The 70,756-nt window shown below is 44.6% G+C and overlaps 2 protein-coding genes and 1 pseudogene across 5 annotated transcripts; 2 read left to right on the forward strand and 1 right to left on the reverse strand.

Moving 5' to 3' along the window:
* Positions 1 to 15,849: 15,849 nt before the first annotated feature.
* NONO (non-POU domain containing octamer binding) lies at positions 15,850 to 34,923 on the forward strand. 3 transcript variants are annotated; one of them, XM_001091198.5, is made up of 12 exons: positions 16,374 to 16,440; positions 17,115 to 17,171; positions 24,569 to 24,731; positions 25,728 to 25,921; positions 28,147 to 28,448; positions 30,444 to 30,539; positions 30,730 to 30,926; positions 31,263 to 31,347; positions 31,717 to 31,819; positions 32,340 to 32,379; positions 32,574 to 32,683; positions 33,703 to 34,922. In XM_001091198.5, the coding sequence occupies exons 3-12, from the start codon at positions 24,578 to 24,580 to the stop codon at positions 33,835 to 33,837; spliced, it is 1,416 nt and encodes a 471-aa protein (XP_001091198.1). In that variant the 5' UTR covers positions 16,374 to 16,440; positions 17,115 to 17,171; positions 24,569 to 24,577; the 3' UTR covers positions 33,838 to 34,922.
* Positions 34,924 to 35,432: 509 nt separating this feature from the next.
* ITGB1BP2 (integrin subunit beta 1 binding protein 2) lies at positions 35,433 to 39,447 on the forward strand. 2 transcript variants are annotated; one of them, XM_001091670.5, is made up of 11 exons: positions 35,433 to 35,618; positions 35,887 to 35,936; positions 36,026 to 36,082; positions 36,161 to 36,306; positions 37,335 to 37,429; positions 37,533 to 37,591; positions 37,705 to 37,775; positions 37,883 to 37,982; positions 38,258 to 38,371; positions 38,613 to 38,675; positions 39,044 to 39,447. In XM_001091670.5, exons 1-11 carry the CDS (start codon positions 35,555 to 35,557, stop codon positions 39,269 to 39,271), a joined length of 1,047 nt encoding a protein of 348 aa, XP_001091670.2. In that variant the 5' UTR covers positions 35,433 to 35,554; the 3' UTR covers positions 39,272 to 39,447. The 2 variants fall into 2 exon arrangements, with proteins under 2 accessions (XP_001091670.2, XP_014983144.1); XM_015127658.3 differs by lacking the exons at positions 35,887 to 35,936; positions 36,026 to 36,082; positions 36,161 to 36,306 and having other exon boundaries at positions 35,481 to 35,618.
* A 7,688-nt stretch (positions 39,448 to 47,135) lies between these two features.
* LOC698556 (zinc finger CCHC-type and RNA-binding motif-containing protein 1-like) lies at positions 47,136 to 53,411 on the reverse strand (annotated as a pseudogene).
* Positions 53,412 to 70,756: the final 17,345 nt, after the last annotated feature.

Here is a 70,756-nt window from a genome sequence, read left to right on the forward strand (position 1 = left end):
CCTATAAACTCTCCTGACAATTCCCCCATTTTACCTGTCCAAAAACTGAACAAGTCTTACAGGTTAGTTCAGGATCTGCGCCCTGTCAACCAAATTGTCTTGCCTATCCACCCCGTGGTTCCAAACCCATATACTCTCCTATCCTCAATACTTCCCTCCACAACTCTTCCACAACCCATTATTCTGTTCTAGATCTCAAACATGCTTTATTTACTATTCCTTTGCACCCTTCATCCCAGCCTCTCTTCGCTTTCACTTGGTATGATCCTGACACCCATCAGTCTTGGCAACTTTCCTGGACTGTACTGCTGCGAGCCTTCAGAGACAGTCCCCACTACTTCAGTCAACCTCTTTCTCATAATTTACTTTCTTTCCATCTGTCTGCTTCTCAAAGTATTAAATATTTTGATAATCTTCTACTTTATAGCCCCTCCTACAAATCTTCCCAACAGGACACTCTCCTGCTCCTCCAACATCTATTCTCGAAAGGACATTGCACATCCCCCTCCAAAGCTCAAATTTCTTCCCCATCTGTTACCTACATGGGCATAATTCTTCATGAAAACATGTGTGCTTTCCCTGCCGATCATGTCCAGCTGATCTCTCAAACACCAACCCCTTCTACAAACCAACAACTCCTTTCCTTCCTGGGCATGGTTGGACACTTTCACCTTTGGATACCTGGTTTTGCCATCCTGACTAAGCCATTATATAAACTCACAAAAGGAAACCTAGCTGACCCTATAGATCCTAAATCCTTTCCCCACTCCTCTTTCCATTCCTTAAAAACAGCCCTAGAAGCTGCTCCCACACTAGCTCTCCCTAACTCATCCCAACCCTTTTTCATTACACACAGCCAAAGTGCAGGGCCGTGTGGTCGGAATTCTTACACAAGAGCCAGGACCACGCCCTGTAGCCTTTCTGTCCAAACAACTTGACCTTACCATTTTACGCTGGCCCCCACATTATTCCTGATACCACATCTAACCCCCATGACTGTATCTCTCTGATCCACCTGGCATTCACTCCATTTCCCCATATTTCCTTCTTTCCTATTCCTCACCCTGATCACACTTGCTTTATTGATGTTAGTTCTTCCAGGCCCAATCGCAAATCACCAGCAAAGGCAGGCTATACTATAGTGTCTTCCACATCTATCATTGAGACTACTGCTCTGCCCCACTCCACTACCTCTCAGCAAGCCAAACTCATTGCCTTAACTCAGGCCCTCACTCTTGCAAAGGGACTACGTGTCAATTTTTATACTGACTCTAAATATGTCTTCCATATCCTGCACCACCATGCTGTTATATGGGCTGAAAGAGGTTTCCTCACTACACAAGGGTCCTCCATCATTAATGCCTCTTTAATAAAAACTCTTCTCAAGACTGCTTTACTTCCAAAGGAAGCTGGAGTCATTCACTGCAAAGGCCATCAAAGGGCCTCAGACCCCATTGCTCAAGGCAACAATTATGGTCATAAGACAGCTAAAGAAGCAGCCAATATACCTACTTTTGTTCCTCATGGCCAGTTTTTCTCCTTCTCATCAGTCACTCCTACTTACTCTCCCACTGACATTTCCATCTATCCATCCCTCCCCACTCAAGGCAAATGGTTCTTGGACCAAGGAAAATATCTCCTTCCAGCCTCACAAGCCCATTCTATTCTGTTGTCATTTTATAACCTCTTCCATGTAGGTTACAAGTCGCTAGCCCGTCTCTTAGAACCTCTCATTTCCTTTCCATTGTGCAAATCTATCCTCAAGGAAATCATTTCTCAGTATTCCATCTGCTATTCTACTACTCCTCAGGGATTTCTCAGGCCCCCTCCCTTCCCTACACATCAAGCTCAGGGATTTTCCCCTGCCCAGGACTGGCAAATTGACTTTACTCACATGCCCTGAGTCAGGAAACTAAAATACCTCTTTGTCTGGGTAGACACTTTCACTGGATGGGTAGAGGCTTTTCCCACAGGGTCTGAGAAGGCCACCCCAGTCATTCCTTCCCTTCTGTCAGACATAATTCTTTGGTTTGGCCTTCCCACCTCTATACAGTCCAATAATGGACCGGCCTTTTTTTTTTTAATTCTCCAACTTAAATCTTTTAATTAAAAAGTAAACTTTGGCCGGGCGCAGTGGCTCATGCCTGTAATCCCAGCACTTTGGGAGGCTGAGGTGGGTGGATCATGAGGTCAGGAGATTGAGACCATCCTGGCTAACACAGTGAAACCCCGTCTCTACTAAAAATACAAAAAAAATTAGCTGGGTGTGGTGGTGGGTGCCTGTAGTCCCAGCTACTCGGGAGGCTGAGGCAGGAGAATGGCGTGAACCTGGGAGGTGGAGCTTGCAGTGAGCCGAGATTGTGCCACTGCACTCCAGCCTGGGTGACAGAGCAAGACTCCATCTCAAAAAATAAATAAATAAAAATAAAAAGTAAACTTTAATGTCAAAAATGCAAACTTGGGGAAGGCAGAAAGATCACACACAAGGCTGTCACTTCACACTTGGAGGGTTGCACAGCGGCCAGGCAGAGGCTCTCCTCACTTCCCAGACGGTGGGTAGCCGGGCAGAGGCGCTCTTCACTTCCCAGTCAGTTGGGCGACTGGGCAAAGGGGCTCCTCACTTTCTAGAAGGTGGGCGGCCAGGCAGAGGTGCTCCTTATGTCCCAGGCAGGGCGGCAGCCGGGAAGAGGTGCTCGTCTCTTCCCAGACAGGGCAGTGACCAGAGAGAGGCGCTCCTCACTTGCCAGATGGCATGGCGGCCAGGCAGAGTTGGTGCTCCTCACATCCCAGACGGTGGGGGTGGGGAGGTGGGCAGAGGCGCTCCTGACTTGCCAGACAGGGCGGCGGCCGGGCAGAGGTGCTCTTCATTTGCTAGATGGGGCAGCGGCCAGGCAGAGGCACTCCTCACTTCCCAGATGGGTGGCAGCTGGGCAGAGGCACACCTCACTTCCCAGACAGTGGGGCAGCTGGGCAGAGGTGCTCCTCACTTCCCAGATGGTGGGCAGCCAGGCAGAGGCGCTCCTCACATCCCAGGCAGGGCGGTGGCCAGGCAGAGGTGCTTCTCACTTGCCAAACGGTGGGCAGCTGGGCAGAGGTGCTTCTCACATCCCAGACGGTGGGCAGCTCAGACTGGCCTTTATTAGTCAAATCACCCAAGCAGTTTGCCAGGCTCTTGGTACTCAGTGGAACCTTCATATCCCTTACCATCCTCAATCTTCAGGAAAGGTAGAACAGACTAATGATCTTCTGAAGACATATCTCACCAAACTCAGCCTCCAACTTAAAAAGGGCTGGACAGTACTTTCACCACTTGCCCTTCTCAGAATTCGGGCCTGTCCTCGGGATGCTACAGGGTGCAGCCCATTTGAGCTCCTGTATGGATGCTCCTTTTTATTAGGGCCCTGTCTCATTCCAGACACCAGCCCTCTAGTTGATTATCTTCCAGTCCTCCAGCAGGCTAAACAGGAAATTCGCCAGGCTCCTAATCTTCTCTTGCCTACTCCAGATTCCCAGCCATATGAAGACACCCTAGCTGGACGATCAGTTCTTGCTGAGAATCTGACCCCTCAAACTCTACAACCTTGATGGACCAGACCCTACTTAGTCATCTATAGTACCCCAACTGCCGTCCAACAGTAGGACCGTCCCCTTTGGGTTCACTGTTCCAGAATAAAGCTGTGTCCATCGGACAGCCAGCCTGATCTCTCCTCTTCCTCCTGGAAGTCACATGTACTCTCCTCTACTTCCCTTAAACTCACTCGCATTTCTGAAGAACAGTAATAACCCTTATGAGCCTAATACATCCTTTCATTTTTATGAGGTCTCTTCTTCCTTACCCTACTCTATACAATAGGGCTTTACCCAGTCACCCCCAACTAATTGGACTGCACCCCAAAAACTTGTCATCTCTACTATCTTCTGTCTAGTCATACTCCTACTCAACATTCTCAACTACTCGTAAATGCCCTACCCTTGTTTACATGGCTGGTTTACACTTTTCCTCCAAACCATCATAGCAGATATCTCCTGGTATTATCCCCAATCCGCCATTCTTACTCCCTCTTGGAGTGGATGGATGATCTTTGCTGACAGGGCACACTCCAATACTTTTACCCTGATGAAGTCCTATTCTTTACTTTTATACTCACTCTTTTTTTTTTTTTTTTTTTTTTTTTGACACAGAGTCTCACTCTGTTGCCCAGGCTGGAGTGCTGTGGCATGATCTCGGCTCACTGCAAGCTCCGTCTCCTAGGTTCACGCCATTCTTCTGCCTCAGCCTCCCGAGTAGCTGGGACTACAGGCACGTGCCACCACGCCTGTCTAATTTTTTGTATTTTTTTAGTAGAGACGGGGTTTCACCATGTTAGCCAGGATGGTCTTGATCTCCTGATCTTGTGATCTGCCTGCCTCAGTCTCCCAAAGTGCTGGGATTACAGGCATGAACCACCGCACCCAGCCTACTTTTATACTCACTCTTATTCTCATTCCTGTTCTTATGCCACCCTCTACTCTCCCCAGCTATCTCCACCACACTATCAATTTCACTCACTCTCTCCTAGCCGTTTCTAATCCTTCTTTAACAAACAATTGCTAGCTTTGCCTTTCTCTTTCCTCCAAAATTACCCAGGCCTCGACTTACTCACTGCTAAAAAAAGGGGACTCTGTATATTTTTAAATGAAGAGTGTTGTTTTCACCTAAATCAATATGGCCTGGTATATGACGACATAAAAAAACTCAAGGATAGAGCCCAAAAACTCACCAACCAAGCAAATAATTACACTGAACCCCCTTGGGCACTCTAATTGGATGTCCTGGGTCCTCCCAATTCTTAGTCCTTTAATACCTGTTTTTCTCCTTCTCTTATTTGGACCTTGTGTCTTCCAGTTAGTTTCTCAATTCATACAAAACTGCATCCAGGCCATCACCAATCATTCTATATGACAAATGCTCCTTCCAACAACCCCACAATATCATCCCTTACCCCAAAATCTTTCTTCAGTTTAATCTCTCCCACTCTAGGTTCCCATGCCACCCCTAATCCCACTCGAAGCAGCCCTGAGAAACGTCGCCCATTATCTCTCCATACCACCCCCAAAAAGTGTTTGTCGCCCCAACACTTCATCACCATTTTATTTTGTTTTTCTTATTAATATAAGAAGACAGGAATGTCAGGCCTCTGAGCCCAAGCTAAGCCATCATATACCCTGTGACCTGCACGTATACATCCAGATGGCCTGAAGCAACTGAAGATCCATAAAAGAAGTGAAAATAGCCAGTTCCTGCCTTAACTGATGACAAGCCACCATTCCTGCCCCACCTTAAATGATCAATTGACTTTGTGACAATACACCCTCCCCGCCCTTGAGATAATGTACTTTGTGATATTCCCCCATCCTTGTGAATGTACTTTGTACGATATACCCTCCCCACCCTTGAGAAGGTACTTTGTAATATCCTCCCCAGCCCTTAGGAAGGTACTTTGTAATATTCTCCCCACCGTTGAGAATGTACTTGGTAAGATCCATCCCCTACCTGCAAAAAATTGCTCCTAACTCCACCGCTTATCCCAAACCTATAAGAACTAATGATAATCCCACCTTTGCTGACTACTTTTTCCGACTCAGCTTGCCCGCACCCAGGTGAAATAAACAGCCTTGTTGCTCACACAAAGCCTGTTGGTGGACTCTCTTCACAAGGATGCACGTGACAGTCAGGAGTTTGGGACCAGCCTGGCCAACATGGTGAAACCCCCTCTACTAAAATACAAAAATTAGCTGGGCGTAGTGGCGTGTGCCTGTAATCCCAGCTACCTGGGAGGCCAAGGCAGGGGAATCACTGGAACCTGGGAAGCAGAGCCTGCAGTGAGCTGGAATCATGCCACTGCACTCCAGCCTGGGAGACAGAGCAAGACTCCATCTCAAAAAACAAACAAACAAGAGAGAAAGAAAATATATCATTTTTCTTGGGATGACAGTAATAGTATTAACATGATCATATTAACTTTTCAGGCCAGGCGCGGTGGCTTATGCCTGTAACCCCAGCACTTTGGGAGTCCGAGGCGGGTGGATCACGAGGTCAATAGATTGAGACCATCCTGGCTAACACAGTGAAACCCCATCTCTACTAAAAATACAGAAAATTAGCTCGGCGTGGTGGCGGACGCCTGTAGTCCCAGCTACTCTGGAGGCTGAGGCAGGAGAATCTCTAGAACCCAAGAGGCGGAGGTTGCAGTGAGCTGAGATTGCGCCACTGCACTCCAGCCTGGGCAGCCTGGGTGACAGAGTGAGGCTCCCTCTCAAAAAAAAAAAAAAAAAAAAAAAAAAAAAAAAAAAAAAAAGCTGGGCACGGTGGCTCACACCTGTAATCCCGTCATTTTGGGAGGCCGAGGTGGGTGGGTGGCTTGAAACCAGGAGTTCTAAACCAGCCTGGTCAAAATGGTGTAACCCTCTCTCTACAAAAAATACAAAAATCAGCCGGGTGTGGTCGTGCACGCCTGTAATCCCAGCTACAGGGGAGGCTGGGGCAGAGAATCACTTGAACCGGGTAGGAGGAGGTTGCAGTGAGCAATTGTGCCACTGCACTCCAGCCTGGGTGACAGAGCAAGATTCTGCCTCAAAAAAAAAAAAAAAAACAAAAACCGGGCTGGGCACAGTGGCTCACGCCTGTAATCCCAGTACTTTGAGAGGCTGAGGCGGGTGGATCACCTGAGGTCACCTGCCTCAGGTTGTTCAAGACCTGCCTGAGGCTGTTCAAGACCAGCCTGGCTAACATGGTGAAACCCCTGTGTACAAAAATACAAAAATTGGCTGGCAGTTTGAGGGGCCAAGGCGGACAAATCACAAGGTCAAGAGATCGAGACCATCCTGACCAACACGGTGAAACCCCGTCTCTACCAAAAAAAAAAAAAAAAAAAAAAAATTAGCTGGGCATGGTGGCTCGTGCCTGTAGTTCCAGCTTTTCAGGGGGCTGAGGTAGGAGAGTCACTTAGTCACTTGAAGCCGGGAGGCAGAGGTTGCTGTGAGCCGAGATGGCGCCACTGCACTCCAGCCTGGTGACAGAGTAAGATTCCATCTCAAAAAATTTAGAAAAAATCACCTGAGAAGAGGAAAATATTTATTTTAGAAAAAAGAAATTAAAAAATAGCTCGGGTGCGGTGGTTCGTGCCTGTAATCCCAGCACGTTGGGAGGCCAAGGTGGGCAGATCACGAGGTCAGGAGTTCGAGACCAGCCTGACCAACATGGTGAGACCCCATCTCTACTAAAAATACAAAAATTAGCCAGGCGTGGTGGCCTGCGCCTGTAATCCCAGCTACTCAGGAGGCTGAGGCAGGAGAATCGCTTAAACCTGGGACTGTAATCCCAGCTACTCAGGAGGCTGAGGCAGGAGAATCACTTGAACCCGGGAGCCGGAGGTTGCAGTGAGCCAAGATCACACCATTGCACTCCAGCCTGGGCGACAGCGAGACTCCATCTCAAAAAAAAAGAAAAAGAAATTAAAAAATAATTACGTATACAATTCAGTGGATTTTAGTATATTCACAGATAGGTGTATACAATTCAGTGGATTTTAGTATATTCGCAGATATGTGTAACCATTACCAGTCAATGCTACATTTTCATTACCTCAGAAAGAAGGCCTATACCCTTTAGCTATCACCCCCATTTCCCCATCCTCCCAGCCTTTTTCTTTTCTTGTTTTTTTTTTTTTCATTTGTTTGTTTTGCCAATTGGGAAGTCTCTCGAGCCAGAGTAGGCTCAGATACTTATTTTTATTTATTTTTTAAATTTTGTGTATTTATTTATTTTCCTCCCAGCCTTAAATAACCACCATGCTACTTTCTATCTCCATAGATTTACTTATTTGGGACATTTCACACAAACGGAATCATATAATATGTGGTCTTTTGTGGTTGCCTTTCAGTAGCATATTTTCAAGGTTCATCCACATTGTAGAATGTACCATTAGTTCATTCTTTTTGTGGCTGAATTATATTCCATTGTATGGATAGACCATATTTTATTTATGCATTTATCAGTTGTACATCTGGGTTGTTTCCACTTTTGGCTATTATTAATAATGCTGCTATAAACATTTGTGTACAAGTTTTTGTGTGAACATATATTTTCAGTTTTCTTGGGTAGATAACTGGGAGTGGAAATGCTGGGTCACCTGCTATGTTTAATTGTTTGAGGAACTGCCAGACTGTCTTCCAAAATAGCTGTACCATTTTACATTCCCACTAGGAAGGTTTCAATTTCTTCACATCCTCGTCCACACTTGTTACTATCTGACTTTGATTCTAGCCATCCTAGTGGTTATGAAGTAGAATCTCATTGTAGGTTTGATTTGCATTTCTCTGAAGACTAATAATGTTGAGCATCTTTTCATGTACTTTGAACCTTTTGTATATCTTCCTTGGAGAAATATATATTTAAAATTTTGTCCACTTTTGAATTGAGCTAGTGTTTTTTTGTTTGTTTGTGGGTTTTTTTGTTTGTTTGTTTTGAGACAGAGTTTCACTCCTCGCCCAGGCTGGAGTGCAATGGTGCAATCTTGGCTCACTGCAACCTCCACCTCCCAGGTTCAAGCGATTCTCCTGCCTCAGCCTCCCAAGTAGCTGGGACTACAGGTGCACACCACCATGCCTGGCTAATTTTTGTATTTTTAGTAGAGACGGGGTTTCACCATGTCGGCCAGGCTAGTCTCGAACTCCTGACCTCAGGTGATCTGCCCACGTTGGCCTCCCAAAGTGCTGGGATTACAGGCATGAGTCACCAGGCCTGGCTTATTTGTCTTTTTATTATTGAGTTGTAAGGGTTCTTTGTATATCCTGGATACAAGCCCCTTGTCAGATGTATGATTTACAAATATTTTTTCCCATTCCGTGTTGAAATTTTCATTTTCTTAATAATGTAATTTGAAGCATAAAAGTTTTAAATTTTTTAGGACACCCGCCCAGAAAGTTTTCATTTTGATGTGGTCCAAGTTATCTATTTTTTCTTTTTTTTATTTGAGACGGAGTCTCGCTCTGTTGCCCAGGCTGGAGTGCAGTGGCCGGATCTCAGCTCACTGCAAACTCCGCCTCCTGGGTTTATGCCATTCTCCTGCCTCAGCCTCCCGAGTAGCTGGGACTACAGGCGCCCGCCACCTCGCCTGGCTAGCTTTTTGTATTTTTTAGTAGAGATGGGGTTTCACCGTGTTAGCCAGGATGGTCTCGATCTCCTGACCTCGTGATCCGCCCGTCTTGGCCTCCCAAAGTGCTGGGATTACAGGCTTGAGCCACCGCGCCCGGCCTATTTTTTCTTTTGATGTCTTTGCTTTGGGTGTTATATTTAATAATTCATTGCCAAATTCAAGGTCATGAAGATTTATCTCTATGTTGTCTTCTAATAGTTTTATAGGCCAGGTGCGGTGGCTCACGCCTGTAATCCCAGCACTTTGGGAGGCAGAGGTGGGTGGATCACTTGAGGTCAAGAGTCTGAGACCAGCCTGCCCAACATAGTGAAACCCCGTGTCTACTAAAAATACAAAAATTAGCTGAGCATTGTGGTGCATGCCTGTAATTCCAGCTACTCAGGACTCCATCTCAAAAAAAAAAAAAAAAAAAAATTAGAAAATGTGAGTCCTTGGCCTCACAAGAGCTTGTTAAAAAGAGAAAGAGAGAGAGAGAGAGAGAGAAAGTGTGAGTCCTCCAATTTTGCTCTTATTTTATCAAAGTTGTTTTGGCTAATCTGGGTCCCTGGGAATTCCATATGAATTTTAGAATCAGCTTGTCAAATTCTACAAATAACTTAGTTAGGATTCTGATAGGGATTGCATTGAATTTTTGGTTAACTTGGGGAATATTGTCATTTTAACAACATTAGGCCTTCCGATCCACAATCATCAGGTGTTTTTCCATTTACTTAGATCCTCTTTAATTTCTTCTTTTTTTTTTTTTTGAGATGGAGTTTTGCTCTTGTTACCCAGGCTGGAGTGCAGTGGCGCGATCTCAGCTCACCGCAAGCTCCATTTCCCGGGTTCAAGTAATTTTCCTGCCTCAGGCTCCCGAGCAGCTGGGATTACAGGCGTCTGCCACCACGCCCAGCTAATTTTTTGTATTTTTAGTAGAGGTGGGATTTCACCATGTTGGCCAGGCTGGTCTTAAACTCCTGACCTCAGGTGATCCACCCGCCTCGGCAAAACCTGGCCAACATAGTGAAACCCCGTCTCTACTAAAAATACAAAAAAAAAAAAAAAAAAAAAATTAGCCGGGCATGGTGCTGTGCGCCTATAATTCTAGCTACTCCGGAGGCTGAGGCAGGAGAATCACTTGAACCCGGGAGGTGGAGGTTGCAGTGAGCCGAGATCAAGCCACTGCACTCTAGCCTGGGTGACACAGTGAGACCGTCTCAATAACTAAACAAAACAAAACAATATTTTGTAGTATTCAGAGTGTAGGTTTTATACTTCTGCTGTTACATTTATTTCTAAGCATTTTATTCTTTCTGATGCTACTATAAATGGAATAGTTCCCTTAATTTTTTTTCTTTTTGTAGTACATGTTGTGGCTGTGGTGTTTCCTTAATTTCATTTTCAAATTGTTCATTGCAAGTGTATAGAAATATACTTGACTTTCCTATATTGACTTTTGTATATCCTGCAGCCTTGCTGAATTCATTTCTTTGTTTTTTTTTTTTTTTTAGTAGATGCCCTAGGATTTTCTATATACAACATCATGTCATCTGCAAATAGATACAGTTTGACTTCTTCCTTTACATTCTGGATATCTTTTCTTTTTCTTGTCAATTGCTCTAGCTAGAATCTCTAAGTACAATATTGAATACAACTGTCATTCACTTATAGTCCTTAAAGCAGAGTGTTGCAAACTGGGCCATTCACTTTTTCTTGATTGATATTTCTTATGTATCTAGTTACTTATTATTGAGGACAGAAATCCTTAGTATTGATAAACCCCAATTATGTTCAGTACCTCGAAAGTATTCAAGTAGTATGGAATTAATAATGATACTTAGAAAAAAATGGCCTCTTGGCTGGGCGCGGTGGCTCATGCCTGTAATCCTAGCACTTTGGGAGGCTGAGGCGGGTGGACTCTTGTCTCAAAACAAACAAACAAACACACAAACAAAATTAGGTGTGGTGGCAGACGCCTGTAATCCCAGCTACTTGGGAGGCTGAGACAAGAGAATGGCTTGAACCCAGGAGGTGGAGGTTGCCGTGAACCGAGATCGTGCCATTGCACTCTGAGACTCAAGGAAAAAAAAAAAAAGACCAGGGGCGGTGGCTCACGCCTATAATCCCAGCACTTTGGGAGGCCAAGGGGGCAGATCACAAGGTCAGGAGTTTTGAGACCAGTCTGGCCAACATCGTGAAACCTTGTCTTTACTAAAAATACAAAAATGAGCTGGGCGTGGTGGTGCATGCCTGTAATCCCAGCTACTTGGGAGGCTGAGGCAGGAGAATTGCTTGAACCCGGGAGGTGGAGGTTGCAGTGAACTGAGATCACGCCACTACTCTCCAGCCTGGGCAACAGAGCAAGACTGTCTCAGGGGGAAAAGAAAAGAAAAAAAATGGCCTCTCAAAGCCTTGCTTGGACCTTCTTTCTCTGTTGCTTTGGCTGACTCCTCTCCATCACCTGCCTCTTAACTGTAGATGTTTTGCAGGCTTCTGTCCTAGGTTGTCTTTTTTTTTTTTTTTTTTTTTTAACTTCAGTTTTCTCATTCCCTCATGCCCTCAGCTTCCACTACCAACATTAGGTTGACAACTCACACATTGTCTATGTCGACAATCCAGACCTCTATTTTGTCATTTAGACCTACATTTCAATTGGCTTGTAGCCAATTACATGTTATCTGCACCCGGACATTCTGCATACACTTAAACTCAACATGACCAAAACTGCACTGATTGACTTTCCCCAAATTTTGCTCTTTTTCCTCTATTTACTATCCTGGTTAGTGGCACAACCAGACTTCCAGGCACCCAAATCAGAAACCTGGGAATCATTCTAGGCTTCTTCCATTCCTTACCCCCTACATTTAACTGGTTATTAAGTTCCCTTGATCCTACCTTCTAAATATCTGAATTTGGTTTCTTTCTCTTTACCCCTACAACCACTGCTGTAGTTCAGTACTTCCTGGTTTCTTACCTGAATTATCATCATTGTATCCTAATTGGTGTCCCTATCTCCTAGCATAACTCCTCCAATCTATTTTACACTCTGTTCCCAGGGTTATATCCATGTCCTCTTCCCTGGAACCCATGAGTGTTAATTTATATGGCAGAAAAGAAGGACTTTGCAGATATGATTAAGTTAAGGATCTTGAGATAGAGAGATTATCCAAGTGGGCCCTAAATGCAATGACAAATGTCCTGATAAGAGAGAGAGAAATTTGACACACAGAGACGAGGAGAAGGCCATGTGATGATGGAGGCAGAGACTGGAGTGAAAGGGCCACAAGCCAAGGAATGCCAGCAGCCACCAGAAGCTGGAAGAGACAAGAAACAGATTCTCCCCTGGAGCCTCTGGAAGGAGTATGCCCCTACCAACACCTTGATTTCATCTCAGTGATAATGACTTCAGATTTCTGTCCTCCAGAACTGTAAGAAAATACATTTCTCTTGTTTTAAGCCATCAAATTTGTGGTAATTTGTTACAACAGCCTCAGGAAACTAATACAGTGACTTTCTAAAATTCAATCCTATCACAGATGGAAAAAAATGATTTTCTCTGTCTCTGTGTCTCTGTCTCTATATATCTATCATTCCATTTATGTATTTATGTATCTATATGTCTATGTATGTATGTATCTATCTGTCCATGTGTGTGTATACCTGAAAGAAAAAAGTACCAAAATGTTAAAAATTATTTCTGGACAGTGGGATTATGATGATTTTTATTCTGTGCATTTTCCAATTTTTCCCTCAAAAAGCATATATTACTTTTGTAATCAGAAAAAGCAATATAAATTTTTTTTAAACCCTTCAATGGCTCCCCATCACTTACAGATTAAAGTGCAAACTTCTTTTTTTTTGAGAGGGAGTCTGGCTCTGTTGCCCGGGCTGGAGTGCAGTGGCCGCATCTCAGCTCACTGCAAGCTCCGCCTCCCGGGTTTACGCCATTCTCCTGCCTCAGCCTCCGGAGTAGCTGGGACTACAGGCGCCGGCCACCTCGCCCGGCTAGTTTTTTGTATTTTTTAGTAGAGACGGGGTTTCACCGTGTTAGCCAGGATGGTCTCGATCTCCTGACCTCGTGATCCGCCCGTCTTGGCCTCCCAAAGTGCTGGGTTTACAGGCTTGAGCCACCGCGCCTGGCCTAAAGTGCAAACTTCTAAGCATAGCACAGGGCCTTAATTTTTTGGTCTTTGCCTATGTCTCTAGCCTAATTTCCTATCACTCAGCCTCCCAACTTCTCTTCAGCCATGAAAAACTACCCAAAACATATCATTCTGCCTCTGACACTTTGCATATTGACCTTTTTGACTTCATCCTCTTGGTCAAGAACTAATTCATATCAGGGAAGGTGGCTCATGCCTGTAATCCCAGCACTTTGGGAGGCTGAGGCAGGAGGATGGCTTGAGCTCAGGAGTTTAAGACCAGCCTGGGCAACATGGCAAAACCACGTTTCTACAAACACACAAACAAATAAATTAGCCGAGTGTGGTGGTAAGCATCTGTAGTCCCAGCCACTTGGAGGCTGAGGTAGCAGGATTCCTTGAGACCAGGAGGTCAAGGCTGCAGTGAACCGTGTTCATGCCATTGCTCTCCAGCCTGGGTGACAGCCAGATAGTGTGTCAAAATAAATAAATAAATATATAAACCAATTCAAAGGTATTCTTTCCTGCGAAGCCATTCCTGATCTACTTAAGCAGATCTATGTTACCCTTTACTGCTAACTGTACCTCCAATATGTTACTATTATTTTATTTGCATAAGGTATTGCAATTATTGGTTGTTACATGAACATCTTTCCAGTTATTTTATTAACAACGTATAAATTCATTAAAATGTTATTGAATCTATAGTGGTTTTTTGTAATTATGTATTTTCTCACTCAGCAGATAACTAAAAACTATCATGTGGCAATCTATAAAATGTTTGACATTAAAAAGTAGTCCTGGGCAGGTACAGTGGCTCACGCTTGTAATCCTAGCACTTTGAGAGGCCAAGGTGGGCGGATCACTTGAGGTCAGGAGCTTGAGACCAGCCTAGCCAACATGGTGAAACCCTGTCTCTACTAAAAATACAAAAGTTAGCCGGGCGTGGTGGCAGGCCCCCGTAATCCTAGCTACTCGGGAGGCTGAGGCAGGAAAATCGCTTGAACCTGGGAGGCAGCGGCTGCAGTGAGCCGAGATCACACCACTGCACTCCAGTCTGGGCAACAGAGCCAGAAACCGTCCCCCCGCCAAAAAAAAAGTGGTCCTCCGCTGGGCGCCCTGGCTCATGCCTGTAATCCCGGCACTTTGCCAAGCGGAGGCGGGATTGCTTACACTCAGGAGTTTAAGACCAGTCTGGGCAACATGGTGAAACCCTGTCTCTACAAAACATACAAAACATACAAAACGCCCCCCCCCGGGCGTAGTTGTGCACTCCTGTAGTCCCAGCTACTCAGGAAGCTGAGGTGGGAGAATCGCTAGAACCTGAAAGGCAGAGGCTGCAGTGAGCCGTGTTTGTGCCACTGCACTCCAGCCTGGGTGACAGAACAAGACTCTGTCTCTAAGTAAATAAACAGTACATACATAGAAAATAGAAACGCAAGAAAGTGGTCATAATTGCTATCTCTAGAGAATGAATAGAGCGGGAGACTTTTCCTTTATACTGTTGGGTATTTTTTTTTTTTTCCCTTGAGTAGGTATTAGTTTTCTTCTTTTTAAACTGAGACGAGGTCTCACTCTGTCACTCAGTCTGGAGTGCAGTGGCGCGATCTCTACTCATTGCAGCCTCTGCTTCCCAAGCGAGCTGAAGCTATCCTCCCACCTTAACCTTAACCTCCCGAGTAGGTGGGACTACAGGGACGCTCCACCATGACAGGCTAATTTTTGCTTTTTTTTTGGAGATGGTTTTTCGGCGTGTTACCCAGGCTGGTCTCGAACTCCTGGGCTTAAGCGATCCTCCCATCTCGGCCTCTCAAAGTGCTGGGATTACAGGCATGAGCACTGCACCCAGCCAGAATTAAAAATTCGGGTTCTCAGTTGCATTAGTTCTATTTCAATGGCTACTTATAGTTAGTAGCTGCCATATTGAACACAGCAGACATAGGACCTTTCCATCATTGCAGACAGTTCTATTGAACAGCCCAAGTCTAGATCATTGCGTTCCCACATAAGGTGGCGCCCATTGGGATACCCTGCAACCCTGAGTGTGAATTAATTAATGGGAATTAACAACAAATACTTATCAATTGATCCTTGTAGTCCTTGGTTAACCACGGGGGCAGGGCGAGTTAGGCATACTGAAACAATGAAGGTTAGTTACTGATAGGCCTCCTATGGAATATACAGTCTGATCTAGAGGCCTACGATATATCCATGGCAATGATGACACCTGTTGAATCTCTCTGTAAATCATAGGAACAATAGTGATGTTTGGACTGTTAAGTTTTCTGGTTACCATGGAAATGAGGGTGCTGGTTACAATTCTGTGTAATCACGCAGAGACTAAGGTGTGATGCACCCCCTCCTCCCCCATCCCGTCTGTAACCATGACCAAAGAGTTGACTATTTCATTTGCGTTTTCCGAGCAGCCCCAGCAACAGGAGAAGCACCTAGAAATCTGATTAAGTATGTAGTGTCAGGATGCAAGCCCTAAAAAGGAAGTGTGAAAAAAGAAACATGGCGGGGCACTTTTTCAGTAGGAAAAGGCCAAATCTATTACATTGAATACAATGACATTGTTACTCTTGCTTCTTGCACAGGCGCAGTGCAGGACTGCTCCGAGCACGCCTACGCGCGCATTTTCTCCCCTTCCTCTCCCTCTTTCCACTTTCCTCTCCCATTTTCTCCTCTCCTTTCCCCCTCCCACCACTTAGTCTTTGAGTCTTTCAGTTAGTTCGTTTATGTCTCTCCTTCCGACCCCCAGCCCCAGCTCCTCTCCTTTTCCTTTTCCCCCTCCCCCTTTCCTTTTCCGTCTCACGCGCCAGGCCGCTTGCACATGCGCATTAGGTACAGAGCCTCGCTCTTTGTCCCCATCTGTCGTTCACACGAACGCAAGCCTTTGGCATTCGGCAGCCAATAGAATCTAAGAAATGGCGGAAAAATGATTCCGCTCGGGAGATAAACCTTGATTGGCAGTTCAGCTAACCAATCGAGAACGCCACTTTGTACCCCTGGGAGGCACCGAGCTCCGTCGTCTCGTTTCCGGCGGTCGCGCGCTCTTTTCTCGGGACGGGAGAGGCCGTGTAGCGTCGCCGTTACTCCGAGGAGAGACCAGTCGGTAGAGGGTGAGTTTTGGGACGGCTTGGTTCTTGTTTGGGAGGGTAGTGGGATTTCTTGGAACAATCAGCGAAAGAAGAGGCGAGGGTGAAGCTAGGTTTGGAGGGAGGATGGCGGTTCCGAGGCCCCTTGAGGCCTTGTCTCCGCCGCCACACTGCCTTCTCAGCCCACCCGCGGGGGCCCACCTCTCTTAACTCGCTTCGCATCGGGCTTTCCCCGTTTTCGTTCCCGCCGCGTTTCTTTGTGCAACTCATCTCCGAATCTTACCCGTGTCAGTGTAAGTTGCCGGCCTCTGAGCCGCTCTGGGCCCGAGGGTGTGGGGTCTATTATGAGAGATCGCTGAAGTCGTGGTTGGTTGGAGGAGGAGGCGCTTTGTCGGGCGCTCCTCCTCTCGGCCCCGCGAGGCCATTAATTCAGAATGGGCAAATGGGGCCCCTCGAGCGATATTTCTTTGTCAAAATTCTTAGCTGGAAAGTTCCTCTGCATATCCAGAGCCCACCGCTTTCGTAGTCTGATTTCTGTATGCCCTTTTTCTAGTCTTACCGCCTGGCTCCTTGACGCATTTATATAGCGTCACTTTTTAAAATGAAACTTAAATTTATGGATTTCGCATCGAGTATTTTATTTTCCAGATTGAGAAACTCTTACCATAACCTGACACGTTTCTTTGTGTTTTTAACAGAGAAGTCGAGGTTAGAGAGAACTGGGAGGCACTTTGCTGTCTTTAATCGAAGTTGAGGTAGGTGTAAGGGATAGGGTTGCCAGACAAAACACGGGGCACCCAGTTGAATTAGAATTTCACATACACAACCAATTATTTTTAAGTATACGTGTGCATAGTTTCAACTAAATTTGAAATTCAAATTTAATTGTGGGTTGTGTATTTTATTTGCTGAATCTGGCAACTCTGGGGGGGGGGTGGCCTGAATTTATACTGTGTCTTTGTCCACCTTCTTTGTTATTAAATGAAAAGTCCTAAGAAACTCTTAGCAAAGGACCTTAGTTCATTTTGCAGCTTTCAGGCTGGCCATCCAGGCGGCCATCTCAGTCTCGTAAATTTATACCAGATTAAGATTTCAGATATGTGTGATGTAGTGTTTGGTCCTGTACCTAAACATTTGTTCAATTGTAACATGCCCAGTAGTTAGTCTTTCTAACCAGCAATACGTATTTTCTCTCAGAATTCTTCATCAGGATTATTAGTTTCAGGAACACATAAGTAGATAGAAATCTTTGCTGCTGATGTTTGCGCTGTGTTCACTTTTCAGAGGCCCAGTATTTAGGCGACGGTGAATTTATTACTCTGAAGAGGGCTCTGCACATATTTCCAAATTATATTGGTGGTCATGAGAAGTAGGTGATAGGAAGAAATACTTCTCGAGCTACTTGCTACTTGGTAGGCACTGTTCTAGGTGCTTTATACAGTATGACAGTCTTCACTAGTACATTCCATCTTGGGCCTCTCCGGGGCCAGGGGAAGAGAGAGGTAACACCTGGAACCCAAATAGGAAAAGATTTGATTCTGATGCCCACCTTACCCCATCCCCAGCTCTTTCCAGGTTGGACTTTAGATTTCGTGTTTTAACTTCCTGCTTTTATATCTTATTTTTTAAAAGACTATTTCCTTTTTTTTTTTTTTTTTAAGGTATCTCATTTGCCATGAAACTGCTACACCTGCTTGTGGCATTTAAAATCCTTAAAACTTTTTGAGAAAACGATGTTGCACTTTGTGGCAAGGGTCACAGGGTAGATTCTATTTTTAAGAATTTATCCTATGGAAATAATTAAATGGAAATAAAACTGAAAGCCAGAAGACATTTACTGCAGCATTATAATAGGAAAAGCCAAAAACAACAACCTAAATGTCTTGTAGTAGGGTGTAGTTTAGTAAATTAAATTAGTACATCCTGGGGAACTTTAGTCATTAAAAATTACAATTATGTTGACGTTAGCAGAAATTAGGAAACTGAATATACAAGAGTGCATTATCAGTTACCAAAATGATAATGTATGTCTAAATAAGCAAGAATGGAAAATTGTGGGAGGAATATTTAATCATGGATATGTCCAAAGATTTAGCTATGAGCATTGATTATAATGGTGAAAAATAAGAAGCAACCCAGGTGTCCAACACAAGAGGGACTTGGTTGACAACTGAATGCTGTGTCCATTAACGTAAAAGATTTAATGACGTGAAAACTGTTTATGATACATCATAAAGTGGAAAAAACAGGTTACAGAATAGTTTTTATCATATCTCATTTCAAATACCTAAATTAATGATTAGAAGGATATACCAACATGTTAATAGTGACTATTTTTAGTGGCAGGTCTGTGGATTTTTATATTTGTATTTTTATTTATTTTGGTTTTTCTAAATTTTCTATATTAATACATTTTGTAATAAGTATCTGATAGTAATTTCTGTTTAAAAATTTTTAAATAGGATTTTAAATTGTAATTTCTGATACCTTATAAAATTAATGAAAAACAAAATTAAATGATATAAATGTGAAAATTTAAATCTTGGCTGAAATGTCAAATATTGTGAGGTTTATTACCATCTGCCTCCTTCCACTCCCTATCCACTTTACCTTCCTCCCCCGTTTTAATTTATTTTCCCATAGCATTTACCTCTTTTTAAGTACTATATAATTTACTTATATATGTTGTCTCTCACTAGAAGTAAGCTCTGTAGGCAAGAATCTGCTTTGTTCACTGATCCACTCTAACCATCTAGAATAGTGCCTAGCAAATGGTAGGCATTCACTGAATATTTTTTTAATGAAATCGTGAATTGAAAAATTATCAGTAACCTACAAGCAATGCAGTTTTCATTTTTGCCTACCTTCTGTTCCTTGTCTATATTCACACCTTTAAAATTAAAAAAAAAAAAAAAACCCTTTCCCCGTTAGAGTATCAGACATAGTCATGTTTATGTGGTCTTCATAATTTTTAATGCTGTGAATATTCTATTATATAGCTGTACCATAATTTCATGAAAACCTTTCCCCTAGTTTTGGAAATTTAAGTCATTTTTATTATTTTGTTACCATAAAGGCCATTACAATGAACATTTTCACGAGTGTAGTTTTCAATTTTAAAATTATTAGGATAAATTTCCAGGAGTAGAATTTCCGAATTAAAGACTATGAATGAACATCTTGATAGCTCTTGTTAACTGTTCTCTTACTAAACTTTTGGATACAGAATTTGGTAATTGCATTGATGTTTTCAGTTTTGGTGGGATGTGACATAAAATGGATTAGGAATGTTTTTATGCACATGAAAATATTCCCATATACTCATCGTCAAAATCAGTAGTTATCAAGCCTGTGTTACATTTCTTTCATTTGAGAAATATAATTTTTTGTGTTTATTATGTTTTGAGACAGAGTCTGTTGCCCAGGCTGGAGTGCAGTGGCACCATCTTGGCCTACTGCAGTCTCCGCCTCTCAGGTTCAAATGATGCTCCTGCCTCAGCCTCCTGAGTAGCTGGGATTACAGGTTCCCACCACCATGCCCAGCTAATTTTTGTGTTTTTGGTAGAGACGGGGTTTCACCGTGTTGGTCAGGCTGGTCTTGAATTCCTGACCTTAAGCAGTCCACCCTCAGCCTCCCAAAGTGTTGGGATTACTGGTGTGAGCCACCACACCTGGCCAATTTTATTTTTTGTTTTCTGTGTTTTGTTTTGTTTTATTTTGTTTTGTTTTTGAGATAGTCTCAATCTGTCACCCAGGCTGGAGTGCAGTGGTGTGATCTCAGCTCACTGCAATCTTTCTCTCCCGGGTTCAAGTGATCCTCCCACTTCAGCCTCCCAAGTAGCTGGGATTACAGGTGCACACCACCATGCCTGGCTAATTTATTTTATTTTTATTTTTGAGACGGAGTCTAGGTCTGTCGCCCAGGCTGGAGTGCAGTGGCACAATCTCGGCTCACTGCAACCTCCGCCTCCTGGGTTCAAGCGATTCTCCTGCCTCAGCCTCTCGAGTAGCTGGGATTACAGGCACCCGCCACCACTCCCAGCTAATTTTTGTATTTTTAGTAGAGACGGGATTTCACTGTGTTGGCCAGGCTGGTCTCAAAACTTCCTGACCTCATGATCTGCTCACCTTGGCCTCCCAAAGTGCTGGGATTACAAGCATGAGCCACTGCGCCTGGCCTGATTTTTGTATTTTTAGGAGAAATGGGGTTTCACTATGTTGGCAACGCTGGTCTTGAACTTCTGACCTCAAAATGATCCACCCACTTCCGCCTCCCAAAGTGCCGCAATTACAGGCGTGAGCCGCCGTATCCTACCTAATTTTCTTTATTTTTATTTATTTGTTTATTTTTTGAAGTGGAGTCTTGCTCTGCCATCCAGGCTGGAGTGCAGTGGCGCGATCTCAGCACGCTGCAACCTCCACCTCCTGGGTTCAAGCAATTATCTTGCCTCAGCCTCCCTGAGTAGCTGGGACTACAGGCACCCGCCACCACGCCTGGCTAATTTTTGTATTTTTAGTAGAGATGAGGTTTCACCATGTTGGCCAGGCTGGTCTCGAGCTCTTGATCTTTGTGATCTGCCTGCCTCAGCCTCCCGAAGTACTGGGATTACAGGTGTGAGCCACCGCAGCCAGCCAATTTTCTCTTATTTCAAAGGAAGCATATAGTATTAATATGATGCTCGTAAAAGTCCTTTTCTGCATCTTTCCTTCAGCTAAATTATTACTAGAGCGTCTTGTGTTTGAGGGAATGGATTTAGGTTTGATGTCCTTTTAATTCCTGGAGAACTGTCCTTGAATAAGGAAGACTGTCCTCAGTTTGTTAACCTGATCAATTTGAAAATTTGCATTTTAAAACTCCACTTTTGAATTCAGTCTGGATTATACCAATAATCTTTTTTTTTTTCCTTTATTTTTATTTATTTATTTTGAGACGGAGTTTCACTCCTGTCGCCCAGGCTGGAGTGCAATGGCCATGATCTCGGTCCACTGCAACCTCCGCCTTCCAGGTTCAAGCGATTCTCCTGCCTCATCCTGCCGAATAGCTGGGATTACAGGCATGCGCCACCACGCCTGGCTAATTTTTGTATTTTTAGTAGAGACAGAGTTTCACCATGTTGGCCAGGCTGGTCTCGAATTCCCAACCTCAGGTGATCCTCCTACCTTGGCCTCCCAAAGTGCTAGGATTACAGGCGTGAGCCACTGCGCCCGGCCTGTTTATTTTTGAGACCAAGTCTCACTCCGCTGCGCAGGCTGGAGTGCAATGGCAGCATCTCTGCTCACTGCAATCTCGGCCTCCTGTGTTCGAGCAATTCTCCTGCCTCAGCCTCACAAGTAGCTGAGACTACAGGTGCACACTGCCACACCTGGCTAATTTTTTGTATTTTTAGTAGAGACAGGGTTTCACCATGTTGGCCAGGCTGGTCTCAAACTCCTGACCTCAGGTGATCTGGTCTGCCTCAGCCCCCCAAAGTACTGGGATTACAGGCATGAACCGCCACGCCCAGCCTATTTTTTTTCATTTTTTTGAGATAGGGTCTCATTTTGTTGCCTAGGCTGGAGTGCAGTGTTATGATTTGCCTCACTGCAACCTCCTCTTCCTAGGCTCAAGTGATTGTCCAGCGTCAGCCTCCCAAATAGCTGGGACTACAGGCATGAGCCACTGCACCTGGCCTCCCCTCCACCCTACCTTTTTTTTTTTTTTTTTTTTTTTAAATAGAGACTGAGTCTTGCTATGTTGCCCATGCTGGTCTCCCGGGTTCAAGCCATCTTCCCGCCTCAGCCTTCCAAAGTGCTGGGATTACAGGCCTGAGCCACCATGCTGGCTTTGTTTGTTTTTTTTTTTTTATTTCAACATTTGGGAGCACGGAACACTTGTTTTCTTTTTAATCTTATGTTGATTTTTAAATGATAGAATTTAACATTTTATTATTTTTATTTTTTTAATTTATTTATTTTTCTTGAGATAGGAGCTCATTCTCCCTGCCCAGGCTGGAATACAGTGGCGTGATTACAGCTCACTGCAGCCTCAGCCTCTCAAGTAGCTGGGACTACATGAGTGTGCTATCATGCCTAATTTTTTTATACATATTTTTTGTAGAGATGGGGTCACTGTGTTGCCCAGGCTGGTCTCTAACTACTGGGCCCAAGCAGTCCTCCCATCTAGACCTCCTAAATTGCTGGGATTACAGATGTGAGCCACTGTGCCCATCCTGTTTATCTTTTCTCCTTTTCTTTATTTTGTTTGTTTTTGTTTTTGTTTTTGTTTTGAGACAGAGTTTCGCTCTTGTGCCCAGGCTGGAGTGCAGTGGCACAATCTCGGCTCACTGCAGCCTCCACCTTCCAGGTTCAAGTGATTCTCCTGCCTCAGCCTCCTGAGTAACTGGGATTACAGGCATGTGTCACCGCGCCACTCAAATTTTTGTATTTTTAGTAGAGATGGGGTTTCACCATGTTGGTGAGGCTGTTCTTGCACTCCTGACCTCAGCTGATCCACTGGCCTCGGCCTCCCGAAGTGCTGGGATTACAGGCGTGAGCTGTCTCGCCTGGCCTATCTTTTTATGTTTACTGTTATTGCTTTAGTAGTCATTTGTCTTTCCGTTGTGATTAATAAATATTTAGAGTGTGTACTGTATGCCATTAGTGAGCCAGCATTTTCACATGTTTATTCTCATAGCCTCTTTGAGAGCGGTATTTTTATCATCCCCTTTAGAACAGCTGAAGAAACAGGTACAGAATAATTTACTAGTAAGTAGTACACAATTGAGAAACACAATTCAAACTTAAGGATGCCTAACCTCACAGCCCATACTTGTACCACTGTTACTTACACATTATGTACTGTGGGCTAGGATTGGTGGGTGCCAGAGAAGATAAGACTTTACTAGTCTTTGTCCTTGTGATAACCAGAATCTATTTCAATAATTTTGTTTTTATAGTGTGCCTGAATGTGTGATGGGGCCAGTTTTTAAGAGTAGATTCTTTTGGAAAAGTAGTTTTCTATTAATGTATAGTATTGAACTGGGAAGTTCCTTAAGCCATTCTAGTACAAACTGTCCTCATCCAGTACTCATTTAGTTTTTATGTGCAGTATAACTGCAAATGCCTGGTTGTTTCTAGATTTTTGTTTTTATTTATTTTTTTTCAGATAGGGTCTTGCTCGGTTGCCCAGGCTGGAGTGCAGTGGCACAGTCATGGCTTGTTACAGCCTCTAACTCCTGGGCTCAAGTGATCCTCCAGCTCCAGCCTCCTGAGTAGCTGGGACTACGATGCCACTATGCCTGGGTAGTGTTTTTTTGTTTTGTTTTGTTTTTTGGGGACGGAGTCTCGCTCTGTCACCAGGCTGGAGTACAGTGGTGCGATCTCGGCTCACTGCAACCTCCGCCTCCCAGGTTCAAGCGATTTTCCTGTTTCACTCAGCCTCCCAAGTAGCTGGGATTACAGGCACCTGCTATCATGCCTGGCTAGTTGTTGTATTTTTAGTATAGATGTGGTTTCACCATGTTGGCCAGGCTTGTCTCAAACCTCTGACCTGGTGATCCACCCACCTCGGCCTCCCAAAGTGCTAGGATTACAGGCTTGAGCCATGCACCCAGCCTGCCTGGGTCATTTTTAAATGTTTTTGTAGAGATGGGGTCTCGTGGTATTGTCTAGGCTGGTCTTGAATTCCTGGGCTCAAGTGATCCTCCCACCTCAGCCTCCCAAGTACCTGGAACCACAGGCGTGTGCCACCACACCCAGCTAATTTTTGTTTTTTTTTTGGTAGAGATGAGCCATGTTGCCCAGGCTGATCTCAAACTACTGGACTCAAGCAGTCCTCCCACCTCCGCCTCCCAAAGTGTTGGGATTATAGGCATGAGCCACTGCACCCGGCCTTTTTCTTTATTTTTTCTTTATTTTTTCCTTTTTTGTTTGATTTTTGCTATATTTTGTAACCTCCAGAACGCAAGATTTTTTTTTTAACATTGTTTCCATATACAACACTGATACATTTTTGAATTGTTCTTCTTTGTCATGGTTGTTCAAAGTAACCAATTGTTTGCCTCTGGCAAAAGCCAGAGCACCAAAGGTGATGAATTACATATAATTCATCAGGAAGGTGGCTGATTGTGTTATTAGTACTGAATTTATTTATTAGTCTACTTTTTCTTTGTAGGGTGCAAAAATGCAGAGTAATAAAACTTTTAACTTGGAGAAGCAAAACCATACTCCAAGAAAGCATCATCAACACCACCACCAGCAGCAGCACCACCAGCAGCAACAGCAGCAGCCGCCACCACCACCAATACCTGCAAATGGGCAACAGGCCAGCAGCCAAAGTGTGTATATGCTAGGTGATGGAGTAGAAATAGATTCCCTCTGGGAATGGTTTCTTGGTTTTTAGATTAGTTTCTCGGGCTTATAAGGGAATAGATAGGCCTTTATGGCACACCTTTGTTCTTTTTTCTCTTTACCTCTTAATACTTCTTATGATGGAAAAGGCTGATTTTCCAAAACCAAGGAGCAAACATGTATGAAAGCAGTTGAGTACAAGTTGCTTTGCTGTGTTGGCACATTCTATTGCTAAACAGATGTCTGCATGTTTTACCTCAGCGTGGTTCTTAGGGGTAGTCATCAGATGACTGGTAGTTAAAAAGAATATAGAAAAGTCTTTAAGGCTTAAATGGAGGAGTCTGGTACTGAGTACTGTACTTATAGCCTTGAGCCTGTTCCAGCTCATTGTGAAAAGTCTTTAAGTACATTGTGTGCCTCTAAGACTAGAACCAATCCCAACTTTATTTCCAGAGATTACTATAAAGAATTGCTCTTTCATAACTCATCATTCTGTTGCCCCCAGCCTGAAGGAATGGGAACTGTTAAGGTTATGAAAATTGGTGAGAGATTAGGAAAATGGAACCGTTACTTCGTTTTGATTTTGTTTTTGTTTTTATTTTTATTTTATTTTTGTTTGTTTATTCTCATCTGAAGGTATGTTTTGAATGTTAAAATCTGATCCCTTGTAACATAGGGCTCCTTCCTTGAATTGCTTAATTTTTCTCTTTGGCCAGTGGCGCCTATATTTTTCTCTCTCTTGCTTAGTGCAGCTTGACTTCTGGCCTGTCATAGAGCTGTTCAGATGTCCTTGCAGATTTCTGCATACTGCTTTCACATTCTAAGGCACAATATACTCATAAGTGATTAGGTTGCCTTGGGAAATGGTGTTTGCATTCTCTACAACAATTAATGTTTCCTAATCTATCAATGGTTATAGGTCTTTGAGGATACAACTGTAATTCTATTTCCCCAGTCTTTTAAGTGACTGTGTCTTCTCTCAGATGAAGGCTTGACTATTGACCTGAAGAATTTTAGAAAACCAGGAGAGAAGACCTTCACCCAACGAAGCCGTCTTTTTGTGGGAAATCTTCCTCCCGACATCACCGAGGAAGAAATGAGGAAACTATTTGAGAAATATGGAAAGGCAGGCGAAGTCTTCATTCATAAGGATAAAGGATTTGGCTTTATCCGCTTGGTGAGCAACTGTTGGCTTTTGAGGCATGTAAAGGTGGGGAAGCTGGAGAATAATAGATATGCAAAAATAGGCAGTGGAAATGATTCGCAGATGATTTGTTCATTAAAAGCTTGTTGATGAAACAACCACCAAAATGGCACATTTTAATTTTTCCTCATTGGTTTTGTTTCAAGGATAACAGGTTTTTTTGCCTAGGATACTGGAGTTAAAGTATGCCCTTTTGAGACGGAGTATCACTCTTGTCACCCAGGCTGGTGTGCAGTAGTGGGATCTCAGCTCACTGCAACCTCCACCTCCTGGGTTCAAACGATTCTCCTGCCTTAGCCTCCTGAGTAGCTGGGATTACAGGCATCTGCCACCTCGCCTGGCTAATTTTTGTATTTTTGGTAGAGATGGAGTTTCACCATTTTGGCCAGGCTGGTCTTGAGCTCCTGACCTCAGGTGATCCACCCACCTTGGCCTCCTAAAGTGCTGGGATTACAGACGTGAGCCACCACACCTGGCTGGAACTTTTTTGTTTTAATTGGGAAATTTCAAACATACAGAAGTAGACAGAATAATAATGAACCTGCACATATGCATTGTATAGCTTCAGTCATTACCAAGTTGTGGTTAATTTTGTTTTATCTATACCCTTCCCCTGTTTGGTCCCCCCATGATCAAGAGATGGGTGTCTCACCCTGTTGCCTTGGCTGGACTTGAATTCCTGAGCTTAAGCAATTCTCTGTCCTCAGCCTCCTGAGTAGCTGGGACAATAGATATGCACCACGGTGTCTGGTTTATTTGTATCTTTAAAATTTTTTTTTTAATTGAATTAGCCAGACATGGTGTGTGTCTGTAGTCCTAACTACTCAACTAGGCTAAGATGAGAGGGTTGATTGAACCTAGGAGTTCGAGGTTACAGTGAGCTATGCTCATAGCACTGCACTTCAGCCTGGGTGATAGAGTGAGACCCAGTCTCTTAAAAAAAAACTAGTGATGGTAAAACAAACATAACATAAAATTTACCATCTTTACCATTTGTAAGTGTAGACATTATTTTAAAATCTATTTCGATTTAGGGAAAGTATATGAGAGGAAAACATTTCTAGACATTATCTACCTCCATAAATGGAAGAGAATAATGTGACAGCAGGATCACTGAATGGGGTGGTCAGAACTGGTTTTCATTCCCATCTGCCACTAACTACTATATAGGCAAGTTATTTTTCTCTGTATATCAGATTTCTCTTTAGTAATATGAAAGGGATCCTATCAAGGTTCCTTGTTCCAAAGAGGCTTCTTGGAGGATATACGTGATTCTGGTACATACCTAGCAAAAATTAGAATGAGCACGGTGGCTCATGCCTGTAATCCCAGCACTTTGGAAGGCCAAGGTGGGCGGATCACTTGAGGTCAGGAGTTTGAGACCAGCCTGGCCAACATGGTGAAACCCCGTCTCTACTAAAACTACAAAAATTAGCTGGACATGGTGGTAAGCGCCTGTAATTCCACCTGCTCAGGAGGCTGAGGCAGAATCGCCTGAACCTGGGAGGCAGAGGTTGCAGTGAGCTGAGATCACTCCACTGCACTCTAGTCTGGGCGAAATAGCAAGACTCCATCTCAGAAAAAAAACTAAAATATTCTGGGTGATTTTAGGGTAGTCTTTGTGTTTTTGTTTTTTTGAGACGGAGTTTCGCTCTGTTGCCCAGGCTGGAGTGCGGTGGTGCGATCTTGGCTCACTGTAACCTCCACCTCCTGGGATCAGGCGATTTTCCTGCCTCAGCCTCTGGAGTAGCTGGAACTACCGGTGCTTTCTACTGCACCCAGCTAATTATTTGTATTTTAGTAGAGACAAGGTTTCACTGTATTAGCCAGGTATTCACCTGCCTCGGCCTCCCAAAATGCTGGGATTACAGGCGTGAGCCACCGTACCCGGCCAATGGTCTTTGTTTTCTGGATGATCTGTTGTCACTTGGGAGAATAATACCTATGAAATTGATGACCACCTAAGTGTTATTAACTTCTAGGATTACATGTGATTTATTGCAAGGCCATCAGAAGCAAACTAGGGTGGCCAAAGAGCTGAAGCACACAGTTAAGTTCTTTCACTTCTGTTTCTTTGTATGGTGGTTAGTTTTTCAGGGGAGATACTTTGTTATTGAACTATACTGTTTTAGACTGTTGATGGCTGCTAAGGTATTCTTTGTCAAACTGAATTATTCTAATTTTCCTCTGCTTCCTAGGAAACACGAACCCTAGCGGAGATTGCCAAAGTGGAGCTGGACAATATGCCACTCCGTGGAAAGCAGCTGCGTGTGCGCTTTGCCTGCCATAGTGCATCCCTTACAGTTCGAAACCTTCCTCAGTATGTGTCAAACGAACTGCTGGAAGAAGCCTTTTCTGTGTTTGGCCAGGTAGAGAGGGCTGTAGTCATTGTGGATGATCGAGGAAGGCCCTCAGGAAAAGGCATTGTTGAGTTCTCAGGGAAGCCAGCTGCTCGGAAAGCTCTGGACAGATGCAGTGAAGGCTCCTTCCTGCTAACCACGTAAGTGAGGGTCATTTTCAGACATAGACCTTAGATTGCTAATTCCTTCCATGGTCTGGAAAGTTAGCCTCTAGTAACCACGTTTCTATGTTTAAAGACTTTTGGTCAGCCGGGCATGGTGGCTGACACCTGTAATCCCAGCACTTTGGGAGGCCAAGGCAGGCGGATCACCCGAGGTCAGGAGTTCAAGACCCACCTGGCCAACATGATGAAACCCCGTCCCTACTAAAAATACAAAAAATTAGCCAGGCATGGTGACATGTGCCTGTAGTCCCAGCTACTTGGGAGGCTGAGGCAGGAGAATCGTTTGAACCCAGGAGGCAGAAGTTGCAGCAATCTGAGATCACGCCACTGCACTCCAACCTGGGCAACAGAGTGAAACTGCCTCAAAGAAATAAATAAATAAAAGGCCAGGCATGGTAGATCACAAGGTGAGGAGATCAAGACCATCCTGGCCAACATGGTGAAAGCCTGTCTTTACTAAAAATACAAAAATTAGTTGGGTGTGGTGGCACACACGGGTAGTCCCAGCTACTCGGGAGGCTGAGGCAGGAGAATCACTTGAACCCGGAAGGCGGAGGTTGCAGTGAGCCGAGATTGCGCTACTGCACCCCAGCCTGACGACAGAATAAGACTCTGTCTCAAAAAAAAAAAAAAAAAGACTTTTGGCCAATGTGGGTGGATCACGAGGTCAGGAGATCGAGACCATCCTGGCTAACACAGTGAAACCCCATCTCTACTGAAAAGTACAACAAATTAGCCGGGCATGGTGGTGGGCACCTGTAGTCCCAGCTACTCGGGAGGCTGAGGCAGAAGAATGGCACGAACCTGGGAGGCGGAGCTTGCAGATTGCGCCACTGCACTCCAGCCTGGGCGACAGAACAAGACTCTGTATCAAAAAAAAAAAAAGACTTTTGATATTAGGGTGGGTGCGGTGGCTCACGCCTGTAATCCCAACACTTTAGGAGGCTGAGGCGAGTAAATCACGAGGTCCTGAGTTTGAGACCCGCCTGGACAAAGTGGTGAAACCCCGTCTGTACTAAAAATACAAAAATGTGGGTGCCTGTGATCCCAGCTACTCAGGAGGCTGAGGCAGGAAAATCGCTTGAACCCGGGAGGCAGAGGTTGCAGTGAGCCGAGATAGCACCACTGCACTCTAGCCTGGGCGACAGAGCAAGACTCTGTTTCAAAAATAAAAAAAAGACTTGGTACTAAGTGAGCTTTCTCATATGATTTTTGCTATAATCTTATATTAATAGAAGTGGAATGACGATTATGAAAATTAACTTTTTAGTCACTCCGTACGTTTTAATTTAATTAGTGTTAAGTCTCTCCTTACTTTGAAGTTTTAGAGCTCTGAAAAGTTGATTTGTGCATGCAGTATCTCTTAGTGTTTACCACAAGTCATTTCTCAGATTGTCTGTAGATGTTCAGGCTGTACTTAAGTACTGCATCTACCTACTTGGAATATCTTTGAGACTGTATTCAGAGATCTGAGGCCTGATTTCTCCTATCAACCCCAGATTTTCTTTTTCTTTTTCTTTTTTTTTTTTTTTTTGAGACAGTCTCACTTTGTATTCCGGGCTGGAGTGCAGTGGTACAATCTTAGCTTATTTCAACCTCTGCCTCCTGGGTCCAAGCGATTCTCTTGCCTCAGCCTCCCGAGTAGCTGGGATTACAGACGTCTGCCACTACACCCAGCTAATTTTTGGTATTTTTAGTAGAGTCAGGGTTTCACCATGTTGGCCAGGCTTGTCTTGAACTCCTGACCTTGTGATTCACCTGCCTCGTCCTCCCAAAGTGCTGGGATTACAGGCATGCGCCACCGCCCCTGGCCCAACCCCCAATTTTTTATAATGTCATTAGGTATAAAAACTCCTTCAGAAGTGTTTGTCCAATCCTGAGCCCTAGCTAATTCATTGTGCCAGTGATATGTGTAGAGAAGAAGCCTGGTGTGGGGTATGATTTAACACTGAACTTCGTTCTTTCTCTTAGATTTCCTCGTCCTGTGACTGTGGAGCCCATGGACCAGTTAGATGATGAAGAGGGACTTCCAGAGAAGCTGGTTATAAAAAACCAGCAGTTTCACAAGTATGCCGTCTTGATAGATTTCCCTATTAGGTGTTTCCTTCTTAAGGAAGCTTATAAAGGGATATGTAAAAGAGGCAGGTCTTTGCTGCACATGTTCACTGGCAGCCATTATCTTGGTCCTCACAAGGAATGCAATACTTAGCTGGGGTAATCCTGGACAAAGTTAGTAACCTAGGAACCTTGCCTATAGGGAACGAGAGCAGCCACCCAGATTTGCACAGCCTGGCTCCTTTGAGTATGAGTATGCCATGCGCTGGAAGGCACTCATTGAGATGGAGAAGCAGCAGCAGGACCAAGTGGACCGCAACATCAAGGAGGCTCGTGAGAAGCTGGAGATGGAGATGGAGGCTGCACGCCATGAGCACCAGGTCATGCTAATGAGACAGGGTGAGTCTAGGCCTGTAAGTTTTAAAGCTGAAAGGACAAAATGACATTTTTAAATGGGTTTCTTTGTATCAATTAGCAGAAAGGCCTAAATCTCTGCTTTTATACTTTGAAATATTTTGCGTTGATTTTGGTAGATAAGTAGATTTGGAGATGTGGCAGAGATACTGGATTCTGTGAAGAAGGAAATGATAGGTTTGACTTCATTTTGGAATCTGGACACCACAGGTGGCTCCAAAGGAATTATATCCTCTTTGCTTTCTGGATCTTTATTTGAAGAAAGTCATTAGATCTATATGAAGACAATGAGGAATATTCTTAAGTCTGTTGTTTCTTTAGATTTGATGAGGCGCCAAGAAGAACTTCGGAGGATGGAAGAGCTGCACAACCAAGAGGTGCAAAAACGAAAGCAACTGGAGCTCAGGTAACTTTTCTCGAACCCTTTCCTCTGACAACTCTAAAAGGTAATGTCTCATTCCTCTTTCCTACTGCCATGCTACCTCATGCATTTATAAATGTGTTGGCAAATATTTCCTGGCTGCTTCTCAGGTTCTTTGGATTGGAGATGTTTTTAGCTGCCCATGGTTCTAGAAGTTACCTGCTAAAAAGAAAGCTGAATACTGGTCTCATGAGGTTTCTTTGGGGGTTGCCTCAGGGCTGGGCACACTTAACAGTGAGTTTCCTGGTGAACTGTGATAGTTTTCAGTAGGCTGGTCTCCTCGGTCGAGTCCCCTGTTAACCTACTCAAGTTCTTAAATGCCTCTATCTTAAATATATTGGTGACTCTCTCTAGGCAGGAGGAAGAGCGCAGGCGCCGTGAAGAAGAGATGCGGCGGCAGCAAGAAGAAATGATGCGGCGACAGCAGGAAGGATTCAAGGGAACCTTCCCTGATGCGGTATATCTCCCATGTGCCCATGATGTGCCAGGCCAGTCGTGATAAGACAGACTCACCATGAATTGTCTGCTAGGTTATCGGTTATGACCACTTTTCCCGTGTTGTGAAGTAACCCTTTAGAAAAAAGAATTCATAAGGAGAGGTAAGGTTTAAAGAGGAGTTCTTGCCTCACAAGCAATATAGGATGAAAAACTGGATCTGCTGTATTCTGTTTAGACTCACTATAGGAAGAGATATGCAACCTTGGCTAGTCCTCTGCTGTCCTTGCAGTTGTACAAGTTGGACCTTTAGAAGAAATCTCTTCCCCCTTTCACCTCTCTGGAGGCTCTGGCTTGTGTCCTAGTAGCTCTGTGACCTTGAATTTGTTGCACAACTAGCAAGGGTTGTGCTCCTCAGCTTGGTCTCAGTGCTCTTTGGATGTGTTATCACTCTATCTACTTCCCTTAGTGTGTGGTCCTTGATGGATTGTGGTAGAATGCACTGCTGTCTTGGACTTTCTTGAGTATTTTTTGTTTTTCAGAGAGAGCAGGAGATTCGGATGGGTCAGATGGCTATGGGAGGTAAGGACTTAAGAGATTAATGGCTCTGATTTCCTTTTTTGTTTGGTCTCTGGTGAACTATGTAGTTTTTGCTACCTACTTTAAGGGGGTGACGTGCATGTCTTAGCTCAGAGGTCTTGTAGAATTGTTTCCTTTGGCATAGAAAGAGACTAACAATCTTTATCCCTTGTACTGATCACACTACTCTGCCTTAGGTGCTATGGGCATAAACAACAGAGGTGCCATGCCCCCTGCTCCTGTGCCAGCTGGTACCCCAGCTCCTCCAGGACCTGCCACTATGATGCCGGATGGAACTTTGGGATTGGTAATAAACTGCAAGGCCTTAACAGTAATTCTAAATGGTGGTAGGAGGAGAACAGGCATTGCTTTCATAGCCCCTGGGGGCCTACCTCAATTTGCTACAGATAGCAATCTTTTTTTTTTTTTTTTGAGACAGAGTTTCCCTCTTGTTGCCCAGGCTGGAGTGCAATGGCATGATCTTGGCTCACTGCAACTTTGCCTCCTGGGTTCAAGCGATTCTCCTGCCTCAGCCTCCTGAGTAGTTGGGATTTCAGGCATGCGCCACTGTGCCCAGATCATTTTGTATTTTTAGTGGAGACCGAGTTTTACCACGTTGGTCAGGCTATTCTCGAACTCCTGACCTCAAATGATCCGCCCACCTCGGCATCCCAAAGTGCGGAGACTACCGGTGTGAGCCACCAAGCCCGGCCTAGATAGCAGTCTTTAGGACTGCTGGTATCCATTAAATGTAACCTCAAGGTCTTTATTTTTGAATCTTGAGCAAACTCGGTCTCTATACTTAATCTAGGAGTTAAGTAAATGCCACCGTCTGACTGGCCACTCTGATTGACTATGTTTGTTGGAGGGAAATCAATGAAGGCTAGGCATTATCAAATAAAATAGTTGTGAATCCAAATACTTAATGGCTCATGCAATCCTGAGGTGGTTTTGGTTATGGTGTTAAGATGCCAAAACTAGACAGTTTGGTTTATTGTTTTTTCTTTTTTTTCTTTTTGAGACGGAGTTTTGCTCTTTGTCGCCTAGGCTGGAGTGCAGTGGTGCAATCTTGGCTCACTGCAACCTCCGCCTCCCGGGTTCAAGCGATTCTCCTGCCTCAGCCTCCTGAGTAGCTGGAATTACAGGCATACGCCACCACTTTTGGGGTTATCCACTAGAGTTCTAAACAGACTTAATCACCCACTCCTGCCTACCATCAGGAGCCTTGAATAGTTGAATGGAAATAGCCTCCAGTGGAGGGACTACAGATGGGTGGGAAGCTTCCAGCAATGGCTGTTACAATGTTGCTCTCTTTTTCTCTTTAAGACCCCACCAACAACTGAACGCTTTGGTCAGGCTGCTACAATGGAAGGAATTGGGGCAATTGGTGGAACTCCTCCTGCATTCAACCGTGCAGCTCCTGGAGCTGAATTTGCTCCAAACAAACGTCGCCGATACTAATAAGTTGCAGTGTCTAGTTTCTCAAAACCCTTAAAAGAAGGACCCTTTTTGGACTAGCCAGAATTCTACCCTGGAAAAGTATTAGGGATTCCTTCCAATAGTTAGATCTGCCCTGCCTGTACTACTCTAGGGAGTATGCTGGAGGCAGAGGGCAAGGGAGGGGTGGTATTAAACAAGTCAATTCTGTGTGATATATTGTTTAATCAATTCTGTGTGGTGCATTCCTGAAGTCTCAAATGTGATTGTTGAGGGCCTGGGGAAACCATGGCAAAGTGGATCCAGTTAGAGCCCATTAATCTTGATCATTCCGTTTTTTTTGTCCATCTTGTTTCATTTCCTTGCCCCGCCCCCAAGACGGAGTCTCACTCTGTCACCCAGGCTGGACTGTACTGGCACGATCTCGGCTCACTGCAGCCTGCCTCCCGGGTTCAAGCTTGTCCAGGCTGATCTTGAACTCCTGACCTCATGATCCATCCACCTTGGCCTCCCAAAATGCTGGGATTACGGGGTGAGCCACAGTGCCCATCCTCACTTGCTTTCTTATCCTTACACTCCCCCAGTCCCAGAGTAACTGCCACATACACCACAAAAACCAAATACCCCCAATGACCTTAGCCCCATTGCTCCATTCACTCCCAGGTGAGAATTCAGGCAAACGTCCACAAAGGTCACAGGCAACGTGCGTACGGTTCTGTTATATCCCATATATTACCCCTTCATGTCCTAAAGAAGACATTTTCTCTTAGAGATTTTCATTTTAGTGTATCTTTAAAAAGAAAAATCTTGTGTTAACTTGCCTCCATCTTTTTCTTGGGTGAGGACACCCAGGAATGACCCTTTTGTGTCTATGATGTTGCTGTTCACAGCTTTTCTTGATAGGCCTAGTACAATCTTGGGAACAGGGTTGCTGTATACTGAACGTCTGACAGTAGCTCTTAGACTCGCCTATCTTAGGTAGTCACGCTGTGCATTTTTTTTTCATTGGTGTACTGTGTTTGATTTGTCTCTGATATATTTGGAGTTTTTCTGAGAAATGGAGCAGTAATGCAGCATCAACCTATTAAAATACATTTTAAGCCTTTTAATTTTCTGTGGTGTTTTTGAAGGGGAAAGGAGGGAGGGGAGTTATCTTAGGAGATGAGCAGTAGGCTCTATAAAGGTAATCCTTTAGACATTTTGATTACAGTATTCATCTAGACAAACATGGGGAGGTGGGGATGAGATGCGTCAAATGGCTGAAGTGGTTGGCGAGGATTAGTGCTGTTGACACTATATGGAAGTAATAATGGAGGAAAGCTGCCCCTTTGAAAGAGGCAGAAAATGGGCTTAACCCTCATTGAGCTGGGGGTGGGGGAGATCTTAATATTGGTGTTTGTTTCTTAGCAGCTGCTGCTGTGTCCAAGGCTTGGAATTGCCGTGGTGAATCTAAAACTGTCTCAGTAGTGGTGAGCTGACCTCACCCAAGTTCCAAGCCCTACTCTGCCTGATCCTTTTTTCCTGAGCCTCAGAGCTAAAATGCCCCTGAGCTCTTTTCTATTGGCTGGAAAGACCAATTGAAGTTCCCTTGCCCATGTTAGGAGGTGTACGCCTCCTGAACTAAAGATAGAAACAGCTGGCCCTTCCAGGCATCTAAAAGCCTCCAGACTAAGAGGTGTTCCCCATTCGGCAGCCAGACTCCTTGAAATACCCTTTCAGTAATTATTCTACCAACGCTTCCATGTCTCTACTCTGTCGTAACAAAGGCTGTGGGCAGCACTTTGACCCTAATACCAACCTTCCTGGTAAGTAAATGATCCTGACCTGGCCAGGGGCTGTGCATGGGTGTTGTGGAGTGGTCAGCTGGGGGGCAGTATGTTTGAGGAGCAGGGAAAGAAACTACCTGCCCTAGTTTAATTGGTCTAAGTGATCTTACAGCCTTTGATGCGTTTTTGTTTTTGTTTTTCACGTTATATGGGAAGAAACCATAAATATAAACCCGGGGAAGAGGTGAAAAATTATACTTGGTATAGTTATCTTCCCTTCCTTGATAACTTGTACTGATGTCCACAGATTCCTGTTGCCATCACCCTGGGGTCCCAATCTTCCATGATGCACTTAAGGTGAGGAGTAGGTGAGGGGGGTTAGCAAGAGCATTTCCCAGAAGAGATACACCCAGGAAGCTAAGCTGATCTGGGTCTCTTGTTATCAGGGTTGGTCCTGCTGCCGAAAGCGAACTGTAGATTTCTCTGAGTTCTTAAACATCAAGGTAAATTATTTACATACTTGGATTCTGCCCCCAGTAGAAGGATTCTATCCCTAATCCTTATCTCCTTATCTATACTAGGGCTGTACTATGGGACCACACTGTGCTGAGAAGCTTCCTGAGGCCCCTCAACCTGAAGGCCCTGCTACAAGCAGTTCACTTCAGGAGCAAAAACCTCTGAATGTGATTCCAAAGTCAGCAGAGACCTTGCACCGGGAGAGGCCCAAGTAAAGAGGAGGAGGCCCCTGGACTTTTCCTATTTTCATGTAGCTTCCTAGGAGTGATTAATGGGTCATTGAGGGCTGGGAACCAGGGACCAGGGATGTGAGGAGGGCCAGATGTCAGGGTTTGGATGGTGTATATCCTGTGCCTTAGGGGAAATTTGTGTCTGGAAATAATGCCCTTTTCTCTAAGGTGGTATGGGATGATGGGATAGATATCTGAATCAACAGAGTAGATAAGGCTGGGCGCGGTGGCTCACGCCTGTAATCCCAGCACTTTGGGAGGCTGAGGCGGGAGGATCATGAGGTCAGGAGATCGAGACCATTCTGGCTAACACAGTGAAACCCCGTCTCTACTAAAGATACAAAAAAATTAGCCAGGCGTGGTGGCGGGCACCTGTAGTCCCAGCTACTCGGGAGGCTGAGGCAGGAAAATGACGTGAACCTGGGAAGCGGAGCTTGCATTGAGCCGAGATTGCGCCACTGCACTCCAGCCTGGGCCACAAAGCAAGACTCTGTCTCAAAAAAACCAACAACAACAACAACAACAACAAAAAACAGTAGATAGCCCCTCACAAATACATCCTTAGTATATAACACAAAAGGGATTGTTGAGAATGACTTCTCTTTCTAGAAAAGAACTTTAAGATAAATCTCCTATCAAGAAAAGGATGTATTATTGGCAGCCAGGAGACTTCCCAAATTTTATGGGAATAATAAGAGCAACAGAAGGAAGTCATATTAGGTCCACGATTAGATAAAAGAGGAAGAGGATATGACTCAGTTCTGCAGAGAAAATGGTTAGGTTTAGAGCAACTGAGTAGATGGGTAAGAGAAGTGCTGGGGATTTCTCTAGGGTTCAGGTATTTGGGATGTCCACAGAGATGAAAATTGGCAATGGGGTTGCTACCCAACCTCTCCAACTCTGCCTCACTTTCACCAGGCTTGTTTAATTCCATTACCATCGGTGGGAGTGTTGGAGCTAGCAATCATAGCTAATGGGTCAGAACTAAATCACCACCCATAACCCCTAGGTCAGAGTTGCCTCTGAAGCTGCTGCCGCTAAATATATCCCAAGCCCTGGAAATGGCATTGGAACAGAAGGAATTAGACCAGGAACCTGGGGCAGGTAGGTGGGTCTTTAGTAAGATCAACTTCATAGACTGGAATTTAGTGGAGTGCCAATTGAGTGGGGGGATGGATAAGTTCCTGACTCTGTTTCCCTTGCCCAGGACTTGATAGTAGTCTGATCCGGACTGGTTCCAGCTGCCAGAACCCAGGATGTGATGCTGTGAGTGAGAGTTTTGAGGGGCTCAAGCATATGGCTGAGGGATGACTGGGTATAGATATGAGGCTGAGTAGGATATACCTTAGAATGACCTGGTTCTACTTTATCCTTCTTAGGTTTACCAAGGCCCTGAGAGTGATGCTACTCCATGTACCTACCACCCAGGAGCACCCCGATTCCATGAGGGGTGAGGGAGGGGACTGGGTGGGCTATGAGACAGGTTTCTCCTAATATTTGGTCATAAGATAAATACTGGGGGTGAGAGAATTCAGTTGAATTATCTTCCTACTTCAGGATGAAGTCTTGGAGCTGTTGTGGCATCCAGACCCTGGATTTTGGGGCATTCTTGGCACAGCCAGGGTGCAGAGTTGGTAGACATGACTGGGGGAAGCAGGTAAGCCCCAGTTTTCCTGAACTCTTGATTAGGACCCAATCTCAGAGGTAAATTCTCCTCCCTCTCTGTACCACATAGCTAAGCTCCCTGTCTTCTCCCTTTAGTACAGACCAAATAAGATTCTGCTCCTTATCCCTCAACAGCCCAGAGGCTTAGCAATATGAGGTTGTGTTAATCTTTTTGAGACTCTCTGTCTCTTCTCCATATGCATCATGAGAACTCCCCTTGGGCTAAGAATTTATTCTTACCACCTACATTTCACATCTTCTCTTTAGCTCCCAGCATCTTGCCGCCATGATTGGCACCAGACAGATTCCTTAGTAGTGGTGACTGTATATGGCCAGATTCCACTTCCTGCGTTTATCTGGGTGAAGGCCAGTCAAACTGAGGTGAGCAATGATCTGATGTTGGATGGGAGGATAGTGAATTGGGTGATACTACAATCTCACAGGCAGAGTTGCCATATGCTGTTAACCTGTAGGCTCCATAGTACCCTTAGAGGAAGGGAGAGCTATTAGGTCAGGGCTGTCTGGCCAATCTGTGGATCACACCTCTGACCTGGTTATCTGTCGTAATGACCTGTTCTGACCTTCTGGGTTTGTTACTACCCCTGTAATTCTTTTCTCTCAGCTTCATGTCCACATTGTCTTTGATGGTAACCGTGTGTTCCAAGCACAGATGAAGCTCTGGGGGGTAAGTGAAGACCAGGGGGCACAGGAGGGGGAGGCAGATGGGGTGAAAGAGCGGCTAGACTGGAATAGAGGGTGTCTTGAGGGAAGGAGTTGTAGTAGGAAAATAGAGATTTTCTCTTCATTTGCTTTCATTTTCTCTCTCTCTCCTGCTCTTCCTACTTTCCTCTTTCCCTCTCCTCTTCCTTCTCCCTTTTCATCTCTCATTTCTTTCCTCTCTCTCCCTTATTATATTGTCTTATTCCTCCCTTGTCTTTTTTCTTACCTTATTTTAAAAAATTTTCTCTCTCATTTGTCACCACTCTACGCTGACCCCAATGCCTTTGATTTCCTCATTCTGTCTTTCTTCTGTTTTCCTTTGCTCCTCCTCAGGTCATAAACGTGGAGCAGAGCTCTGTCTCCTTGATGCCATCTCGGGTTGAAATCTCCCTGGTCAAGGCTGACCCAGGATCCTGGGCCCAGCTGGAGCACCCTGATGCACTAGCTAAGAAGGCTAGGGCAGGGGTTGTGTTAGAGATGGATGAGGAAGAATCTGACGATTCAGATGATGATCTGAGCTGGACAGAGGAGGAGGAAGAGGAGGAAGCAATGGGGGAATAGTGACCAGACAGTTGATGTCTAGATAGGACCTCAATGATTCCCTTAGAATCTTAGAGACCAGGATATTGTTGGCCATGTGGTGTCATTGAGCAGCAGGAGGCTGAAGGAGGGGAGAACAAAATTGTCCAAACCATGCTGTTTTTTCCCTTAAATAAATCTTGTATTCTTCAGTTTCACATAGTGTCATTCTCTCACCTCACTATCTAAGATTGTATTTATTACCCCCAACTGTGTGTTCAACACACATTGTGAAAACAAGCACATGCACATTCAATCTATTCCTCACAACCACCAGGTATTTACTGAATACTTCCTATACGCCCAATTATGTGTTAGGTGGTTTAGAAATATCTGAGAAGCAGAAGACTTACTCATTTCTCTCAACAAAGTAACAACCTGGCTGACAAGTCAAGACCAGTCTACATGAAATAATAATAAACGTTATCAGGTAGTTTAACTGAGTGCTAAATTGTGCAGTACAGTTTTTAAGAACTGTGGTTGAAAGAATGGAAAAGTTAATGTGGACAGTAGTGAAAAGGGAAGACTCCGTGGAAGAAGTCCTTTTTTTTTTTTTTCTTTTAGAGACAGAGTCTCTCTCTGTCGCCTAGGCTGGAGAGTGCAGTGGTGCAATCTCAGCTCACTGCAACCTCTGCCTTGTGGGTTCAAGCGATTCTCCTGCAGAGTAGCTAAGACGACAGACGCTCGCCACCATGCCCAGCTAATTTGAAATACAGTTTATTTTTTTCTTTGGTTGCTTATACTTTTGATGTCATATCTAAGAAACCATTACCTAATCCAAGGTCATGAACATTTGTCCCTATGTTTTCTTCTAAGAGTTATATAGGGCTAGGCGCGGTGGCTCACGCCTATAATCCCTGCACTTTGGAAGGCTGAGACAGGTGGATCACCTGAGGTAGGGAGTTCGAGACCAGCCTGGCCAACATGATGAAACCCCATCTCTACTAAAACTACAAAAAATTAGTTGGGTGTGGTGGCACACGCCTGTAATCCCAGCTACTCAAGAGGCTGAGGCAGGAGAATCGCTTGAACCCGCGAGGTGGAGATTGCAGTGAGCCGAGATCACTCCACTGCACTCCAGCCTGGGCAACAAAGAGCAAAAACTCCGTCTCCAAAAAAAGTAATATGGTTTTTTAGCTCTTACATTTAGGTCATTGATTCATTTTCTTTTTTTTTTTTTTTTTTTTTTTTTTTTTTTTGAGGCGGAGTCTTCACTCTGTCGCCCAGGCTGGAGTGCAGTGGCGCGATCTCGGCTCACTGCAAGCTCCGCCTCCCGGGTTCGCGCCATTCTCCTGCCTCAGCCTCCCGAGTAGCTGGGACTACAGGTGCCCGCCACCGCGCCCGGCTAATTTTTTGTATTTTAGTAGAGACGGGGTTTCGCCGTGTTAGCCAGGATGGTCTCGATCTCCTGACCTCGTGATCTGCCCGCCTCGGCCTCCCAAAGTGCAGGGATTACAGGCGTGAGCCACCGCGCCCGGCCCATTGATTCATTTTCAATTAATTTTTGTATGTGATGTGAAGTAGGAGTCCAACCTTATGCTTTTGCATGTGGATGTCCAGTTGTCTCAGTACCATTTGTTGAAAAGACTATTCTTTCTCCCATTGAATTGTCTTGGTTCCCTAGTTGAAAATTAACCATAAATGTGAAGGTTAAGAAGTCCAGTTGACCCTTGAACAATGCAAGGTTGGGGCACTGACTCCCCACACATTTGACTTCTTTTTTTAAATTTTTATTTATTTATTTATTTTTTGAGACAGAGTCTCACTCTGTTGCCCAGGCTGGAATGCAGTGGCATGATCTTGGCTCACTGCAACCTCCGCCTCCTAAGTTCCAGCAATTCTTATGCCTCAGCCTCCTAAGTAGGTGGGATTACAGGCATGTGCCACCACACCTGGCTAATTTTTTTTATTTTTAGTAGAGATGGGATTTCACTGTGTTTCCCGGGCTGGTCTCAAACTCCTGACCTCAAGTTATCCTCCCACCTCTGCCTCCCAAAGTGCTGGGATTACAGGTGTGAGCTATCACACCCAGCCACCACATAGTGGACTTTTTTTTTTTTTTTTTTTGAGACGGAGTCTAACTCTATAGCCCAGGCTGGAGTGCAGTGGGGCAATCTCGGCTCACTGCAACCTCCGCCTCCCGGGTTCAAGTGATTCTCCTGCCTCAGCCTTCTGAGTAGCTGGGATTACAGGCGCCCGCCGTCACGCCCAGCGAATTTTTGTAGTTTTAGTAGAGACGGGGTTTCACTGTGTTGGCCAGGTTGGTCTTGAACTCCTGACCTCATGATCCACCTGCCTCGGCCTCCCAAAGTGTTGGGATTACATGCGTGAGCCACTGCCCCCAGCCCATAGTCTACTTTTGACTTCCCAAAAACTTAACTACTAATAGCCTACTGTTGACCAGAAGCCTTACTGATAACATAATCAATTAACACATATGTTGAATGTTATGCGTATTATATACTACATTCTTACAATAAAGTAGGCTAGAGAAAAAAAATGTTATTAAGAAAATCATAAGGGGCTGGGCATGGTGGCTTATGCCTGTAATCCTAGCACTTTGGGTGGCTGAGGTGGGCAGATTACTTGTGCCTAGTTCAAGACCAGCCTGGACAACATGGCGAAACCCACTCTACAGAAACATACAAAACTACAAAAAAATTAGCCAGACATGGTAGCGCACACCTGTAGTCCCAGCTACTTGGGAAGGTAAGGTGGGAGGATCACCTGAGCCCAGGAGATCGAAGCTGCAGTAAGCCGTGATTGTCGCATTGCGCTCCAGCCTGGGCAACAGAGTGAGGCCATAAGGAAGGGAAAATATATTTATTATTCATTAAGTGGAAGTGGGTTATCATAAAGTTCTTCATCATTGTCTTCATATTGAGTAGGCTGAGGAGGAGGAGGAGGAGGAAGATGAGGAGTTGATCTTACTATCTCAGGGGTAGCAGAGGCAGAAGAAAATCCACATATAAGTGGACCCGTGCAGTTAAAACCCTTGTTCAAGTGTCACCTGTACATTTGAATGGAAATCTGAATAATGAGAAATTAATTTTGATGGGTATGGAAGATTAGGGAGAGCGATACTAGGGCAAAAGTTGTTTTAATTTATTTATTGTGTTTCATTTTAAATTCCAAAAGTAGTACATTATCACTGAAAAAAAATTAAATGCAGAAGTATGTAGAGTAAAAAGTAAATGCTTCTCTTCAGAGTCTCTCCAAGCTTAGTCCTCTTGTAAGCACTGGTAACATATCAGAGGTTATGTTGAAGAAAGAAGACGAAAAAATTAAATGGAGTGTGGCTAGATTAACAGGAGCCTAAAATTCTAGGTCAAGGATTTTCAAAATGATTTAAAAGAGAGTTAAAAGGGCATTATAGGCCTTTTTTAAAAAAAAAAGAAAAAAAATACATATATATATATATTTTTTCTCTCTCTTTTTTTTTTAAGACAAGGTCTCGCTCTGTCTCCCAGGTGCACAGTGGCCGCAATCTTGGCTCACTGCAACCTCTGCCTCCCGGGTTCAAGCCTCACCCTCACGATTAGCTGGGACTACAGGCATGCACCACCACACCTGGCTAATTTTTACATTTTTAGTAGAGATGGGGTTTTGCCATGTTGGCCAGGCTAGTCTCGAACTCCTAGCCTCAAGTGATCTGCCCACCTCGGTCTCCCAATGTGTTGGGATTATAGGTGTGAGCCACCATGCCCAGCCAATTCTTTCTTTTTTCTTTTTCTTTTTTTTTTGAGACAGAGTTTTACTCTGTCACCCAGGCTGGCGTGCAGTAGCATGATCACGGCTCACTGCAGCTACAACCTCCCTGGCTCAAGCAATCCTCCCACCTCAGCCTCCTGAGAAGCTGGGACTACGGGCATGCGCCACCACTGTCAGCTAATTTTTTGTATTTTTAGTAGAGGCAGGATTTTGCTATGTTTCCCAGGCTGGTCTCAAACTTCTGGCCTTAAGCAATCCTCCCACCTCAGCCTCCCAAAGTGCTGGGATTACAGGTGTGAGCCATTGCACCCAGCCAAATGTAGATTCTTTTTATGTATGTATGTGTGTATGTATGTATTTATTTTTGAGACAGAGTTTCACTCTTGTTGCCCAGGCTGGACTGCAGTGGTGTGATCTCGGCTCACCGCAACCCCCGCCTCCCGGGTTCAAGCGATTCTCCTACCTCAGTCTCCCAAGTAGCTGGGATTACAGGCGCCTGCCACCACACGCGACTAATTTTTTGTATTTTTAGTAGAGATGGGGTTTCACCAGCTTGGCTGGGCTGGTCTTGAACTCCTGACCTCGTGATCCACCCGCCTTGGCCTCCTAAAATGCTGGGATTATAAGTGTGAGCCATAGCGCTTGGCCTCAAATGTAGATTCTTAATCAGAGGAGGAGTGAGGCGTGATCTCTCTCTCTTTCTTTCTCTCTCTCTTTTTTGTTGTTGTTGTTGAGGTGGTGTCTTGCTCTGCCATCCAGTCTGGAGTGCAGTGGTGCCATCTCGGCTCACTGCAACATTCACCTCCCAGACTCCAGTGATCCTACCACCTCAGCCTCCCAAGTAGCTGGGACCACAGGCACGTGTCACCACAACTGCCTGATTGTTGTATTTTTTGTAGAGATGGGGTTTTGCCATGTTGCCCAGGCTGGTCTTGAACTCCTGGACTCAAGTGAACTGCCTGCCTCAGCATCCCAAAGTGCTGGGTTTACAGGCACATGCAACAATGACCGGCTAATTTTTGTATTTTTAGTAGAGATGAGGTTTCACCATGTTGGCCAGACTGGTCTTGAACTCCTGACCTCAAGTAATTCGCCTGCCTTGGCCTCCCAAAGTGCTGGGGTTACAGGTGTGACCCACTGCACCTGGCCCATTAATCTTAAATGTACAACTTTTTTCTATCTTCTTATCAAAATCAGGGAACCAGCAAATATCCAGAAATTCTAAAGAGAACAGAGGTGAGGAATCAAAAGTTCAAGTAACTCTTGGCCGAGTGCAGTGACTCAAGTCTATAATCCCAGCACTTTGGGAGGCCGAGACGGGCGGATCACGAGGTCAGAAAATCGTGACCATCCTGGCTCACACGGTGAAACCCCGTCTCTGCTAAAAATACAGAAACAAAAATTAGTTGGGCGTGGTGGCGGGTACCTGTAGTCCCAGCTACTTGGGAGGCTGAGGCAGGAGAATGGCATGAACCTGGGAGGCGGAGCTTGCAGTGAGCCAAGATCACGCCACTGCACTCCAGCCTGGGCGACAGAGTGATACTCCTCTCAAAAAAAAAAAAAAAAAAAAAACACCAAGTAACCCTTGTTGTATATAAATTTAACATAAACATAAACAATTTGAAAGTCAAGTGCGGTGGCTTACACCTGTAATCCCAGCACTTTGGGAGGCCAAGGTGGGCAGATCACTTGAGGCCAGGAGTTCGAGACCAGCCTGGCCAACGTGGTGAAACCTCTTCTCTAGTAAAAATACAAAAATTAGCCGGGCATAGTGGTGGGCACCTGTAATCCCAGCTACTCAGGAGGCTGAGGCAGGAGAATCACCTGAAACCGGGAAGCGGAAGTTGCAGTGAGCCAAGATCATGCCACTGCATTCCAGCCTGGGTGACAGAGCTAGACTCCGTCTCAAAAAAATAAAAATTGAAATTTATGGTATTAATAAAGTAGGGTACTAGCTCATTTCACATGGACAAAGCCTAAAAGGTGAGAAATTTTCAAGCAGGTGTATGACATAAAAACAACAACAGTAGCCATAGTTACCATTTCTGATACAAACTGTGCCAGGCACTATGCTAAGTGCTTTGCATGCGTTATCTCATTTAATTCCCCATTTCCCACCATCAAATCTACCTATTTGCTCACATTAGAACAAATCCTCTTCCTACCTCCTTTTATACTTCTCATTTCTTCCTACTATATGTGATCTCCTTACACCTTCCCAGAAACCTTCCACTATTAATTATCCCTTCTCTCTCCTGTTTATTCAACATTCCCCTCTCACTGAGGTTTTTTTTTATTTTGTTTTGAGACGGACTTTCTCTCTTATTGCCCAGGCTGGAGTGCAATGGCAGGATCTCGGCTCACTGCAACCTCCACGTCCCGGGTTCAAGCGATTCTCCTGCCTCTGCCTCCCGAGTGGTTGGGATTACAGGTGCCTGCCACCACACCTAGCTAATTTTTGTATTTTTAGTAGAGACAGGGTTTCACCACGTTGGCCAGGCTGTTCTTGAACTCCTGACCTCAGGTGATCCACCCACCTCGGCCTCCCAAAGTGCTGGGGTTACAAGCGTGAGCCACTGCATCCGGCCTCGTTGACATATTTTTATTGACATTTAAATATGCTCCAGTCTCTCCAGTCTTACAAAAATGATTTCCCTTGAGTTCACATCCCTCTCCAGCTACCAACTAACACCCTTCTATCCGTTATAGCCAAACTTCTTGAAATAACTATTATTTTTCCATTTCCTCCTTCTTACTCCCTTTTATTAATATAACACACTCTAATCTGACTTCCTCAGTCTGTGGTGATAATGTCACCAATGACTATCAAATCACTAAATCCAATGGATACTTTTAGTCCTCATCTCACTTGACCTGTCAAGCAAAATATGACAAGAAATAATCCTTGAAATACTTTGATACATTGGCTTCTGTGACCTATCATGCCTCTTCTTTGTCCTACTTCTCTGGCCATTCCTTTCAATCTCATTTTTATTTTTATTTACTTATTTATTTTTCTTTTTTTTTTTTTTTTTTGAGACGGAGTCTCGCTCTGTCGCCCAGGCTGGAGTGCAGTGGCCGGATCTCAGCTCACTGCAAGCTCCGCCTCCCGGGTTCACGCCATTCTCCGGCCTCAGCCTCCCGAGTAGCTGGGACTACAGGCGCCCGCCACCTCGCCCGGCTAGTTTTTTGTATTTCTTAGTAGAGACGGGGTTTCACCATGTTAGCCAGGATGGTCTCGATCTCCTGACCTCGTGATCCACCCGTCTCTGCCTCCCAAAGTGCTGGGATTACAGGCTTGAGCCACCACGCCTGGCCTATTTATTTTTCAAATAAATCTTTTTAATATATATTTTTTTGGGGATGACAACAATAGTATTATTATGATAGTATTAACTTTTCTTATTTTTATTGCTTTTATCAGTTAAAAAAGTAATAAACGGGTATTCTTACAAAGTTAAACATATAGGAATACACAAAGTAGAAAATTAAAGACTCTCTAATCCCATTCCCCTATAACTACCTGCAGATAGAATGGGAAGATTTCATCATAAATACAAAGAAGATACATGGAAAAAAATGGACAATTATTAACTCTAGGAAAAATATAATCATAGCATACTCCTCGGCTCAGAAGTGAAAAGTATTGGCCGGGCGCGGTGGCTCAAGCCTGTAATCCTAGCACTTTGGGAGGCCGAGACGGGTGGATCACGAGGTCAGGAGATCCAGACCATCCTGGCTAACACGGTGAAACCCCGTCTCTACTGAAAAATACAAAAAAAACTAGCTGGGCGAGGTGGCGGGCGCCTGTAGTCCCAGCTACTCGGGAGGCTGAGGCAGGAGAATGGCGTAAACCCAGGAGGCGGAGCTTGCAGTGAGCTGAGATCCGGCCACTGCACTCCAGCCTGGGCGACAGAGCGAGACTCCGTCTCAAAAAAAAGAAGTGAAAAGTATTTACGTGGTCATTAAAAAAAATACATATGGATTCCCCCCCTCCTTTTTTTTTTTTTTTTTTGAGAAGGAGTCTCGCTCTGTTGCCCAGGCTGGAGTGCAGTGGCACAATCTTGGCTCACTGCAAACTCCGCCTCCCGGGTTCACGTCATCCTCCCACCTCAGCCTCCTGAGTAGCTGGGACTACAGGTGCCCGTCACCACGCCTGGCTAATTTTGTTTTTGTGTTTTTAGTAGAGATGGTGTTTCACCGTGTTAGCCAGGATGGTCTCTATCTCCTTACCTCGTGATCCAACCACCTCGGCCTCCCAAAATGCTGGGATTACAGGCATGAACCACCGCACCTGGCTGTAATTTTTTTTTTTTTTTGAGATGGAGTCTTGCTCTGTCACCCAGGCTGGAGTGCAATGGTATGATCTCGGCTCACTGCAATGTCCACCTCCCAGGTTCAAGCGATTCTCCTGCCTCAGCCTCCCAAGTAGCTGGGATTACAGGTGCCTGCCACCATGCCCGGCTAATTTTTGTATTTTTTAGTAGATACCATGTTTCACCATGTTGGTCAGGCTGGTCTCGAACTCCTGACCTCAGGTGATCCACCCGCCTCGGCCTCACAAAGTGCTGGGACCCAAAATTTTTAACACAGCCACATTGGGAAGATTGAGGAAGGTAGGAGAAGTATAAGAGACTGAATAATTCCCCTTTATTCTTTTATTAAGTGACAGAAATATATGTATTGTATTTAGCAACATGTATGCACATATGAGTAGTTTCTTCTAGGGAATGGAATTTGGTGCTATGGGTAGGGCAGACAAATAACACCTGTGTTTGATTTTAAGCCTTTTAGAGCTATGTTACTTTATATTTTATAGGTATTTACAATTTATTTTATAGTTACTTTCAATTTATCTAGATTGGGATAAAGCTGCAAGAAATATGATGACAAAACACCCATATTTAAAGACAAAATTATCTTGAAAAGTGTATTAACATAAATAACAATAAATCATTCAACTTTTCGGTCTTCAGGAAGTTTGTGGGGTTTTTTTTGTTTTTGTTTTTGTTTTGAGATGGAGTCTTGCTCTGTCACCCAGGCTGGAGTGCAGTGGCGCAATCTCAGCTCACTGCAAGCTTCGCCTCCCGGGTTCATTCCCTTCTCCTGCCTCAAGCTCCCGAGTAACTGGGACTACAGGCGCCTGCCACCATGCCCGGCTAATTTTTTTCTATTTTTAGTAGAAACAGGGTTTCACTGTGTTGGCCAGGATGGTCTCGATCTCCTGACCTGATGATCCACCCACCTCGGTCTCCCAAAGTGCTGGGATTACAGGCATGAGCCACCACTCCTGGTCAATTTTTTGTATTTTTAGTAGAGATGGTGTTTCACTATGTTGGCCAGGCTGGTCTCGAACTCCTGACCTCGTGATCTGCCCACCTCGGCCTTCCAAATCTTTTCTCAGCCAGGCGCGGTGGCTCACACCTGTAATCCTAGCACTTTGGGAGGCCAAGGCAGGCAGATCACCTGAGGTCAGGAGTTCAAGACCAGCCTGGTCAACATGGTGAAACCGTGTCTCTACTAAAAATACAAAAATTAGCCGGGTGTAGTGGCGTGTGCCTGTAATCCCAGCTACCTGGGAGGCTGAGGCAGAAGAATCGCTGGAACCTGGGAGGAGGCAGAGGCTGCAGTAAGCCTGGATCGCGCCACTGCACTCCAGCCTGGGTGACAGAGTGAAACTCCATCTCAAAAAGAAGGAGAGAAAATATATCATTTTTCTTGGGATGACAGTAATAGTATTAACATGATAGTGTTAACTTTTCTTATTTTTATTAAAATCAGATCATCAAGATTGTTACTAACAAATCTTAATTTTTATTACTGTGCTAGAGCAAGATTTTAATCACTAAGTTTCTTCCTCATCACGGAAATATGTGCTTTTCTTTATCCTTGGGCATCTTGAATCATCTTGTTCTTCAATTTTGGCTTGCTGGAATGCTGTGGCCTGACTCAGGCTGTCAAGAGCAGGATTCTCCCCTTCATCTTTACTTTCTTCTACTTCCTCAATTTCTTCTGATTCAGGAACTTTCTTTTTTTTCTTTTTTTCTTTCTTCTTTGGAGGCCCACGTTCTCCAAGCATATTTTTCGGACAGGCATAACTTAAATGTCCACTTTCCCCACATTCATAACACTTGGATTTATCAAAGTAGTTTCGCCTTCGGATGAACACAGCTGCTCTTCCATTGTCAATAGCAATGCTTCCTCTTGTTTTTGTTTTGTTTTGTTTTGTTTTGTTTTGTTTTTTGAGATGGAGTCTTGCTCTGTCACCCAGGCTGGAGTGCAGTGGCGTGATCTCCGCTCACTGCAACCTCTGCCTTCCAGGTTCAAGTGATTCTCCTGTCTCACCTCCCTAGTAGCTGGGATTACAGGCACGCCACCACACCTGACTAGTTTTTGTATTTTTAGTAGAGATGGAGTCTCGCCATGTTTGGCCAGGCTGGTCTTGAACTCCTGGGCTCAAGTGATCCGCCCACTTCGGCCTCCCAAAGTGCTGGGATTACAGGCATGAGCCACTGCAACCAGCCAATGCTTGCTTTTATCACTCTACCAAATAACTGTTGTGTATTGCCCTGGTACAGTTTTGTGCCGTGTTTATGCAAAAATACAATAAATGCAACCCCTTTACTCTTCCTGATATCTTTATCTTTCATTATGGTAACCTTTACAACTTTGCCATAGTTGGAAAATATCCTCTACAGGTCATTGTCAGGGAAAGGGCAAGCTGGATACATACACTGTGCTCTTACTTGGAGCCAATCCACCACTCATTTCTTCAGGTGGGGCGGTCCTGGGAGACCAGAAGAGTGCGAGCCCTCGGCTCATTTGGGGCTCAACCCCACCTCAACCCCGACTCTTCATAGCCGCTCGCAGCAGCCTTGGCGTCACGAGTCCTGGGACTCATTTTTACACTCCTCTTTTTCTTCCTGGCCATTCAGTGATTCAGTTCCTTAGGACTCAGTCCTAGGATTGCTCTCTTCTCATATAACTCTTCCAGACACCCTCAATTATGTACGTGACTTCAAATATCACCCCCATACAGATGACTCACATTTTAATCTCTAGGCCATATCATTCCTCTAAGGCTCAAATCCAGTAAACATGTGTTTGCTATTATTATTACTGCTGCTACTATTCCTTTTCTTCACTGAAAGCTTTTTTACCTCAGCATGTTAGGAAAGTTAGATGACTTTTTTATTGAAGGGGGGCGGACACATCTCCAGTATCCAATTTTATAATGTTTTTAAGAAAATAGGATTTTCAGCCGGGCACAGTGGCTCATGCCTGTAATCCCAGCACTTTGGAAGGCTGAAGCAGGTGGATCACGAGGTCAGGAGATCAAGACCGTCCTGGCTAACACGATGAAACCCTGTCTCTACTAAAAATACAAAAAAACTAGCCGGGTGTGGTGGCAGGTGCCTGTAGTTCCAGCTACTTGGGAGGCTGACGCAGGAGAAAGGTGTGAACCCGGGAGGCGGAGGTTGCAGTGAGCGGAGATTGCGCTACTGCACTCCAGCCGGGGTGACAGAGCGAGACTCCGCCTCAAAAAAAAAAAAAAAAAGGCAAGAAAGAAAATGGGATTTTCTTGACAGTCTGACAGTCAGGTTTTGCTCCTCTATAAAGTGATAACATAATTACCACACAATTGCATCAGCTTCAGGATTAAGGGAGACTATATTCACCTGATGAGAGAGTACAGTATTCTGTACAGAATACCACTGTGCTAGGCACTTCTACCCACATTATTTTATTTAATCCTCACACTTGCTCTGTGAGGTAGGTATTATTATCACAACTTCTTGTAGATGAGGAAACTAGGGAACAAAATATAAAATAGCTTGCCTGGGGTCATACAGCTACTGATTAAAACCTCAGGCATTGCTGAGAGCTGTCCTAGAGTCATTTGAAAACATCTAAAACCTAAAAACCTAAAAGGGATCTTGGAAGAGGATCTTGATATGACGCACCTCTAGCCTAGCAGAGTTCCTTTGACAAAACTTAACTGGGGAACAGGGAGGCTCTTGGTTGATCAGTGATATCTTAACATTGATGTAAGGCTTTTCCAAATAACCTTTACATCTCTGATCACCTGCTCTCTAACCTCACTGAGATGCCTAGGTACTCCACCTCTCAGTTCATCCAGATCAAGTAATTATCTCCCAGTTATACTAGTTTTCTCTCCCACACTCCATGAACAGCCACTCCAATGTTACTGTCTCTGAGACCCCTGCCTCCATTATCCTCTTTCTTCCTTTCTGCTCCCAAAGTCCCAGAAACTGCTAGAGGGAGAACCAAGTAGACAAATATAAATTCATGCTGTCCAATTTCAACTTGGCCCTTGCAGCTGCTCAGCAACCCTTTTATTTGACTCATACATTCCCTGGCAGTCTCCCACAGAGGCTGTTCCAGACCTTCCTCTTCTTAAATTCCAGCTCCTCCTGTTCTACTCCTTCAGACTAATCTGTACACTTTCATTAGATGCTTGAGAATTCAATAACATTGTTTTAAAACTTTTTAATGAAGAATTTATAACATGTATAAAAGTAGACAGACTAGTATAATGAAAATATTTCAGTATATTTCTCTAAAAAGTAAGAATTATTTTTTAAAAAATCATTATAATATTAGCACACATAAACAATAATTCCTTCATATCAGATACCAAGAAGATACCTTCATATCATCAAATACCAAGTATTTATATACATATGTGTGTATATATATACACACACATATATATATATTTTTTTTTCTGAGATGAAGTCCCAGTCTATCACCCAGGCTGGAGCTCACTGCAACCTCTGCCTCCCGGGTTCAAGCAATTCTGCCTCAGCCTTCCGAGTAGCTGGGATTACAGGTGCCCACCACCACGCCCAGCTACTTTTTGTATTTTTAGTAGAGACGGGGTTTCACCACGTTGGCTAGGCTGATCTCGAACTCCTGACCTCAGGTGATCCACCTGCTTCGGCCTCTCAAAGTGCTGGGATTACAGGCATGAGCCACCACACTCGGTCTATATATATATGTGTGTGTGTGTGTGTGTATATATACATATATGTGTATATATATGTGTGTGTATGTATGTGTGTGTGTGTGTGTATATATATATATATATATTTAGACGGAGTCTCGCTCTTATCTGCCAGACTGGAGTGCAGTGGCTCAATCTTGGCTCGCTGCAACAACCATTTCCTGGGATCAAGGGATTCTCCTGCCTCAGCCTCCCAAGTAGCTGGGATTACAGGTGCCCGTCAGCATGCCCAGCTAACTTTTGTATTTTTAGTAGAGACGAGGTTTCACCATGTTGGCCAGGCTGGTCTCAAACTCATGACCTCAGGTGATCCACGTGCCTCGGCCTCCCAAAGTGCTGGGATTACAGGAGTAAGCCACCATGCCCAGGATTATTTTTTTTATTTTTATTTTTTTTTATACAGAGCCTCACTCTGTCACCCAGGCTGGAGTGCAGTGGCCTGGTCTCCACTTACTGCAACCTCCACTTCCCGTGTTCAAGTGATTCTTGTGCCTCAGCCTCCCAAGTAGCTGGGACTACAGGTGCACACCACCACATCCAGCTAATTTTTTTTTTTTTTTTTGACACTGAGTATCACTCTGTCGCCCAGTCTGGAGTGCAGTGGCAGAATCTCATCTCACTGCAACCTTCGCCTCCCAGGGTCAAGCGATTCTCCTGCCTCAGCCTCCCAAGTAACTGGAATTACAGACATGTACCAACACACCCAGCTAATTTTTGTATTTTTAGAAAGACGGGGTTTCATCATGTTGGCCAGGCTGGTCTCAAACTCCTGACCTCAAATGATCTGCCCGCCTCAGCCTCCCAAAGTGCTGGGATTACTGGCATGAGCCAGCATGCCCAGACACTTTTTGTATTTTTAGTAGAGATGGGGATTCACCATGTTAATCAGGCTGGTCTCAAATTCCTGACCTCAAGTGATCCGCCCACCTTGGCCTCCCAAAGTGCTGGGATTACAGGTGTGAGCCACCATGACCAGTACAGGAACCCTTAATTTGAAAGTGACATATACTGGAGCTGGGCACAGTGGCTCAGGTCTGTAATCCCAGCACTTTGTGAGGCCCAGGCGGGCAGATCACTTGAGGTCAGGAGTTCGAGACCAACCCAACCAATGTGGTGGAACCCTGTCTCCACTAAAATCACAAAAATTAGCTGGGTGTGGTGGTGGCCACATGTAGTTCCAGCTACTTGGAACTTGGGAGCCTAAAGCAGGAGAATTGCTTGAACCTGGGGTCGGTGGGGCGTTGGGGGGAGGCTGCCGTGAGCCGATATCATACCACTGCACTCCAGCCTAGGTGACAGAGCGAGATCTCCCTCTGAAAAAAAATAAAAATAAAAAATAAATAAAGGTTCTCTTTATCTCATTTTTTCCTTGCAATTTTTTCATTGAAGGAATTGGGTTATTTTTCAGTAGAGTTTCACACAGTCTGGGTTTTGCTGATTGCAACTTTGTCACATAATTTAATATGTTTCCTTGACCTGTGTGTTGTATATATTGATAAAATTGTATATATTGATAAAATCAATAACATCTTGGCCAGGCGCGGTGGCTCACACCTGTAATCCCATCACTTTAGGAGGCTGAGGCGGACAGATCACAAGGTCAGAAGTTCCATACCAGCCTGACCAACATGGTGAAACCCCATCTCTACAAAAAATACAAAAATTAGCCTGGCGTGGCAGTGGGTGCCTGTAGTCCCAGCTACTTGGGAGGCTGAGGCAGGAGAATTGCTTGAACCTGGAAGGCAGAGGCTGCAGTGAGCAGAGACCGTGTGGCTGCAGTCCAGCCTGGGCCATAAAGTAAGACTCCGTCTCAAAAAAAAAAAACAAAAACATCTTTTTGTTTGTTTGTTTGTTTGTTTTTTGAGACAGACTCTCTCTGTGGCCCAGGCTGGAGTACAGTGGCACAATCTCGGCTAACTGCAACCTCTGCTTCCTGGGTTCAAGCGATTCTCCTGCCTCAGCCTCCTGAGTAGCTGGGACTGCAGGTGCCCGCCACCACGCCCGGCTAATTTTTGTATTTTTAGTACAGACAGGGTTTCACGATGTTGGCCAGGCTTGTCTCAGACTCCTGACCTCAAGTGATCCGCCCGCCTCAGCCTTCCAAAGTGTTGTGATTACTGGTATAAGCCACCATGTCTGGCCCTACATTGCATCTTTTATATTCATTGTCCTGGGGTTTTTTTGTTTGTTTGTTTTTTGTTTTGAGATGGAGTTTTGCTTTTATTGCCAGACCGGAGTACGGTGGAGCAATCTTGGCTCACTACAGCCTCTGCCTTCCAGCTTCAAACGATTCTCCTGCCTCAGCCTCCTGAGTAGCTGGGATTACAGGCGCCCGCCACCACGCCCGGCTAATTTTTGTATTTTTAGTAGAGACTGGGTTTCACCATGTTGGCCAGGCTGGTCTCGAACTCTTGACCTTGTGATCCACCCACCTCAAGTCCCCAAAGTGATGGGATTACAGGCGTGAGCTACCACGCCCGGCCCCATTGTCCTGTTTTTAATGGTAACCAAGGAAATGGAAGGTGTCTGACTTGGAAAGTGACTCAGGAAGGAGCTGGGACCTCTTTAACAAGACTGAAACACATGGTTGGGGTGAAAGCTTAATAAATAGTAACGAAGGTCCAGGCAAGATAGGAGGGGTGAGGGGCCATGTAGTGTCATATTTCTACTCAGCTGGTATGTAGAATATGTTAGGCAGGGAAGCAGTTGGGCTGAAGACAGAACTGGAAAAGGAGAAGTAGCAGTTGAGGCAGCAGCTGGGATTATTTATCAGGGGATTACTCTACACCATACCCTGTTTTCTAAATATATCTTATTAATTCCCAACTCTATGCCTTTGCCCAGGATGTTTGTCCTGGTTGGAATATCATCTCCTTTCTCTTCACCTATCCAAATCCTACTTATCTTTTTTTTTTTTTTTGGAGACGGAGTTTAGCTCTTACAGGTGTGTGCCACCATGCCTGGCTAATTTTTTGTATTTTTAGTAGAGATGGGGTTTCACCATGTTGGCCAGGCTGGTCTCGAACTCCTGACTTCAAGTGATCCACCCACCTCAGCCTCCCAAAGTGCTGGGATTACAGGTGTGAGCCACCACGCCTGGCTTTTTTTTTTTTTTTTTTTTTTTTGAGACAGAGTCTGCTCTGTCATCCAGGCTAGAGAGCAGTGGTGTGACCATGGCTCCATGGCTCACCACAGCCTCAACCTCCTGGGCTGAAGTGATCCTCCCATCTCAGCCTCTTGGGTAGCTGGTACTACAGGCATGCACCACCATGCCCAGCTAATTTTTAAATTTTTTGTAGAGACAAGGTCTTACTATATTGTCCACGCTGGTCTCAAACTCCTGGACTCCAGTGATCCTCCCACCTTTGCCTCCCAAAGTGCTGGGATTACAGGCTAGAGCCACTCCACCCGGCCTCCAAATCCTACTTATCTGTTTTTAAAATTTATTTTTGTAATTACTTTTTTGAGATAGAGTCTTCCTCTGTTGCCCAAGCTGGAGGGTAATGGCAGGATCATGGCTCACTGCAACCTCGACCTCCTGGACTCAAGTGATCCTCTCAACTCAGCCTCCCAAGTAGCTGGGACCACAGGCATGTGCCACCAGGCCTGGCTAATTTTTTATTTTTTATTTATTTATTTTTTTTGAGACGGAGTCTCGCTCTGTTGCCCAGGCTGGAGTGCGGTGGCACGATCTCAGCTCACTGGAAGCTCTGCCTCCTGGGTTCAAGCCATTCTCCTGCCTCAGCCTCCCGAGTAGCTGGGACTACAGGCGCCTGCCACCATGCCCAACTAATTTTTTTGTATTTTTAGTAGAGACAGGGTTTCACCGTGTTAGCCAGGATGGTCTCAATCTCCTGACCTCGCGATCCGCCCGCCTGGGCCTCCAAAAGTGCTGGGATTATAGGCGTGAGCCACTGCGCCTGGCCTAATTTTTAATTTTTATAGAGATGGGGTCTCGCCATGTTGTCCAGGCTTATCTCGAACTCCTGAGCTCAAGTGATCCTCCCACCTCGGCTTCCCAAAGTGCTGGAATTACAGGTGTGAGCCACCACACCCGCCCAATCCTGCTTATCTTTAACAGGCAGTGCAAATTCCTTCTTTTCCATATTTTTGCTTATAGAGTCATAAAATATCTCTGGAAAGATAAATAAGAGATAAATAACATTTATTGCTTTCCCAGGAATGGAACTGGATGTCTAGAGGATTGAGCTGGGAGGGAGAAAGATACTGATTTGTTGCAGGAGGAATAGTTAATGTAATGAAACTGTCTACTATGAAGTTTTTGGAAGTAGAAAGAGGGAGACTGGAATTTGTAGTTTGAAGAGAAAGAGGAAGGTCTGGAACAGCCTCTGTGGGAGACTGCCAGAGAATGTATGAGACAAATAAAAGGGTTGCTGAGCAACTGCAAGGGCCAAGTTGAAATTGGACAGCATGAATTTATATTTGTCTACTTGGTTCTCCCTCTAGCAGTTTCTGGGACTTTGGGAGCAGAAAGGAAGAAAGAGGATAATGGAGGCAGGGGTCTCAGAGACAGTAACATTGGAGTGGCTGTTCATGGAGTGTGGGAGAGAAAACTAGTATAACTGGGAGATAATTACTTGATCTGGATGAACTGAGAGGTGGAGTACCTAGGCATCTCAGTGAGGTTAGAGAGCAGGTGATCAGAGATGTAAAAGTTATCTGGGGCCCGGTGCAGTGGCTCACACCTGTAATCCCAGCACTTTGGGAGGCTGAAGCAGGCAGATCACCTGAGGTCAAGAGTTCAAAAACAGCCTGGCCAACATGGCGAAACCTCATCTCTACTAAAAATACAAAAATTAGCCAGACGTGGTGGCATGCACCTGTGGTTCCAGCTACTCAGGAGGCCGAGGCAGGAGAATCACTTGAACTCAGGATGCGAAGGTTGCAGTGAGCCGCTATCATTGAGCCACTGCACTCCAGCCTGGGCAACAGAGTAAGACTCCGTCTCAAAATAAATAAATAAATAAATAAATAAATAAATAAATAAATGTTATTTGGAAAAGGCTTATATCAATGTAAGATACCACTATCAACCAAGAGCCTCCCTGGTCCACAGTTAGGCTTGTCAGAGGGACTCTGCTAGGCTAGAGGGGCATCATATCAGACTCCTCTTCCAAGATCCCTTTTAGGTTTTAGATTTTGGATGTTTTCAAATGACTCTAGGACAGCTCTTAGCAATGCCTGAGGTTTTTAAGCTGGTAGATTTAATCACTGAACCTGGATCTTCTGCAAGAGGCATGGTGGGAGTAATACAAAAATTAAACTACTATTTATTGAGCCTTTATTATGATCTAGACATTGTAATAAAGATATATATATACATACATACATACATATATATATTCTCTGTTCTCTCTTTTTGTCTGTGTGTGTGTGTGTGTGTCTATTCTCATTCTCACAAAAATGTATATTACTTTTTTTTTTTTTTTGAGACAGAGTCTTGCTCTGTCTCCCAGGCAGGATTGCGGTAGCACGATGTCAGCTCCCTGCAGTCTCTGCTCCCAGGCTCAAGCAATTCTCCTGCCCCAGCCTCCCGAGTAGCTGGGACTACAGGCATGTGCCACCATGACTGGCTAATTTTTGTATTTTTTAGTAGCGATGGGGTTTCACCATGTTGGCCAGGCTGGTCTTGAACTCCTGACCTCAGGTGATCCACCCGCCTCAGTCTCCCAAAGTGCTGGGATTACGGGCATGAGCCACTGCGCCTGGCCTATTACTATTTTTTTAATAGATGAGGAAACAATCCCAGGGATGTTATATGATTTTCCTTAGGTCACACAGCTGGCAAGTGTCAGAGCAGGGACTTAAATCCAGGTCTGACTACAAAACCTGTATTCTTTTTTTTTTTTTATTTTTTACTTCATGTCATGAAATTCAAAGCCTATATTCCTTGGTGTCCAGCAATACTTTTTCAGCAAACACTCCCCTCTATTAAATGAATCTTATTTTGCCAGTGACATCTGTTGTAAAATTATAAATGCATTCTCACCAAAGAAACTATACAGAGTTAAAAGCTTTAGGTGACCAAGGGGTTAACTGGGTAGGGTGGGAGAGAAGCTTGGAGGCACTAAAATGAGTTGAAGGTAATTGCAGTGGTCCAAGGGAGAAGGATGAGACTCCAGATTAACGGTATGGTAGGAAAAATGGAAGAGGGGGTAATGGATTTAAGAGATAGTTCCAAAGGTAGGAATGAAAGTAATATGGCCACGCTGGTCTTCTGTATTCCCTGAACATATACAGCTCACTCCTTCCTCCGTTCGTCTGTACTATCTGATACTCCTGTCTGGAATTCTCTCTCTCTTTTTTCTTTCTTTTTTCTTTTCTTTTCTTTTCTTTTTTTTTTTTTTTTTTTTTTTTGACAGGTTCTCACTCTGTTGCCCTGGCTGGAGTACAGTGGTGATCTCAGCTCACTGTAGCCTCCACCTCCCGGACACAGGTGATCCTCCCACCTCAGCCTCCCAACTAGCTGAGACCACAGACGCACACCATCATGCCCAGCTAATTTTTTTGTAGAGACATGGTTTTGCCATGTTGGCCAAGCTGGTCTTGAAACTCCTGGGCTTAAGCAATTTGCCTACCTCAGCCTCTCAGTGTTGGGATTATAGGCGTGAGCCACTGCGCCCAGCTGGAATTCTCTATTTTTTTTTTCTATGGAGACAGAGTTTTGCTCTTGCTGCCCAGGCTGGAGTGCAATGGCGCGACCTCAGTTCACTGCAACCTCCACCTCCTGGGTTCAAGCTACTCTCCTGCCTCAGCCTCCTGAGTAGGTGGGATTACAGGCAAGCGCCACTATGCCCGGCTAATTTTGTATTTTTAGTAGAGACGGGGTTTCTCCATGTTGGTCAGGCTGGTTTCGAACTCCTGATCTCAGGTGATCTGCCCGCCTTGGCCTCCCAAAGTGCCGGGATTACAGGCATGAGCCACTGTGCCCGGCCTTCCAGCTGGAATTTTCTTACTCCAGAATTTTTTTTTTTTGAGAAGGAGTTTTGCTCTGTCCCCCAGGCTGGAGTGCAGTGGCACGATCCCAGCTCACTGCAACCTCCACCTCCCTGGTTCAAGTGATTATTCTGCCTCAAACTCCCAAGTAGCTGGGATTACAGGTGCCCACCACCATGCCCAGCTAATTTTTGTATTTTTAGTAGAGACAGGGTTTCACCATATTGGCCAGGCAGGTCTCGAGTGCCTAACCTCAAGTGATCCGCCCGCCTCAGGCTCCCAAGGTGCTAGAATTACAGGTGTTTACAGGCGTGAGCCACTCCGCCTATTTGTTTGTTTGTTTTTGTTTTTGTTTTTGAGACAGGGTCTCACTGTGTTGCCCAGGCTGGAGTGCCATGGCGTGATCACAGCTCACTGCAGCCTCTAACTGCCCAGCTCAAGTGATCCTCCCGCCTCAGCTCCCAAAGTAGCTTAGACTATAGGCATGCACCACCACGTCCAGCTAATTTTTGTATTTTTTGTAGAGACAGAGTTTTGCCACATTGCCCAGGCTGTTCTCAAACTCCTGAGCTCAAGCGAGCCGCCCACCTCGGCCTCCCAAAGTGCTAGGATTACAGGCACGAGCTACCACCCCTGGCCTCTTCCTCCAGATCTTTGAATAGCTGGCTCCTCATTCAGGTCTTAGCTCAAATATCATCTCTCCTGATGGAAACTGATTAATTATCTTGAAAACTGGTCAATGAAGGGGAAAAAAATCAAACATTTATCCTGCTTTTCCTAGGTAAACTGGGTAACAAAATAGTAAATGAGAGCACATGTCTTTACACAACTATTCCAATGAATAAAAAGAAAAATAATAGAATATAACAATTTTTAATTCTCAATAAATAGATATAGGTAGTGAGCATTAACAACTTCTTTTTGTTTTTGTTTTGTTTTTTTATTTTTTGTTTTTTTTTTAGATGGAGTCTCGCTCTGTCGCCCAGGCTGGAGTGCAGTGGTGTGATCTTGGCTCACTGCACCCTCCGCCTCCCAGGTTCAAGCAAGTACCTGGGACTTACTCCTGCCTCAGCCTCCCAAGTACCTGGGACTACAGGCATGTGCCACCACGCCTGGCTAGTTTTTGTATTTTTAGTAGAGATGGAGTTTCACCATGTTGGCCAGGCTGGTCTTGAACTCCTGACCTCAAGTGATCTGCCCACCTCGGCCTCCCAAAGTGCTGGGATTACAGGCATGAGCCACCACACCCGGCCTAAAATTATTCTTTTTTTTTTTTTGAGACGGAGTTTTGTTCTTGTTGTCCAGGCTGGAGTGCAGTGGCATGATCTTGGCTCACTGCAACCTCTGCCTCCTGGGTTCAAGTGATTCTCCTGCCTCAGCCTCCTGTGTAGCTGGAATTACAGGCACCCGCCACCACGCCCAACTAATTTTTTGTATTTTTAGTAGAGATGGGGTTTCACCATGTTGGCCAGGCTGGTCTTGAACTCTTGACTTGAGGTGATCTACCTACCTCGGCCTCCCAAAGTGCTGGAATTACAGGCGTGAGCTACTGCCTCCGGCCATGATTTTTTTAAATTAAAAAAAAAAAAAAAAAAAGGCCAGGTGTGGTGGTGTACACCTGTAATATCAACCCTTTGTGAGGCTGAGGCGGGAGGATCCCTTGAGTTCAGGAGTTTGAGACCAGCCTGGGGAACATGGCAAAAACCTGTCTCTACAAAAAATACAAAAATTAGCCAGGTATGATGGTGTACATCTGTAGTCCCAGCTACTCAGGAGGCTGAGGCAGGAGGATCACTTGAGCCCAGGGCATGGAAGCTGTAGTGAGCTGAGATGGCGCCACTGCACTACAGTCTGGGCAACAAAGTGAGACCCTGTCTGTAAATAAATAAATAGGGCTGGGCACGATGGCTCACGCTTGTAATCCCAACACTTTGGGAGGCCAAGGCGGGCAGATCACCTGAGGTTGGAAGTTCGAGACCAGCCTGACCAACATGGAGAAACCCCGTCTCTACTAAAAATACAAAATTAGCTGGGCGTGGTGGTGCATGCCTGTAATCCCAGCTACTCAGGAGGCTGAGGCAGGAGAATCACTTGAACCAGGGAGGTGGAGGTTGCAGTGAGCCAAGATTGTGTCATTGCACTCCAGCCTGGGCAACAAGAGTGAAACTCTGTCTCAAAAAATATATAATAATAATAATAATAATAATAATAATAATAATAATAAATAAAACCTCTCAGAAATGCCTTTTTTGACCATCTTCTTGTTATAAGTAAAATGTTTATTCAGAAACAGAATGCTTGTTCCTCAGTACCACAAGGAAAAATTAGCATTCAGACAAAAAGTTCTCTCAGCAAGGCAATTTTACTTTCTGTAGAAAGTAAATTTCTGCATTGTTCCATGTGTGAGGCACACCCTTTCTGCAAAAAGTAAAATTGCCTTGCTGCAAAAACTTTTTGTCTGAATGCTGATTTTTCCTTGCAGTACCAAGGAATAAGCATTCTGTTTCTGAATAAACATTTTACTTATAAAATTCTCTAAATTAGCACCTATTGTCTCAGTGACTATCACATTACCCTGTTTGATTTTTTCCATAGCCCTTATCGACTGAAGTTTCCTTACGTGAGAAGCAATAGAACATGATTGTTGAAAGGGCAAACTATAGCATGAGGATGCCTGGATTTAAATTTTGTCTCTCTACTTACTAGCTATATGATCTTCAACTACTTAATAGCTATATGCTTCAGTTTCCCCAATTGTAGAATGGGGATAATAACAATGCTTATATCATGGAGTCATTAGGAGTATTAAATGAGTTAACACATCCAAAGCCCTCAGCCCAGTGCCTGGCATAGGGTAAACATATGTTAGCAATTGTATTGCATAATTACTTGTTTACGTGTACCTTGTTTCTCTTTCACTAGAATATAAATCTATTTTAGTGCACTCCTCCCAGCAACTAAAATTGCCTAGCATTTGTGATTAATAAATATTTGTTGAATGCAGGACCTAAATTGGAATGGCAAAGGATAGGAGAGAGGCTGGGTGCAGTGGCTCACACCTGTAATCTCAGCACTTTGGGAGACCGAGGCAGGTGGAGTGCCTGAGCTCAGGAGATCGAGACCAGCCTGGCCAACATGAGGAATCCCCATCTCTACTAAAAATACCAAAAAAATAGCTGGACGTGGTGGCGGGTGCCTGTAGTTTCAGCTACTTGGGAGGCTGAGGCAAGAGAATCACTTGAACCCGGCAGATGGAGGTTGCAGTGAGCCCAGATCATGCCACTGTACTCCAGCTTGGGTGACAGAGCAAGACTTTGTCTGAACAAAACAAAACAAAACAACAGAAAAAAACAACCAACCAACCAACAAACAAAAAATAGATAGGAGAGAGACATGTAAAATATTATTAAAAAGAAGAAGAAAACCCTGAACCTAATTTTTTTTTCTTTTTTTCTTTTTTTTTTTTTGAGACGGAGTCTCGCTCTGTCACCCAGGCTGGAGTGCAGTGGCCGGATCTCAGCTCACTGCAAGCTCCGCCTCCCGGGTTTACGCCATTCTCCTGCCTCAGCCTCCCGAGTAGCTGGGACTACAGGCGTCTGCCACCTCGCCCGGCTAAGTTTTTGTATTTTTAGTAGAGACGGGGTTTCACTGTGTTAGCCAGGGTGGTCTCGATCTCCTGACCTCATGATCCGCCCGTCTCGGCCTCCCAAAGTGCTGGGATTACAGGCTTGAGCCACCGCGCCCGGCCGCTAATTTTTTTTTTTCTGATGAGGAGGGAAGGGTATAAGATCACTCCAAGGGTTCAAGCTTAAGTAACAAGTGGAAAGCTAGTGCTTTTAACAAAAATAGGAAAACCATGAACTGGAACTAATATTATTTGAATATTATTCTGATAATGAATTTTATTTTAGGTATGAGTTTGAAGTAATGGCAAAACATGCCAGTGGACATGCTAGCAGGCAGTTAATTGTAAATGCAGAATAGGAGTTCATGAGAAAAGTCAGCACTGAAGATAGGTTTGAATATCACCTGTGCCGTTGTGACACTTAAATATTCAACATTCTGATATGAGCTTCCTTCATCTCTAAAAAGCAAGAAACTTGCAGAAGTGAGTATAATGAAAAATAAAAGACTTGAACCCTTCAATTTATTCTTCAGAGAAAGTCACTATTAGCAGTAGTGAGCCGAGATCGCGCCACTACACTCCAGCCTGGGCGACAAAGCAAGACTCCATCTCAAAAAAAAAAAAAAAAAAAAAAAAATAGCCAGGAATGGTGGCACATGCCTGTAGTCATGGCTTCTCAGGAAACTGAGGTAGAAAGATTGCCTGAGCTCAGGAGTTCAAGGATATGGTGAGCTATGATGGTGCCACTGCACTCCAGCCTGGGTGATAGCGAGACCCTGTCTCAAAAAATAATAATAAGGCCGGGTGCGGTGGCTCATGCCTGTAATCTCAGCACTTTGGGAAGCCAAGGTGGGTGGATCACCTGAGGTCAGGAGTTCGAGACTAGCCTGACCAAAATGGTGAAACTCTGTCTCTACTAAAAATACAAAAAATTAGCCAAGCATGGTGGCAGACGCCTGTAATCCCAGCTACTCAGGAGGCTGAGGCAGGAGAATCCCTTGAACCTGGGAGGAGGATGTTGCAGTGAGCTGAGGTCGCGCCATTGCACTCCAGCCTGAGTAGCAAGAGCAAAACTCTGTCTCAAAAAAACAAAAAAACAAAAAAAAACCTTCATACTTACAGCCTTCAGTAAAATTTTGTCATTTTACTTATATAAATGTTTTGTATATTTCTTGTTAGGTTTATTCCCCTATCATTTTTTTTTTTTTTTTTTTTCCGAGACGGAGTCTCACTGTCACACAGGCTGGAGTGCAGTGGCACAATCTCGGCTCACTGCAAGCTGTGCCTCCCAGGTTCATACCATTCTCCTGCCCCAGCCTCCCGAGTAGCTGGGACCACAGGCGCCTGCCACCACGCCTGGCTAATTTTTTTTGTATTTTTAGTAGAGACGAGGTTTCACCATGTTAGCCAGGATGGTCTAGATCTCCTGACCTTGTGATCCACCCGCCTCGGCCTCCCAAAGTGCTAGGATTACAGGCGGGAGCAACTGCGCCCAGCCATATTTCAGTATGGAGTATGATGATTACCATTGTTTTCTCATAGATAACTCTTTATCAAATTGTGAATTTCTACAGTTCCTAGCCTATTGAGAATTTTTTTGTTTGTTTGGTTTTTTTTTTTTTTGAAACAGGGTCTTGCTCTGTCATCCAGGCTAGAGTGCAGCGGCGCAATCGTGGCTCACTGCAGCTTTGACCTTCCGGACTCAAGTGATCCTCCCACCTCAGCCTCCCAAATAGATGAGACTACCAGCAGACACCACTACACTCAACTAATTTATTTTTATTGCTTGTAGAGATGGAGTCTCCCTATGTTGCCTGAACTGGTCTTGAACTCCTAGGCTCAAGCAGTACTCCTGCCTTGGTCTCCCAAAGTGGTGGAATTACAGGCATAAGCCACGGTGCCTGGCTGAGAACATATTTTTAAGATACTATAAGAACAAAGTAAATAATTCAAATAGTAGAACAAGGTATGTGAAGAGTTGCCCATCTCTGTTTCCAAATTTCCTTGCTGACAGGCAATTCCTGTTCTTTTTTTATATATCCTACCAGAGATGAATTGATCCAAATATAAGCACATATGTGAATGCTACTTTTTACACAAATAGTAGGATAATATATATACTGTTCTAAGCCCTGATTTTTTTTTTTTTTTTTTTTTGAGATGGAGCCTCGCTCTGTCGCCTAGGCTGGAGTGCAGTGGTATGATCTCGGCTCACTGCAACCTCCACCTCCTGGGTGCAAGCAGTTCTCTGCCACAGCCTTCCAAGTAGCTGGGATTACAGGCGCCCGCCACCATGCCCGGCTAATTTTTTGTATTTTTAGTAGAGATGAGGTTTCACCATCTTGGCCAGGCTGGTCTTGAACTCCTGACCTTGTGATCCACCAGCCTCAGCCTCCCAAACTGCTGGAATTATAGGTGTGAGCCACTGCGCCCAGCCTAAGCCCTGATTTTTTAAGTCAAGCTGTGAGTAATTTCTTTTTTCTTTTTTTTTTTTTTTTGAAACACAGTCTTATTCTGTTGCCCAGGCTGGAGTGCAGTGGCATGATTTAGGTTCACTGCAATCTCCGCCTCCCGGATTCAAGCGGTTCTCCTGCCTCAGCCTCCTGAGTAGCTGGGACTGCAGGTGCTCGCCACCATGCCTGGCTAATATTTGTATTTTTAGTAGAGACGGGGTTACACTATGTTAGCCAGGCTGGTCTCGAACTCCTGACCTCAGGTGATCTGCCAGCCTCGGCCTCCTAAAGTGCTGGGATTACAGTCATGAGCCACCACCACACCCAGCCTTTTTTTTTAAATTAACAAAATAGATACACAAATACCATTGTGTTACAATTACCTACAGTATTCAGTATAGTCACATGCTGTACAGGTTTGTAGCCTAGAAGTAATAGGCTATACCATATAGCCTAGGTATGTAGTATACTATACCACCTGGGTCTGTGTAAGTACACTCTATGATGTTTGTACAGTGACAAAATCACCTAGTGATGCATTTCTTAGAATGTATCCCTGTCATTAAGCAATATATGACTCTGTCTGAGTCCCTGTTTTCAATTTTTTTGGGTCTATACCAAGAAGTAGAATTGCTGGATCATATGGTAATTCTATGTTTAACTTTTTGAGGAATTGCCAAACTGTTTTCCACAGTGGCTGCAACCATTTTACCTTCACATCAGCAACGTACAAGGATTCCAACTTCTCCACATCTTTGTCAAAACTTGTTATTTTCCTTTTGTTAAAATCATAGCCATCCTGTGGGTGTGGAGCAGTATCTCATTGTAGTTTTTCCTCTTTTGTTTTTCTTTTTTTTTTTGAGACAGAGTTTCACTATGTCACCCAGGCTGGAGCACAGTGGCACAAACATAGCTCACTGCAACCTCAATCTCCCGGGCCTAGGTGATCCTCCTGCCTCAGCCTCCCAAATAGCAGCCTCCGAAGTAACTGGGACTACAGGTTCATGCCACCATGCCCGGCTAATTTTCTTATTTTTTGTAGAGTCCAGGTTTTGTCAGGTTGCCCAGACTAGTCTCGAACTCCTGAGCTCAAGTGATCCTCCTGCCTCATCCTCCCAAAGTGTTGGGATTACAGGCATGAGCCCCTGCACCCAGCTTCATTGTACTTTTCATTTGCCATTTCCCTAATGAAAATCATGTTGAGCGTCTTTTTATGTGCTTATTGGCCATTTGTATATCTTCTTTGGAGAAATGTCTATTCAAATCTTTAGTCCATTTTTGAATTGGGATTTTTTTAATAGTAGGAGTTATTCACGCGTTCTGAATATTATCAGGTATATGATTTGCAAATATTTTCTCCCATTCTATGAGTTGTCTTTTCATTTTCTGGATAATGTCCATTGATGTTGGTAAAATTTTAATTTTGATGAAGTCCAATTTATTTATTTGTGTGTATATATATAAATAATATATACATATATATATATATATTTTAGACAGAGTTTCAGCTTTGTCACCCAGGCTGGAGTATAGTGGTGCAGTCACTGATCACTGCAACCTCAACCTCCTGGGCTCAAACAATCCTCCCATTTCAGCCTTCCGAGTAGCTGGGACCCCAGTTGTGCATCACTACACCTGGCTAATTTTTTATTTTTTATTTTTTAGACAGAATCTCACTCTGTCACCAGGCTGGAGTGCAGTGGCACCATCTCAGCAACCTCCACCTCCCGGGTTCAAGCGATTCTCCTGCCTCAGCCTCCCAAGCAGCTGGGACTACAGGCGTGCACCACCACGCCCAGCTAATTTTTGTATTTTTAGTAGAGACGGGGTTTCACCATATTGACCAGGATGGTCTTGATCTCTTGACCTCGTGATCCTCCCACCTTGGCCTCCCAAAGTGCCGGGATTACAGGCATAAGCCACCTCGCCCAGTCTGATTTTTTAATTTGTAGACACAGGGTCTCCCTATGTTGCCCAGACTGGTCCTGAACTCCTGGGCTCAAGTGATTCTCCCACTTCAGTCTCCCTAAATGCTGAGATTACAGCTGTGAGCCACTGCACCTGGACCAATTTATCCATTTTTTTTCTTTTGTTGCCTGTGCTTTTGGTGTTATATCGAAAAATCATTGCCAAGACAAATATCATATAGATTTCCCCCTATGTTTCCTTCCAGGAGTTTTATAATTTTAGTTCTTACATTTAGGTCTTTGATTGATTTTGAGTTAATTTTTAAAAATATGGTATAGGCCGGGCGCGGTGGCTCACGCCTGTAATCCCAGCACTTTGGGAGGCCGAGGCGGGCGGATCACAAGGTCAGGAGATCGAGACCACGGTGAAACCCCGTCTCTACTAAAAATACAAAAAATTAGCCGGGCGCGGTTGTGGGCGCCTGTAGTCCCAGCTACTCGGGAGGCTGAGGCAGGAGAATGGCGTGAACCCGGGAGGCAGAGCTTGCAGTGAGCCGAGATCGCGCCACTGCACTCCAGCCTGGGCGACAGAGCGAGACTCCATCTCAAAAAAAAAAAAAAAAAAAAAAAAAAAAAAAAAAATATGGTATAAGGTGAATGGGTGTGGTGGCTCACGCCTATAATTTGCATTTTGGGAGGCAGAGGCAGGTGAATCACTAGAGGCTAGGAGTTTCAGACCAGCCTGGCCAACATGGTGAAACCCCTTCTCTACTAAAACTACAAAAACAAACAAACAGAAAACAACCAAAAATTAGCCGGGCGTGGTGGCACACACCTGTAATCCCAGCTATTTGGGTGGCTGAGGCAGGAGAATCACCTGAACCCAGGAGGCGGAGGTTGTAGTGTGCCGAGATGGTATCACTGCACTTCCAGTCTGGGCAACAGAACAAGACTGTCTCAAAAAAAAAAAAAATGGTGTAAGGCAAGGGTTCAACTGCATTCTTTAGCATGTGGATATACAGTTTTCTCTGTACCATTTGTTGAAGAGACTCTCTTTTTCCCCACTGAATATTGTTGGTACCCCCTTGTCAAAATATGTAGTGTTTGTCTTTCCATGCCTGGCTTATTTCACTTGGTGTCATGTTCTCCAGTTCCATCTATGTTATCACAAATGACAAAATTTCCTTGTTTTTAATGGATGAATAGTATTCAGTTGCATATATATATATATATATATATATAGAGAGAGAGAGAGAGAGAGAGAGAGAGAGAGAGAGCACATTTTCTTTATTCAGTCATCTGTTGATGGACACTTAGGGTGATTCCATAACAGGGCTATTGTGAATAGTGCTGCAAATACTGTTCTCATTCATACGTGGAATCTAAAACAAACTCAAAGAAGCAGAAAGTAGAATGGTATTTAACAGAGACTGAGGGGTGGAGGAAATGGGGAGATGATGGTCAAAGGGTACAAAGCCTCAATTAGGAGGGATATGTTTTTTTAAATTTGAGATATAAGGCTGGGTGCAATGGCTTACACCTGTAATCCCAGCACTCTGGGAGGTTGAGGCAGGTGGATTACCTGAGGTTAGGAGTTCCAGACCAGACTGGCCAACATGGCAAAACCCCGTCTCTACTAAAAATACAAAAATTAGCCAGGCATAGGCCAGGCACGGTGGCTCACGCTTGTAATCTCAGCACTTTGGGAGTGGCGGGTGGATCACAAGGTCAGGAGATCGAGACCATCCTGGCTAACATGGTGAAACCCTGTCTCTACTAAAAAATACAAAAAATTAGCTGGGCATGGTGGCAGGTGCCTGTAGTCCCAGCTAATCAGGAGGCTGAGGCAGGAGAATGGCGTGAACCTGGGAGGCAGACCTTGCAGTGAGCCGAGATCATGCCACTGTACTCCAGCCTGGACGACAGAGTGAGACTCCGTCTCAAAAAAAAAAAAAAAAAAATTAGCCGGGCATGGTGGCACGCACCTGTAATCCCAGCTACTCAGGAGGCTGAGGCAGACAGGAGAATCACTTGAACCCAGGAGGCAGAAGTTGCAGTGAGCTGAGATCACGCCGCTGCACTCCAGCCTGTGCAACAAGAGCGAAACTCCATCTCAAAAAAAAAAAAAAAAAAAAAAAAGATATATTTCTCAGTGTAGTGAATATAGTAAATAATAATGTATTGTACATTTCAAAATTGCTAAGAGAAGCCAGGTGTGCTGGCTCACACCTGTAATCTCAACACTTTGGGAGGCTGAAGTGGGAGGAGGATCGCTTTAGGCCAGGAGTTTGAGGTTTGAGACCAGCCTGGGCAACACAGAGAGACTATGTCTCTAGAAAAAATAATTAAACAAAATGAAACAAAACAAAAATCACTAAGAGAGTAAATTTAAATTTCAAATGTTCTTACCACAAAAAATGGTTAAGTGTCTGAGGTACTGAATGTGTTCATTAGCCTGATTTAATTATTCTGCTTGTATTCATGAGTCATAACATCACTTTGTACCCCATAAATATTTACAACTATAACTTGTCAATTTATAATTTAAAATATAAAAACAAAAAGATCAATTGACCATATACGTGAGGATTTATTTCTGGGCTCTCTAATTCTATTCCATTGGTCTATATATATGTCTTTATGCCAGTATCACACTCTTTTGGTTACTGTAGCTTTTGTAGTACGTTTTCTTTTTTTTTTTTTTTTTGAGATGGAGTCTCGCTCTGTCCCCCAGGCTGGAGTGCAGTGGTGCGATCTTGGCTCACTGCAAGCTCCGACTCCCGGGTTCACGCCATTCTCCCGCCTCAGCCTCCAGAGTAGCTGGGACTATAGGCGCCCGCCACCACCCCTGGCTAATTTTTTTGTATTTTTAGTAGAGACAGGGTTTCACCTTGTTAGCCAGGATGGTCTCGATCTCCTGACCTCATGATCCACCCGCCTCAGCCTCCCAAAGTGCTGGGATTTCAGGAGTGAGCCACCTCGCCCGGCCTTGTAGTACGTTTTCAAATCTTGAAGTGTAAGTCCTCCAACTTGTTTTTCTTCTTTTTAAAGACTGTTTTAGATATTTGAAGTCCCTTCAGATTCTACATGATTTTTTTTTTTTTTTTGAGACTGAGTCTCGCTCTGTTGCCCATGCTGGAGTATAGTGGTGTGATCTCAGCTCACTGCAACTCTGGCTTTGGTGTTCAAGTGATTCTCCTGCCTCAGCCTCCCAAGTAGCTGGGATTACAGGCACCGGCCACCATGCCTGGCTAATTTTTTTTTTGTATTTTTAGTACAGACAGGGTTTCCCCATGTTGGTCAGGCTGATCTCAAACTCCTGACCTCGTGATCCTCCCGCTTAGGCCTCCCAAAGCACTGGGATTACAGGTGTGAGCCACTGTGTCTGGCCGATTCCACATGAATTTGAAGGTGGGTTTTCTATTTCTGTCAAAAATTCCATTGGAATTTTGATATGGATTGCATTGAATCTGTATATCATTTTGAAGAGGGTTTTTTTTTGGTTTTTTAAGACTAAGTCTTGCTCTGTCCCCCAAGATGGAGTGCAACGGCACAATTACAGGTGGGGTGGCTGAGATCACACCACTGCACTCCAGCATGGGCGACAGAGCGAGACTCAGTCTCAAAAAAAAAAAAAAAAAAAAATTCCTCAGCCTCCTGAATACCTGGGATTACAGGCACTTACCATCATGCCTGGCTAATTTTTGTGTTTTTGTCAAGACAGGGTTTCACCATGTTGTCCAGGCTGTTCTTGAATTCCTGACCTCAGGGGATCTGCCTGCCTCG

This window comes from Macaca mulatta, chromosome X (genome assembly GCF_049350105.2).
Source record: "Macaca mulatta isolate MMU2019108-1 chromosome X, T2T-MMU8v2.0, whole genome shotgun sequence".
Lineage (NCBI taxonomy): Eukaryota > Metazoa > Chordata > Mammalia > Primates > Cercopithecidae > Macaca > Macaca mulatta.

Excerpts from the sequence above, each read along its gene's own strand:
- NONO (XM_001091198.5), top strand. The coding sequence starts at position 24,578 with ATGCAGAGTAATAAAACTTTTAACTTGGAGAAGCAAAACCATACTCCA. Across the intron at positions 30,540-30,729 it reads AAAAACCAGCAGTTTCACAA|GGAACGAGAGCAGCCACCCA; the intron begins GTATGCCGTCTT and ends CCTTGCCTATAG. Across the intron at positions 32,684-33,702 it reads CGGATGGAACTTTGGGATTG|ACCCCACCAACAACTGAACG; the intron begins GTAATAAACTGC and ends TTTCTCTTTAAG.
- ITGB1BP2 (XM_001091670.5), top strand. The coding sequence starts at position 35,555 with ATGTCTCTACTCTGTCGTAACAAAGGCTGTGGGCAGCACTTTGACCCT. Across the intron at positions 35,619-35,886 it reads CCCTAATACCAACCTTCCTG|ATTCCTGTTGCCATCACCCT; the intron begins GTAAGTAAATGA and ends TGATGTCCACAG. Across the intron at positions 35,937-36,025 it reads TCTTCCATGATGCACTTAAG|GGTTGGTCCTGCTGCCGAAA; the intron begins GTGAGGAGTAGG and ends TCTTGTTATCAG.